General features: G+C 44.2%; 2 protein-coding genes and 1 long non-coding RNA gene across 4 annotated transcripts in view; 2 read left to right on the top strand and 1 right to left on the bottom strand.

Annotated features, from left to right (window-relative positions):
• Window positions 1–23,903, top strand: part of STMN3 (stathmin 3) — a 38,285-nt gene extending 14,382 nt beyond the window's left edge. The window contains exons 2-5 of the mRNA XM_087928863.1: window positions 10,261–10,356; window positions 19,013–19,188; window positions 20,643–20,834; window positions 23,623–23,903. Of these exons, the coding sequence (XP_087784989.1) occupies window positions 10,261–10,356; window positions 19,013–19,188; window positions 20,643–20,834; window positions 23,623–23,682 (524 nt within the window). The 3' untranslated portion in view covers window positions 23,683–23,903. The remainder of the gene's footprint in view (window positions 1–10,260; window positions 10,357–19,012; window positions 19,189–20,642; window positions 20,835–23,622) is intronic.
• A 5,095-nt stretch (window positions 23,904–28,998) lies between these two features.
• LOC148125994 (uncharacterized) lies at window positions 28,999–30,054 on the bottom strand. Its single transcript, XR_015742668.1, has 2 exons — window positions 29,709–30,054; window positions 28,999–29,319 (listed from the first exon to the last, which is right to left on the bottom strand). It is a non-coding gene; the product is annotated as an uncharacterized LOC148125994 (long non-coding RNA).
• Window positions 30,055–41,485: 11,431 nt separating this feature from the next.
• GMEB2 (glucocorticoid modulatory element binding protein 2) lies at window positions 41,486–68,374 on the top strand. Of its 2 annotated transcripts, none has more exons than XM_026697339.2 (10): window positions 41,486–41,795; window positions 47,042–47,190; window positions 52,162–52,259; window positions 54,463–54,590; window positions 57,281–57,384; window positions 58,189–58,346; window positions 60,678–60,749; window positions 63,550–63,687; window positions 65,327–65,449; window positions 66,604–68,374. In XM_026697339.2, exons 2-10 carry the CDS (start codon window positions 47,057–47,059, stop codon window positions 67,248–67,250), a joined length of 1,602 nt encoding a protein of 533 aa, XP_026553124.2. In that variant the 5' UTR covers window positions 41,486–41,795; window positions 47,042–47,056; the 3' UTR covers window positions 67,251–68,374. The 2 variants fall into 2 exon arrangements, with proteins under 2 accessions (XP_026553124.2, XP_087784974.1); XM_087928848.1 differs by lacking the exon at window positions 41,486–41,795 and adding an exon at window positions 43,946–44,068.
• The last annotated feature ends 2,861 nt before the right edge of the window (window positions 68,375–71,235 follow it).

The following is a 71,235-nucleotide window of genomic DNA, read 5'->3' as shown; positions in this document are numbered from 1 at the left end:
AGCCACCTCAGCAGAAGTAGCGGATGAGCAATTTTGGATGAGCTCAGCAAGGCTGGGCCTAGTTAGCACTTGGATGGGAGAACTTTGAAGGTTATCAAGATAGACCGAGAGACTCGAGGGGGAGTGGGGAACAGTCTCAAAATAAGCCAGAGTAAACCACTTCCACAATAGCAATAACACTAGCACTTATATGCCGTTTCATAGTATTTTATAGCCCTCTCTTAAGTGGTTTTCAGCCTATTGGCCCCAAGAATCTGGGTCCTCATTTTACGGACCTTGGAAGGATGCAAGGCTGAGTCAACCTTGAGCCTGGTGAGGATCAAATTGCTGGCAGTGGGAAGTGAACCTGCAATACTGCATTCTAATAGATGGATGGATGGATGGATGGATGAGTAGATAGATAGATGCAATAGCACTTAGATTTATATACTGCTTCACAGTGCTTGCAGCCCTCTCTAAGTGGTTTACAGCAGCGGTCCCCAGCCGGTGGGCTGTGGCCCACTGGTGGGCCGTGAGAAAATTTTGATGGGCCACAGAGAAATCTCACCCCCAGAGCACACACCCCCAAAAGCAATTAATCCACGCTGCACAGAAACACAAGGCTGCTCAGCCCACATGGCCCACGGGAACCTTCCGCACCCACTCACTCCTTACCCGGTAAACCTGCATGCTAAATTGCTATTTTTCCTTTTTCCGTCCATCATCTGTTCTGCTGTGCTGGGAGATTAGATTAGCTTAGCTAGGAAGCAGGAAATGGTTGGATTTCTTGCTTTGTAGCTAAGCACAGCCGAATCTCCCTCAGGACTGAAGGTTTTCTTGCAAGCAAATGCAGTGCAGATTCACGGCAAGCAAATTTGAGAGACTGAGCTAGCCGATGGCAGATAGATAGATCACTGAATGATTCTGTGAGCAACTCAATCTGCCTGCCTTTGCCTGCTTTTGGGAAAAAGTTGCTCTTTTTTTATAAAAAAAATCAATATTTACATTCATGGTGTGTTGTGAGTTAATTTTATGAGTTTGCTTGCAAGCAAATTTTATGTGAGACTGAGCTAGCCAATGGCAGATAGATAGATTTCTGAATGAATCTGTTATTCTGTGAGCAACTCAATCTGCCTGTCTGCTTTGCCTGATTTTGGGTAAAAGTTGCTCTTTTTTTAATAAAAAATTCAATATTTATACTGTATAAATATTTATAATAGTTACATACAAGCCATGCCCAGCAAGTCACATGACCACCAAGCCACACCCACAAATTAGGCCATGCTCATAGAACCAGTTAGTGGTCCCTGGGATCTAAAATTATGAGTTTGGTGGTCCCTGAGGTCCAAAAGGTTGGCAACCCCTGGTTTACAGAGTTAGCATATTGCCCCAATAATCTGGGCCCTCATTTTACCGTTCTTGGAAAGATGGAAGGATGAATCAACCTTGAGCTGGTAAGGATCGAACTGCTGGCAGTGGGCAGAGTTAATCTGCAATACTGCATTCTAACCACTGTGCTGCTAACCAATGCTGCTCAGAAATTACATGGACATTCCATGAAGCGACCAGTAATTCAGCTCAATTCCAGAAGCTTTATTGAAGCGAGCTCAATCAGAGAGGAGCTATGGCTCCTTGGACAGCAACAGACATAGAAACTCATAATTTGTTGCTTGAAGATCCCCTGACATGAGGATTAGAGTTGGAAGGAACTTTGGAGGTCTTCTAGTCCAACCCTCTGCACAAGCAGAAAACCCAAACAAATAGTTGTCCAATCTTTTCTTAAAAATCTCCAGTATTGGAGCACCCACAACTTCCGGAAGCAAGGCATTTCACCAGTTAATTATTCTGTCAGGAAATTTCTCCTTGGTTGTAGGTTGTTTCTATCCTTGATTAGTTTCCATCCATTGTTTCTTATCCTGCCTTCAGGGGCTTTGGAGATGCAACAAACAGCCTTAGGACTGATAATGAGATGTTTAAGTGGCCGATTGCTTCTGCCTTGTAGGAGGATCAGAGATCAGCAGTTAAAGCAACAAGCAACGGACCACAAACTAGCAGTGTAGCAATAAAAGCTTGGAACAGATATTCAGATGCCAGGATGGGTCAACGCCTACCAAAATATTTGCTCAACAACCACACCCACCCACACAGAGCTGGTTTGCTTGAGGACGGCTGAATCAGGCAGCCGTGGTGCTGAAAGGACAGCTCCTCTGGCTGCAGTTTTCTGATTTCACAGGAAGCATCACGGGCCAGAATTATCTGCTGTAATAGGAAGTGATTTTTGAGTGAAAGCAACGGTTTCTTTTTATGTATGTGTGTATTTATTTATTAAAATTATATGCTGCCCATCTCACTAGCCAAAGTGACCCTGGGCAGCTTATAATGCACAAAAGAAAGAAAAAGAAGGAAGGAAGGAAAGAAAGAAAGAAAGAAAGAAAGAAAGAAAGAAAGAAAGAAAGAAAGAAAGAAAGAAAGAAAGAAAGAAAGAAAGAAAGAAAGAGAAAAGAGAGGAGGAAAAGAAAGAAAGAAAAAAGAAAGAAAGAAAGAAAGAAAGAAAGAAAGAGGAGGAAAGAAAGAAAGGAGAAAGAAAGAAAGAGAGGAAAGAAAGAAAGGAGAAAGAAAGAAAGAAAGAAAGAAAGAAAGAAAGAGAAAGAAAGAAAGAAAGAAAGAAAGAGGAAGGAAGGAGAGGAGGATGGAGAAAGGAAGGAAGGAAAGAAAAAAGAAGGAAAGGAAAGGAAGAGGAAGAGGAAGGAAAGAACAAAAGAAAGAGGATGAGGAAGGAAAGGAAAAAAAGAAAGAAAGAAAGAAAGAAAGAAAGAAAGAAAGAAAGAAAGAAAGAAAGATGAAAGGAAAGGAGGGAGGGAGGGAGGAAGGAAGGAAGGAAGGAAAGAAGGAAGGAAAGAATGAAAGAAAGAAAAAGAAATAATGAAAGAAGAGAAAACCCACACAAATACAATAACATTGACAGGAAGTAGATAAAACTAGGAATCGAGCGGTAGGGCGCTAGGCCCTTCTCCCTTCCTCCACCAGCCACCTCCACTGTAAAGTGCTCCCATCAAAGCCCCAGGCCAACTAGCAATGCCAAATTTTTGAGATCCTTCTGGAAGGCCAAGAGGGTAAGGGGTGGATTTCATCTTCAGTGGCAAAGGGGCTTCAAAGGGCAAAGATTATAGGAAAGGGAACAGCAGACCTTGGGGGTGGAGTGAAAAAAGGGACCAGCCCAGAATTCCTACATAGTCAAAAACAAACGAAGTCCAACTCCACTCAAGAGCCGTTGACTCTTATCTAACTGTATCCAGGTTCTGGCCATTAGCGGAGAAGATTCCCATGAAAGGCCTGAAGCATTAAGTCAGCGGAAGGGAACCTTTTGTGCCTGACGGGGGGGCCACCGCAGGAAAGGCCCTTCTTCCTGAACCCCAGAGCCACACTCCCACCCCCTGTCAGCTGTTCGACCTGCCCCTCAGAATCAGATTCCAACAGGGGCGTGACAGTTGTTTTTTGTTATATCAATAAAAAACTTTTTAAAAAAAAGACAGGTCAATATCTCTTTGAGAGAACGGGCCAAGGGAAGGACACTTGCACAATACTTTTGTGGGACGGAAGAGGGCTGCGCGAAGAACACTCAATTACGGTCCCAGAGGATGGTCAGGAAAGTTCAGGGCTCTGGTGTCTCCAGGTTTCTTCCCCCGTCGCTTTCTCTGATCCACTCCCTGCGACGGGAAGGGATCCCCCCCCACTTCTTTGGGGCGCCGCTTGTCAGGAAGCAGCTAATTGCTCCTGATTGCTGGCTGGCGCCGAGATGGAGAGACAAAGGTCCCCAATGCCAGGAACTGTGCACACCCCTCTCTCTCATTAGTCTTCTCCCAACAGCTGAGTCCTTTGTCTTCCGCTGCTGATCGGGAAGAAATGGGATCTTGATTGTTTGCGGGATGTTGATAAATATGAATGGAGAAACAGATCCCAAGACTAGGGTCAGGATAACAGGGGATAACAGAATAACAGAGTCAGAAGCAGGGGTGGGAATTCAAATGTTTTAACAACGGGTTCTGTGGGCGTGGCTTAGGTAGTGGGCGTGGCTTGGTGGACATCTGACTGGGTGGATGTGGCTTGGGGGTTGTGTTATTGGCTGGGGGTGGCCAACTCAATATCGCTCACATCGAGGCACGCATCTCCCCGTCTGGCTTCTCATGACTGTGGGGATGCTGCAACAGTCGTAAGTGTGAAAAAGGGTCACAAGTCACTTTTTTCACTGCCATTGTAACTTTGAATGGTCCCTCCACACAAGCAAAGTACCAGCAAAGGAGGGGAAAAAAACTCCAGAGAGGTTCCAGAGACGGGAAGTCTAGTCCTGCCAAGAACGTAATAAGGGTTAACGGAGAGGCAGTTTCTGTAAGCAACACCAGAATGTTTCCTTCCTGCCTCCCTTACAGGATTAGCCCAGTCATTTCTTCTAACAACCGTTTCTCCGAACTGCTAAGAAGGTTAACAACCGGTTCTGGCGAATAGGTGTGATGAACTGGTAGAATCCCACCCCTAGTCAGAAGGGACCTTGGAGGTCTTCTAGTCCAGCTCCCTGCTCGGGCAGGAAACCTCGTCTCTCTATACCATTTCATCACTTGTAAGACATTATAGCTGAAACGCGGAAGGCTCTGTGAGATACAGCATGGCAAGTTCTCTAGGACTCAGTTCATCTAGTTTGGCTTTGTTCTTTTCACCTGGACTGTGCTTTTCACCTGGGATGTGATTATACATTTAGCCAGGACAGATAACAGTTAATCAGAGTTGGAAGGGACCTTGGAGGTCATCAAGTCCAACCCCCCCTCGCCTAAGCAGGAGACCCTACACCAGTGATGTCGAACCTTTTTTGTTGTGGTCTGCCGAAAGCATGCGCACACCAGCACCCACAATGCAATGCACCCCGGCCCCACCCCCTTACCTGCACTGCACATGTCTCCCAGCTGATTTTGGGCCTGTTTGAGGCCATTTTTGCCCTCTCGGAGGCTCGAGGGAAACCTATGCAGCCTTGGGAGACTGAAAAAGAGGCCTTCAGGAAATATCGGTAGTGCCCATTTTCAGCCTCCGGGGGGCCTCTGGAGCCCAGGGGAGGCTGTTTTCGCCCTCCCAGAGGGTCAAGGGAAGCCTCTGGAGGCTGAAAAGGGGCCGGTTTCAGCACTTCTGGTATTTCCAGAAGGCCCGTTTTTCGGCCTCCCGAGGCTGCAGAGGCTTCCCTATGGGAGGCCAAAAAAGGCCTCAAATGGATCGAAAATCAGCTGGAAGACACACGCATGCGTAGTGCAGGTAAGTTTCGCTGTGGCGTGCATGCCCGCACAAATGGCTCTGCGTGCCACCTGTGGCACATGTGCCATAGGTTCACCATCATGGCGCTACGCCATTTCTGACAAATGGCAGTCCAGTCTCTTTGTCCAGTTGAAAACTTGGGAGTTATGGGCGTACGTTTCATGGTGATTTGGCTACATGTATGTCGTGTGCTCAGTTTGACTCATGGTGTGCAGTCCAGTGGGTTAGGTTATTGTTAATTGTACTGTGCAGATCCCAAAATGGAGTCACAGATAGTCCCCAACGTACCACAGTTCACTTAGTGACCGCTGGAAGTTACCTCAGCACCGAAATAAGCGACTTAGGACCATTTTTCACACCACCGTTGGAGCGTCCCTGGAGTCACGGGATCAAAATTCAGATGCTTGGCAACTGACTTGTATTTATGACGATTGCAGTGTCCCGGGGTCATGGGATTCCCCTTTTGCAACTTCCTGACCAGATTCACTTAACAACGGGATTACTAACTTAACAAGTGTGATGGTTCACTTAAAACCTGTGGCAAGAAAGGTTGTAAAACGGGACAAAACTCACTTAACAAATGTCTCGCTTAACAACGGAAATGTTGGCCTCAGTTATGGTCGTAAATCAAGGACTACCCGTATTCAATAGAGTAACCCCTTAATGGGTTTCTTGTGTTACGAAAGCACCCCTATCATTCCTAACGATAGATACAGGCTTCAAATAATGATGTTTTATTGCATTTTAATTATATGCAATTGTCTATAGAGGGAATTTTTAATTAAATTAGAGGTGCCAGGTTGGGATAGGTTGATCTGAGGTGTAGGCATTTGTATTTATTTTTATACCTGGAGCTGAATCAGCTTTCTTAAAATGACATGTAATACAGATTACAATAGACAGAAAAGTATGTTTGATTTTCCAAATTCTTTCTTGGAACTAATACTCATATGCCGGTTAGTGATGGGCATGGAAATAGAAAGATTAAAAAACGGTGCACAGGAAGAAATTCTTTGAAAAATAGAACTGAGCCAAACCTTCAAAGACAAATTTGGATTTAATGTTAATTTTTTATTTCTATTGATGGGTTAAATGTCAAAGAGCTTAAGGGGTCATTCGTAACATTTCCCTCTTCAAGAAAGCAGAATTTTTGTAGCTCGCGGTTGAACTGTGGGGGCCTTGGTGCTTTCCGATCTTGGTGGCTTTCTTGCAGACGTTTCATGACCCAACTAGGTAACATCATCAGTGCTCAGGATGGCGTGACCTAGTTTGGGTCATGAAACGTCTGCAAGAAGACCACCAAGATCGGAGAGCACCGAGGATTCCTCTTCCCGCCCCCTTTTCCAATTTTATCCGAGAAGCAATTTTGTGAAACAGGTTAGTCTCACGCACACCTTGACCGGTCTAAAATTACCCCGTAAACTTTTGTGACAAACAGCAGATTTCAACCCGGTCTATACTCTTTAACTGCTACACCACACATAGGGTCTCCTGCAGGAGGGTTGGACTAGAAGACCTCCAAGGTCCCTTCCAGTTCTGCTCTGATGGATTGAACACTACGAAGGTGGCAATTGGTTTCTACAGCTGCCTATTTAAGCCATTGGGCATGCTGGCTATTTCCCCCTCTTTCCAAGCAACGGGTCAGCCTTACAAAACATGACATGGATTAACACGACATAGCTAATGAAGCCCCTTCCCTGTGAGTTTTTCAGAGGCAAACAGACAAGAACGAAGATAATCACGCTGAGACGCAGCCCAAGAGTTTTGGCTCAGGGCCACCGTGGCGGCATATATTTCTGCCTCCATTTTATCTTTGCTACTTGATCAGCGATAACATCACCCGACCCTAATTATGCTAGTCACGCATTCGGGCTATTAGTTCTGTAATTTATGCGTCTCTCTCTCCCCCGGACACACACACACAACTGGGAAACATTTTCTTGGCTACGGCGGATGGAACATTCTCTCCTGGAGCTGCCTTCCCAGCGGACGTTAAGATTTAAGTCCTTGCTTTTAAAAGGCATTGGAAATTCGGGCCATTTCCAGAAGTATGGATTTTATTTTTTTTCCCCAGGTGCGTTTGAGGAGCGAGGTGTGAGTAGTTGCAGAACCCTGCAGATGTGATTTTTTTTTTTCTGATACCAGTGCTATAGTTATTAAGAGGCTTTAACAGAATAACTGGGTTGGAAGGGACCTTGGAGGTCATCTAGTCCAACCCCCTCCTCAGGCAAGAGACCCTATACCATTGTAGGCAAATGGTTGTCTAATCTCTTCTTAAAAGCCTCCACCCATTAACTTCTGAAGAGAAGCTCTTCCATTGGTGAATTGTTCTCCCTGTCAGAAAGTTTCTCCTTATTTCCAGGTTGAATCTCTCCCTGATCAGTTTCCATCCATTGTTCCTTGTCTGGCCTTCAGGTGCTTTGGAAAATAGTTTGACCCCTTCCTCCTCTCTGGGGCAGCCCTCAAATATTGGAAGACTTGCTATCATGTCTCCCCTGGTCCTTCTTTTCATTCAACTAGACATACCCAATTCCTGCAACCATTCGTCAAATGTTTTAGCCTCCAGTCCTCCAAATTATCTTGGTTGCTCTTCTCTGCACTCTTTCTAGAATCTCAACATCTTTTTAACATCTTGATGACCAAAACTGGATGCAGTATTCCAAGGCTGGCCTTATCTGAATCCATCATTGTTACCACCTATCTTATGTCTTTCAATCGTTGTGTTATGGTTGGTCACATAGTTAGCCAGATGTTTATACTGGATTTGGCATTTTTAACCTTCTATCAAGTCCTTCCAAAGGATCTGGGATAAGCAGATGTTGTTGTTTGATAGTTAAAGGGACATAGGTTATAGTATACGGTAGTCTTCAACCATTCTTTTAATGACAGTTGAAAGTTACAGCGGCACTGAAAAAAAGCAACTTATGACCGGTTTTTGTATTTACAACCATGGCAGCATCCCTGTGTTCATGTGATCAAAATTCGGGCGCTTGGCAACTAGCATGCATTTATGACAATGTCACTCTCCTAGGGTCAGGTGATCGCCCTTTGTAACTTTCTCAGCTAGCTTCTGACCAACAAAATCAATCAATCAATCAATCAATCAATCAATCAAGTCAGAATAGAGCTGGAAGGGATTTTGGAGGTCTTCTATCCAGCCCATGCTTCAAACAGGAGATGCTACGCCATTTCAAACAGTCCTAAAAACCTCCAGTGATGAAGCAGCCACAACTTCTGGTGGCAAGCTGTTCCACTGGTTTATGGCCCTGGCTGTTAGGAGGTTTCTCCTGAATAGCCAGATTCACTTAATGACCGTAGGATTCTCTTAACTGCTGTAATTCACTTAACATCTGTGGCAAAAAAAAAGGTCATAAAATGGGGCAAAACTCACTTAACAAACTCCTTGGCTTAGCAACGGAAATGCTGGGCTCACTTGGGGCCATAAGTTAAGCATTACCTGCATTAAGCCTCAAGAAACAGCCATTGATTTAAAAAAACATTGAAAGTGCTTATGAATACGGCTTATAAAAATATGACGAATGGAATGGAATAAGAACAGAATGGAATAAGAATAGAATGGAATTAGAATAGAATAGAATAGAATAGAATAGAATAGAATTAGAATAGAATAGAATAGAATAGAATAGAATAGAATAGAATAGAATAGAATAGAATAGAATAGAATAGAATAGAATAGAATAGGAATATGGAGTGGAGTGGAGTGGAGTGGAGTGGAATGGAATGGAATAGAATAGAATAGAATAGAATAGAATAGAATAGAATAGAATAGAATAGAATAGAATAGGAATAAGAGTGGAGTGGAGTGGAGTGGAACGGAACGGAACGGAACGGAACGGAACAGAACACAACAGAACAGAACAGAACAGAACAGAACAGAACAGAACAGAATAGAATAGAATAGAATAGGAATATGGAGTGGAGTGGAGTGGAATGGAATGGAATGGAATGGAATAGAATAGAATAGAATAGAATAGAATAGAATAGAATAGAATAGAATAGAATAGAATAGGAATAAGAGTGGAGTGGAGTGGAGTGGAATGGAATGGAATGGAATAGCATAGAATAGAATAGAATAGAATAGAATAGAATAGAATAGAATAGAATAGAATAGAATAGAATAGAATAGAATAGAATAGAATAGGAATAAGAGTGGAGTGGAGTGGAGTGGAGTGGAATGGATGGAATGGAATGGAATGGAATGGAATAGAATAGAATAGAATAGAATAGAATAGAATAGAATAGAATAGAATAGGAATAAGAGTGGAGTGGAGTGGAGATGGAATGGAATGGAATGGAATAGAATAGAATAGAATAGAATAGAATAGAATAGAATAGAATAGAATAGGAATAGAATAGAACAGAGTGAGAAGGGACCTTGGAGGTCTTCTAGTCCAACCCCCTGCTTCGACAGGAAACCCTATACCATTTCAGACAAATGCCTGGGACCCAAGTGGTCTGTGTTAACTATGCATGCCCAAATCTTTGGATAGTTTCAAAAACTAGATTTCCCCCCCCACGCCCAAGCAATCGGTTAGGATGCTGGATGGTGAGCGTTTCTCAAGAACGGGTTAGAGTTCTGAATATCTGGTTTTGGGGACCTCTCAGTTTGCAGTGTTACATATTGCATTGTTGGGGTTTTATGTTTATTGTTCATCTCTGTTTCTTAATCCTCTTTTGGCTACCCAGAGTCACAGTTTGTGACTTGGGCGGTCTTATCGATTGCACAAATAAACGTTTCAAAGTCAATCTGAGGGGTGATTCTAGGTCTTCCGTCCTAAAATTCCCCCTTGGCCATCCCATATCCTGTAGCATCAAAGTATATTTATGTGCCCAATGAAGTACGGTAGAACAAGCCGACTTTGGTCACCCTAGATGGGATTTATAGGATCGGCCATCTACGGAGAGCATTAGATTATGGAAAGATTAAACCGTGCTCAACTTGCCTTTTTATTCTGCTTTTTCCAGCTTACAAAGAGAAAATGAAGGAACTCTCTCTGCTTTCGCTGATCTGTTCCTGTTTTCACACCCAGCCACATCCAAATACCATCTACCAGTATGGAGGTAAGTGGCCCACATGCCTTACAACCTGCCGAACCACAAACTGGTCCCTTGAATTGCTAACTAGGGCATACAAAACCTTTGCTAGACCAATACTCAAATGCAGCTCATCCGTCTGGAATCCGCAGTGTACATTGGACATCAATACAATCGAGCGAGTCCAGAAGTATTTCACGAGAAGAGTCCTACACTCCTCTGCTCGCAACAGAATACCCTACACCACCAGGCTTGAAATTTTGAGCTTGGACAACCTTGAACTATACCGCCTACAGTTGGTCTTAAGCGTAGTACCCAAAATGATCCACTACAATGTCCTACCTGTCAATGACTACTTTCAGCTTCAGCCACAACAATACAAGAGCACACAACAGATACAAACTCAAGGCAAACCGCTCCAAACTTGATTGCAGAAAGTATGACTTCAGCAACAGAGTGGTGAATGCCTGTTACATCCTGTAACTCCCACTCCTTTAACCTCAAACTATCCACTATTGACCTCACCCCATTCCCAAGAGGTCTGTAAGGGGCGTGCATAAGTGCACCATCGTGCCTCCCGTCCCTGACCTATTGTCCCCATTCATTCGTAACCTTTTTCTGGTACTCTTACTCATGTTTATACTTATACCTACTATCCTGTAAGCGATTGACAAATCAAATAAATAAATAAACAATTCCCCTTGCTGGTTCAAGGAGGGAAACGAACACATGGAAGACCAACTGCAGAAGACAGGTATAAATCATTGCGATTTCAGGTGGGATACATACATTCACGTCTTTCCTGAACCAGCTGCCATCTTGTCTGAGGCCCAGGCTGGACCTAACTGAGTTATGATTGATGAAGGAATGAATTTATTGAGGAAAACAACATTCACCACATGCTGCTTTGAGCGTGCAAAGGGTCCATCCATCAAACAAACCGGGAAACTGCAAATAGTGCCTTGTGCTCATACGAGAGAAGCCACCGCTGCAGGAAATGAAGAGGCAGACACGCTGGTTCCACTGTCTGTTAGAGTCTATTCTGATTAGGTTCTCTGATTCCCCCGGGACTCATCCAATCTGCAATTTAGCTGACACAAGTAGCAACAGGGAGAGGCTGTTTTTCTGCCCTGCTTTGAAGAAGGCCTTGCGTTGGTTTGCTAAGGTTCCCATTTATTTATTATTAACTAATTAGATTTTTATCCCATCTTTATTTTTTTATATAAATAACCCAAAGCAATGAGCATCTCTAATACTCCTTCTTCCTCCCATTTTCCTGTTTTCCCTATAAAAACAATTCTGACAGGTGGATTACGTTGAGAGAGAATGATTGGCCCAGAGTCACCCAGCCGGCTTTCCTGCTTATAGCGGGACTAACAGATAACACATAGGTCATTTAGTCCAACCCCCTGCCCAAGCAGGAGAACATTTCTGACAGATGGGAGTCCAATCTCTTCTTGAAAGTCTCAAGTGATGACGCTCCCATAACTCCCGAGGGCAACTTTTGTTCCATGGGTTGATTGTTCTCACTGTCAGAAAGTTTCTCCTTATTTCCAGGTTAAATCCCACCATCTCCTGGTGATTGGCCTAAAGTCACCCAGCCAGCTTTCATGCCTAAGGCAGGACTAGAACTCACCATCTCCTGCCAGTTGGCCCAAAATCACCCAGCTGGCTTTTGTGCCTATAGCAGAACTAGAACTCATCAAGTTCCTGGTCCAAACTGGTCCAAAGTCACCCAACCGGCTGTGATGCCTAAGGTGGGACTAGAACTCACTGTCTCCTGGTTTCTAGGCCACGCCTTCACCACTACGCAAAACTGGCATATGGAGAAAAAAAGCTGAGCTTTACAGTATGTAAATAAAATAAGAAAAAGTTTAAAAAAGAACAATTCATACAGACACCTGCAGATCACCAGAGCAATGGGGTGATGTAATTGTGCATGTGACTCCATCCTTATTTTCTTTTTAACTCCCAAGGAAGGCGGTGAGATCTTTAAAAACTCTGCTTAGAATTGTGCCACTTTGCTATAAGCTTAATTTGATTGGGTTTTGACTTTATTTGTATTTAGATAAGATAAGATAAGATAAGATAAGATAAGATAAGATAAGATAAGGTAAGTTTATTGTCACTGTACTCAGAAACCTGAGAACAACAAAATAAGGTGCTCTTTCACAACATACAACTGAACAACACCAAAAGACATATACAAATAACAATGTAAAACAAATTAAAACAGTTATATTATAACAGTTAAAAACTGTACAACCAGGATATATATATGTTAAGACCACCAGATTCATAACTCTGCATTTAACCTGATCCCAGCACTTGGGTAAAAGCTATGTTTAAATCTACTTGTCCTGGCTTTCAGCACTCTCTATCGTCTTCCTGATGGTAGGATCTCAAACGACGAGTGGCCTGGATGTGAAGGGTCTCTCAAGATCTTTTGTATCTTCCTTCTACATCCCATGTTATACAACTCCTCCAATGAGGGAAGAGGACATCCGCTGATCTTTCGTGCCCTTTTCATCACTCTTTGGAGTGCCCTTTTCTCTGCCTCTGTACCACTCCTAAACCACACACAGAGGCAATAAGATAAAATGCTCTCTACAGAGCTTCGATAAAAGGCAACCAACAGACTCTTTATATATTGCATATAGAAACCGTCCATCTCCTTCACGTTCTTTAGCTTTGAAGATTAAATGAACATGTACCATTTTGATACTCTAGGTCAGGGGTGTCCAACCTTGGCAACTTTAAGACTTGTGGACTTCAACTCCCAGAATTTGCTGGCTGAGGAATTCTGGGAGTTGAAGTCCACAAGTCTTAAAGTTGCCAAGGTTGGACATCCCTGCTCTAGGTGAATGGAGGCTCTTAGCTTCCTGGATTGTAGAACCCAACCTCTGGGGCTTACAAGTATTCAGCAAATCACATGGCTAAAAATTCAGTAAGCTACCAAAATCTGATCTGCTGCTTTATTCAGCCATACTTTTGAAATAGATCTGTGGGTTTTCCACCCTTATGATGGTCAGAAAACTGCTAAAAACCTTCTTCTTCCAGGCCTTGACATAAGGGTGGTTACAGGATTCCTTTTAGTTATATTTCCCTTATGGCTAGGTAGGCTGATCCTCCAGTCAGCTAAGAATTTGTAAACTTTTTTTTTTTAATGTGTAAGCTTTCAATTTATAAGCTGCCCTGAACTGACATGGAGTCAGGCAGCCTCAACATTTGAATAATTTATTTTATTTGTTTACATCCCGCCTTTATTATTTTTATAAGCTGTGCAAGGCAGTGAATACTTCTACGCCTTCCTCCTCTTATTTTTCCTACAACTATCCTGTGAAATGGGTTTGGCTGAGAGATTGACTGTCACAAATTTGCCCAGCTACCCATTCATGCAGTACTAGAATTCACAGTCTCTAGGTGACTCACCCAAAGTCACCAAACTGGCTTTCATGCCTAAAGCGAGATTAGAATTCGCCACCTCCTGCAGATTGGCTGAAAGTTATCCATCCTAAGAAAGGCAGGATTAGAACTCGCCGTCTTCCCGATTGTAACCTGGGGCCTTAAATAATTAGACCAAGCTGTCTGTCTGATAAATAAAACAAGCCACATTTGGCTGGTCTTCCTCAGGAGGATAGCTCTAGGTTTTAAAAAGCACAGTGGAAAGATTCAAAAATAATCTAAGGATTTTCACACATATATTAATACAACCACTGATTTATGATGGAAAGAAGAGAGTTAATTCCCTTAAGTAAGAGTTAAGAACAAACACAATGAAGTTCCAGATGACCGCAGGGGAGTAAATGCATCTTCAAAAAGCCATTTATGGAGATTGTCACTCATCTAGGTTATAGTTGCCCCAAAGGTGCTTTTTCCAAAGGCAACTGGACTTTATTTTTGCTTGAAGACTTTTCACTTCTCATCCAAGAAGCTTCTGCAGTTCTGAGTGAATGGTGGAGGATGGAAGGATGTATATTCCTTGCAGTCATCTAGTCGTTGGTATTCTCTCTGAGAGTTGTTGAGGCCACTTGGAGGTTGATCTGTACCCTGGGGGTCACTTGAATAGTGCAAATGGGTGTGGAGCCTTCTTGGGACAGCTGAAAGGACTATGTTGTAGACTGGAGATAGATGTTGTGGTCCACCAGCGGCCAGCAGAGCTGGCGGCAGACTTGGATGATGAGGAGGTCCTTGGGCCGGTCCTGGAGTCTGGGGAAGGCTCTGATGGATGCTCTGTGTCAGATAGGGCCAGGGCTGTCTGACATTTCCCAGTTGCCTATAGGATCAGAGATAAGTGGGGAAGAAGAGCAGCTGGAGCCTGTTTCAGATGTGTGTATGCGTGGAGCTGTCAGGAGAGAACAATTAAGCAACAGAGGACAACGCTGAATGGCCCCTCCCTGGGGAATAAATAGAAGCAAAAAGGGAGTGGTGGTTGCAGGAGACAATTAGTTCGTATTTCTTTTGGAAGATTTGCTTATCAGAGTTCGTGCCTCACAGACTCCTTGCCAGGTATTTAATTTGCAGGTGACTGGAAACTCTCGGCCTGGCAACTATGCAAGGCCTATTTTTGCAATTAACCGCTGGGAGGATTATTGCTGGGATTTTTCTGTGTGTGAATGCCATGAATTCACAGTAACTAAATAAAGAGGGTTTTTTGGGGACAAGGAGTCTGTTTCTTGGTTCTGCTAAGCCTGGGTCAGAACAATAGATGATGCCGTGTCCCTCTCCTTCTGTTGAGAGAGGGCTGTAAATGGCCTCTTTGACCCCCTCTTTCAAACCAGCGGTCCTCTCTGTCCAGGATGTGGACTCAACAACTCCCAGAAAGAGTACTAATGACCAGATGACTGCAAGGAATATACATCCTTCCATTCTCCGCCATTCAGTCAGAACTGAAGAAGCTTCTTGGATGAGAAGCGAAATGTCCTCAAGGAAAAACAAGAAAGTCCAGTTGCCTTTTGCAAAAGCCCCCTTGGGACATCTTCAAAAAATGGTGAAAAGGCCAACCAACTTTAGACCAATCAGTTTGGATGTGATAATTGCATTGAGAGCTAATGTCTCCCACAGCAGGAAAACTCCAGTGATGTCAACAGCCAACTGCCGCCTACTAGAGTAGACTCCACAGGGAGGACACGGAGAGAGAGTGATGCAAGCATTGTCACAGCATCGCAAGACACACCCAGTGTGCGTGTGTGTGTGTGTTGCAGCACTGCCTCTATAAGCTTAAGAGAACCAGAGCTTGCAGTAACTTTGCAATCATGATTTCATCATTCTTGAAGCCAGGGCACACCGCTGGCCTCACATTAAATCAGAGAAAGGCAAAGGAAAATGCTTGTTAAGCTTTGGGAATGGTGGAAGGAAGTAGCATCCGTACAAGTAGTCCTCGACTTACGGCAGCTTGTTTAGTGACCGTTCGAAGATACAACAGGAAAAAAGTGACTTATGGCTGCTTTTTATACTTTTGACCGTCGCAGCATCCCCGTGGTCACATGATCAAAATTTAGCCGCTTGGCACCCTATTCGTGTTTATGACGGTTACAGTGTCCCAGGGGTCACGCGATCCCCTTTCACGACCTTCTGACAAGCAAAGTCCACGGGGAAGCCCGATTCACTTAACAACAGTGTTACTCCCTTGACAACTGCAGTGATTCACTTACGAACTGTGGCAAGAAAATTCGTGAAAGGAAGCAAAACTAGATGAACAACTGTTTCGTTCAGCAAGAGAAATTTGGGGCTCAGTTGTGGTCGTAACACGAGGACTACCTGTAGTTGACTGAGAAAGCCCACAAGTCAGCAGAGTGATGTAAGCTGCCTCAACAGGAGTCTAATTTTGGACTTGCGGGGATTTACTCTTCCGCTGTTTTTGGTTGGACTCCATCCCAAGTCCTGGATCAGGTTTCTGGGCAGAGCATTTAACGACAAATTCAGAGGACAGATTCAGAAAACAAAGTAATGAAGATGTGATTAAGCCCTACGGGGAAAGAGCCAGGAGAAAATAGCCTCGAGGAAAAAAGTGACTAAGGATGGTTACAAGAACACCCTTCAAAGTCTAGAACAGATGCCTTACGGGAGTTCATGCTCCAGACTGTAGAACCGTGAGGGTGAACCTTGGGAGGCTGAAAATGGGCCGGTTTCAGCACTATTTCCGGAAGGCCCGTTTTTCGGCCTCCCGAGGCTGCAGAGGCTTCCCTCAAGCCTCCCGGAGAGCGAAAACGGCCTCAAACGGGTCAAAAATCAGCTTGGAGGTGCGTGTGTGCATGCACAGTGCAGGTAAGGGAGCGGGGCAGGGGTATTGCGCATGCATGCACAGAGGGGGCAGTACGCATTGCATTGTGGGTGCCATCACATGTACTTGCGTGCTTTTGGCACACCACAACAAAAAGGTTTGTCACCACTGCTTTAGAACATGGAACCAGGGAATTAAATTACAAGAATTAAATTACAAACGTGCTCTTAGTTTGCTATCAAGGATTCCTCTCTTTCTTTTTGTGCTAGTAATTTATTTCCTTCCTTCCTTCCCTTACTCTCCTTCCCTCCCTCCCTTTCTTCCCAACACACATTCACTCACAACCAAGATATTGATAGATATAGGGACAACAATTGGATCTGCTCCTTTTCTCACCATGTTAGAAACTTTGGGTCCTGATAGAAGATAATTTATAGTAGATTCTGTAATAGTTTTGTTTCTTAAGTGTTTGGGTATATGCATAATGGTTATCTTTTGAGAGCTGAATGCAATGAAATTTCATTTTAATATATGCTGATTAGTCTACATTTAAAGTGACAATAAAGTTTCACTCTACTCTACTCTACACTCTACACTCTATGCCCTAGTCTAGTCTAATCTAATTTGCAGCTCAGGGTTGAACTGGGGTGGTGGTCCTTGGTGCCCTCTGAGCTTGGGGGCTTTTTTACAGACATCTCATTACCAATCTAGACAATATCATCAGTGCGCTGATGATGTTACCTAGTTTGTTAATGAAAAGTCTTCAAGAAAACTACCAAGCTCAGAGAGCACCAAGGGACTCATTTAGGGTCCTCCACTGAAATTCTGTGTAGTCCAGGACCCATAAAACGATTTACACTAAGTGTAGCTAAATACTACAAGTTCACTGCCATTAGACATTATAATGGTCTTTTTTTAAAAAAAGGCCTGGATAGATTATCAGGTTTAAGTAGGGTGATTGTTACTAGCTTGATCAGTGGTTTGTTTTTTTTACTTTGCTTCTATGCTAGCCATTCCCACACAGGTAGCTCCACCTGAATCTTGTATCTTTCCTTTTATGTACACTGAGAGCATTTGCACCAAGACAAATTCCTTGTGTGTCCAATCACACTTGGCCAATAAAGAATTCTATTCTATTCTCTCTTAAGTTGCTTATCCCAAAAATCAGCTCTTAGAGAGAAATACTGAAAAATGGCTATTGGCCGCCAACTCAGGTTTATGATAAACCTTCGTAGATTCAGCAAAGGACAGTTCACATTTTTAACTGGGTTTGAGCAACTTGTCAGTAGTCTGTTGGATTCATCACAGGCAACGCTGGATGCATAATTCAACATCAATTTGACAGCCTATTTATATAGTGGGTAGCTTTTTTATCAATATAAATTTCATTGGTTTCCTGTGAGTGTTCAGAATGAAGTTATCTATGCAACTAACAGAACTGGGTTCATTGGTTATGGAGAAAGACACATTTAAATACTTTGGTGATGGATTCTTGACTAGATGGGAGAGAACTAAGTGAGGACGGTGAAGAAAGAATGAATCTATTGATGAGCACCACTATTACTATTAATCTTCTCATCACTCCTATCACCAATCCCTTCCCACCTGTGACTGTATGACTGTAACTTTGTTGCTTGTATCCTTACGATTTTTATGGACTGCTTCCTAGTATGATTTCATTGCTTATTGTACCCTATGACTATCATTAAGTGTTGGACCTGATGATTCTTGACTCTTGATGAATCTTTTCTTTTATGTACACTGAGAGCATATGCACCAAAAACAAATTCCTTGTGTGTCCAAACACACTTGGCCAATAAAGAATTCTATTCCATTCTATTTCTATTCTATTTCTATTCTATTTCTATTCTATTTCTATTTCATTCTTTTTATTGACTGTTTCCTAGTATGATTTTATTGTTTATTGTACCCTATGACTATTATTAAGTGTTGTACCTTATGATCCTTGACTCTTGATGAATGTATCTTTTCTTCTATGTATACTGAGAGCACTTGCACCAAGACAAATTCCTTGTGTGTCCAATCACACTTGGCCAATAAAGAATTCTCTATTCTATTCTATTCTATTCTATTCTATTCTATTCTATTCTATTCTATTCTTATTCCTATTCTATTCTATTCTTATTTCTATTCTATTCTACTCTTATTCTATTCTTATTCCTATTCTATTCTATTCTTATTCCTATTCTATTCTAATTCTTATTCTTATTCTTATTCTATTCTTATTCCTATTCTATTCTATTCTTTTTCCTATTCTATTCTATTCTATTCTATTCTATTCTATTCTATTCTATTCTATTCTATTCTATTCTATTCTATTCTATTCCTATTCCTATTCCTATTCCTATTCCTATTCTAATTCTATTCTGAATAAGGACCAGAAATGATGCCACAATACTTCTCAGGAAATCTGACCCCTAACCCTTCTCCCTTGCTCAGATATGGAGGTCAAGCAATTGGACAAGAGGGCTTCTGGCCAGAGCTTTGAGGTGATTTTGAAGTCGCCCTCTGACCTGTCTCCAGAGAGCCCCGTCCTCTCCTCTCCCCCCAAGAAGAGGGACCTGTCCCTGGAGGAGCTGCAGAAGCGATTGGAAGCTGCTGAAGAGAGGAGGAAGGTAAGGGGAGCTCTACAATGGCCCAGGCATTGCTGACGGACACTTCCCCAAATTTATCTTCAGGCAAATCCTCACAATTCCCCCGGGGGTTGCAGCAGCTAAAAAAAAAAACCCACGTGCTGATGAATATCTGGGGAAATCCTTGGGACCCTAGGCCTGGGATTTCTCTGAAATACTGTACAGTATGTATCCAGGCAGAAATCTGACCAGGAAATTCCAATCAAAACCATATATACGTTACTACCGTTTGATCATTAAGCGCTTAACATGGCTAACAATTGGCACAGGAGAGAATGTTTGTAGCTCTGGGCTGAACTGCAAGCACCCTTGGTGCCCCCAACTGGATTTGCTGGCATTTCCCCCCAAAGAGTTCTATTGCTGGTGGTTGCAGGCTTGATCCTTGCTACTCTCTTAGTTCGAAGTTTAGGTTACATCATCAGTGCTAGAAGGGAGTGGAGTTGGAGGAGGAGGAGGGGGAGGAGGACTGTGGGGTCCTTGCTACTCTCTTGAGTTCGATTGTTTTCTTGGTTCGTTATGCAGACTAGGTAACATCTTCAGTGCTAGAAGGAGGGGGAGGAGGAGGGGGAGGAGGAGGAGGAGGAGGAGGAGGAGGAGGAGGAGGGAGGAGGAGGGGAGGAGGGAGACTGTGGGGTCCTTAGTACTCTCTGAGCTTGGTGGTTTTCTTGCAGACATTCCATTACAGAAGTAGGTTACATCATCAGGGCTAGAAGGGAGTGGGGTTTGAGATGGAGGAGGAGGAGGAGGAGGAGGAGGAGGAGGAGAAGGAGGAGGAGGAGGACTGTAGTGTCCTTGGTAGTCTTAGAGCTTGGTTGTTTTCTAGCAGACATTTCATTACCCAACTAGGTTACATCATCAGGGCTAGAAGGGAGTGGGGGGGGAGGAGAGGAGGAGGAGGAGGAGGAGGAGGAGGAGGAGGAGGAGGAGGAGGAGGAGGAGGAGGAGGAGGACTGTAGTGTCCTTGGTAGTCTTAGAGCTTGGTTGTTTTCTAGCAGACATTTCATTACCCAACTAGGTAACATCATCAGGGCTAGAAGGGAGTGAGATTTGCTTTTTTTGTGCATACAGTATACAAGGAGCTTGCCTTGTCAGTGTTGGTGGGAATGTCCTCAGTGCTTCCTTGATTAGGAGGAAAAGCACAACAACACACAAGCACACACAAACATACTATACAGGGAATTACATGGGGAATTCTGGGAGTTGAAGTCCACAGGTCTTCAAGTCGCCAAGTTTGGAAACCCCCGATCTACGTCAAGTCAAGGACTACCCGTCCTCTGATCTAGGAGAGCCAGATGTTGTGATTGTCTCCCAGGCTTAAAAAAAAAAAAAGAAATCCACTGTAATCATCCTGCTGGGACAGCAGCTTCCCAGACGTTTGTTGGCTACCCAAGAGCTCCTGAATCGCTCCTGAAATTAAATTATGGGTTTCCTTGCAGAACCAGGAAGCTCAAGTCCTGAAGCAGCTTGCAGAGAAGCGGGAACACGAGCGGGAAGTGCTACACAAGGCTCTGGAAGAGAACAACAACTTCAGCCGGCTGGCTGAAGAGAAGCTCAACTACAAGATGGAGCTCAGCAAGGAGATCCGCGAAGCTCACCTAGCTGCCTTGAGGGAGAGACTCCGCGAAAAGGTAAACGCGCCGACAAATCCCAGCAGGACAGGCCTTTTGGCCTTAAGCTGCCCCTGTCGTGAGGGCTGCGGGTAAAGACAAAATATTAGATCACAGCAATATGTGCAAGAGACGCTGAGCTTGTCGATCCGAAAGGTTGGCAGTTTGGCGGTTCGAATCCCTAGCGCCGCATCACGGAGGGAGCTCCCATTCCTTGTCCCAATGGCTTCTGCCAACCTAGCGGTTCGAAAGCATGTAAAAAAATGCAAGTAGGAAAATAGGGACCCCTTTGGTGGGAAGGGAAGAGCATTCCGTGCGCCTTCGAAGGCGTTTAGTCATGCCGGCCACATGACCACGGAGACGTCTTCGGACAGCGCTGGCTCTTCGGCTTTGTAACGGAGATGGGGCAGCGCCCCCTAGAGCCGGAAACGACTAGCACGGATTTGTGAGGGGAACCTTTACCGTTATATGTGCCTCAGTGGCACAGTGGTTAGAGTGCAGTACTGCAGGCTACTGTTGACTGCCGGCTGCCTGCAACTGGGCAGTTCAAATCTCACCAGGCTCAAGGTTGACTCCGCCTTCCATCTTTCTGAGGTTGGTAAAATGAGGTCCCAGGTTGTTGAGGGTGATAGGCTGACTCTATCAACTGCTTAGAGAAGACTGTAAAGCACTGTAAAGCGGTATATAAGTCTAAGTGCTATTGCTAATATGTAACTGTCAATATGGACGCCAACTGGGGCCGTGGGTAGGACACACCTGGTGGGGGAAAGTGCCCTGGAATGAACCCAAGATCTTAACCATTAAAGGAGAATATTTGTAGCTCAGAGGGGTCCTTGGTGCTCTCTGAGCTTGGCTGTTTTCTTGCAGCCATTTCATTACCCAACTACTAGCACTGATGATGTTACCTAGTTTGGGAAATGAAATGTCTGCAAGAAAACGACCAAGCTCAGAGAGCACCAAGGACCCCTCTCTTCTCAATTATACCCAACACGCTTTGTTGAATTTGAACTTTTCAGATGCGTGGACTTCAACTTCAACTTGGGAAGTTCTGGGAGTTGAAGTCCACAAATCATAAAAGTGCCCGTTTTTGAGAGAAAAAAAATGCTCTAAGATGAAGAGGAGGCATGTTTCCTGACCTCTCTGCCTCTCCCAACTTTCCATCCACAGTCCCATGGGAGTAGAGGCAGTCCTCAACTTACAGTAGTTCATTTAATGACTGTTTGAAGTTACTGAAAAAAGGGACTTAGGACCGTTTTTCACTGTTACGACCAGGAGTGGGATTCTACCAGTTTGCACCTATTCACTGGAACCGGTTGTTAACATTCTAAGCAGTTCGGAGAACCGGTTGTTAGAAGAAATTACTGGGCTAATCCTGTAAGGAAGGCAGGAAGGAAACATTCTGGTGTTGCTTACAGAAACTGCCTCTCCGTTAAGCCTTATTACATTATTGGCAGGACTAGACTTCCTGTCTCGGGAACTTCTCTGGAGTTTTTTCCCCACTCCTTTGCTGGTACTTTGCTTGCGTGGAGTGACCATTCCAAGTTACAATGGCACTGAAAAAAATGACTTATGACCATTTTTCACACTTACGACTGTTGCAGCATCCCCACAGTCATGAGAGGCCAGGAGAGGAGAAGTGTGCCTCGATGTGAGTGTTATTGAGTTGGCCACACCCAGCCAATAATATGACCACCAAGCCATGTCCACCCAGTCACATGACCACCAAGCCACGCCTACCACCAAAGCCATGCCCACAGAACCGGTTGTTAAAAAATTTGAATACCACCCCTGCTTATGACCATGGCAGCATCTCCATGGTCAGGTGATCAAAATTCAGACTTTTGGCAACTGACTCATATTTTTGACAGTTGCAGTGTCCCAGTGTCACATGATCCCCTTTTGCGACCTTTCGACAGGCAAAGTCAATGGGGAAGCCAGGTTCACTTAACAGCCGTGTTACTGCGATGACCCGGGGCATGACACAAAAATAACAAAGTCACAAAAGTAGAATAAATTCCCTTTAATGCCTCCAACTTGGCTCCAATGTCCAATTATCCTCGACTGGATAACAAACTCTTCAAAAAACAGTCTACAAAGGACAGAAATGCAGTCCGAACCCAAAGTAAAGATAATTAGAAATAAAAAAAACCAACACAAACCACACTGAAGTAATTAACGTGGCAGGCCAGGATGATAAATTGCAGACTTTCGAAGAATAACGCAGCACCCACGGTTGGGAGGATGCCAAAACCCAGATAAGACATGACAAACAAAGATAAAGCACGCTTTGCTTCCAGAAAGGTGCTGTGCACAAACACCCTTTATTATCCTGTTCTCCCAGCTGCAGCTAATGAAGGGAATCAGGGCCCTTTTCTCCCCCATAAGCCACTTTGCTCCCTTCTCCGTTCCTCCCTGCATGCCCTAGAATGAAGAAGGGGTGGACCTGGGTCTTCCTCTGAATGCCCAGCCGGACTGTGCCCTTCCCCAGTTTCCTCCACAGCCACCGGAGCCACACTCCCACTCCCTGTCAGCTGCTCAATCTCCCCCTCAGAATCCAACTCCAACAAGGGCATGACAGTTACAGACTTAACTGCGGTGATTCACTTAACAACTGTAGCAAGGAAAATAGGGCAAAACTCGCTTAACAGCTGACTCGCTTAGCAACAGAAATGTTGGGCTCAGCTGTGGTCGTAAGTCGAGGACTACCTGTAATGTGTGTGAAGATGGGCGATCCTGCCACCGAGGTGTTTATCCCTGCAAACTCCTGTGCTGCGTTTCACACACCTATTATCACTTCCATCTTTTTCAGGAACTGCACGCAGCCGAAGTGCGCCGAAACAAGGAACAACGGGAAGAGATTTCTGGATAAGTGGCTTTTCTACACAGCTAACACCTGCTTCCTAATAACTAACCCACCGATCCCAACTTCTTTTTTAATTTTAATTTTTTAATTTTGTCTAGACAGGGCAACGTCTGTTTTCTCAGTTTTCTTTTCCTTTCCCCCGCCTTTCCCTCTCCCCCAACGCGCTCCGGTGTACAAGCTCCATGTCTTTCTCCTCTCTGTATCTTTTAACATGGAGGTTCATAGAGACCTCCCAGCCGACTCGCCATTTGTCGAACCTTGAAATAATAGCATCCATCAAATCCGCTTTTTTTTTTTTCCTTTGAGCTGTTCGGAACAACCAAACGCAAACCATTTAATGCACAAGAACGAAGAGGAAAAACTTCGCTAGGTGTTTGGCTGCGTTGCGAAAGGCTGCCTCTCTATGAACCCCCATCGATCTGATTATTCTCCAACCCTAACTCCCCTAATTCATCCCTCTCCTACCCCTCCAGCCAAGGAGACTGATAAAAAGAGGACTCTTCCTCTGCCAAGGCCTATCTCACACACACACACTCTATGCTGAAGGAAAACATCTTGAGTTAAGTGCACGCTGCAAATGGGAAAAGCAACTTTCTGTTTGCAAACAAGGGGGAACGGAAGGGTACGCACACATCCGAACCCCCGTTTGTGGTGGGTTTTTCCTCCTCCGTCCCGGAGGTTTGCCTGGGAGGGGAAAATTTAAAAAAATACCTTACGAGGTCCCTGCTTTCTTGGTGAGGAAAGTTACAACTGGATAGTTGATGGGTTCGATTAAGAGACACCTTTTTTGCTTCCTTGATTGATTTACAGGAAAGGGAGAATCATTTCAAGAGGACGTTAAAAAAAAAAAAACACAACCCAAAGAGCAGGCAGGAAACGTTGCCCTATCCAACCTCAAACCCTTTTAGACTGAATGGTGTGATCCAGATTTTTGTGGGAATAGGGGGTGGCATAGAGGCTGACTGTAAACTGCTTAGATAGGGCTGTAAAGCACCGTGAAGTGGTATATAAGTCTAGGCCTAATGGCTATTTTCCAAAGTCTCTCTCTCTCCCCGCAAGGTTTAAGGACCGCGGGACAGCAGAGTCATTGGATGTGATGTGTGGTCATTGGCATTGCACAGCAGGAAAGGGGCTTGGTTAGAAAGTGGCCAGCGGGGTTTCGGGCTAAACATTGTTCCCTGGAGATGTTAAGCTAATTTTTCTCTGAAGAGGGGAAAGGGTCTCGTTTGAAACTCCACTTTGCCTCGCCCGGCCCTACTAGCTATATTTTCAAAGAGGATGGATTGAGTTTCCCTCAAGCATTTCCAGTGTGAAAAGTCCTTTTGCCTGAGGAATTTGTGACCATCAGAAAGAAAGATCCGCAGAAAGAGGGGTAGAAATAGAGTCAAGATCGCGTCAAGTGTTGGTACCACTTTGTAACGCCTGGGGGAGACCCCGTCATTTTGTGTTGTAGGAGGCTCACTGTAGCAAAAGATATAAGAATGGGATAACGTCGGTCTCAGTTAAGTGGGGGCGGGGGGGCTGCCTCAAAGTAAGGATTGAGAAGCATAAAGAAAACGGGTGAAGTTTGCAGCATTAACAGAACGCTAAAGGCAGCAAGTATCGAAAGTAGAGTGTTTTATGAGTAATTTTGAACCATTGAAAAAGTCGGTAAGAGCTGATCATTCCTTTATTATTATTATTTTTCCAAACTGGATCAGGTAAATCCCCAATTTAGAATGGCAAAATATATCAATCAGGTGTGACTGTTACTCTTATTCCACCACCACCCCCGCCATTTTCAGCTCATCTTTCAGTTTGCAGCATACTTATAAGAACAATAAGAATAATAAACACCAAGAGAATAAAAGGCTTATTTAAATTGCAAGGAAAGCGCCCGGGAAAAAACAACAGATGGTCGTCCCACCTTTGCCAGATCCAAAATGTCTGGTATGGATATAGGTCTTAGGAAGGCAGGCTGTTTAGGTGTGCAGAAGTTTCTAGTCCCCATGGTGGATGTTTAATGTAGTCAAAGCAACAGATCAAATATAAGAATGACTGTTTTTTCCAATGGATCTTTGCAGGGCCCCGACATTTTAACCCAAATATAAAGAGGATTTTTTTTGCACTGGTTTTTCCAAGGGGTTGTCATTGTGTTGGGTGAAATGGGAGAGTTCTAGTATTAATTTGATATTCTGGCAAGTTGGACTCTGAGTCATGTTGGCAAATTGGTCAACCTGGGCTGTTGAATGGCTGTGAGATTAGAACTCTTTGGTTAGCGAATTATGCTGTGGGGATGGTAATAATATCAGTGTTTTTCAACCTTGGGCACTTTAAGACAGGTGGACTTAAACTCCCAGAATTCCCCAGCCAGCATGGCTGGCTGGGGAATTCTGGGAGTTGACATCCATTTGTCTTAAAACAACCAAGGTTCGGAAACACTGATAATATGTTGGTTCACATCACTGTCATTAACACCACCACCATCACCCGGGGGAAAGAAATCCGTTCTGAGATGTAATTTAATACAGGTTATCCTCTTGGATCAGACCAGGTTTCATCTTAGTTCAGCATTATCTTTCTCCTAGGTGTTCACAAGGAAATGGAGCCTGAAATTCTCCCCTTGTTGGCTCCTTTGCAATTGGTATTTGGAGGCAGGTGACTTCTAGCCTGGAGATTAGACAGTCCTCAAGACCAGAGGCTGTGGCTGCTTCATCACTGGAGGTTTTTAAGAAGAGACTGGACAGCTGTTTGTTGAGAATGGTATGGGGTCACCTGCTTGAGCAGGGGGGTTGGATTAGAAGGTCCCTTCAAACTCTGTTATTCTGTGCCTCTTGATAGACTACTTCTCCATTATATTGTTTTCCATTCTCTTTAAAAGACATCCAAGTTAGTGGCCACCTCTATATCTTTTCATAATTCAACAGATTTTTTTAGGCACTGCGGTTGGCAAAAGGCAGCTTGTTTTTCCTTTTCCTGACCTTTTGTTTAAATAATTAGAAGTAATTCCCGTGGAGCTCAAATATTACTTCATTTGATTAGGGTTAATATGTAATACTGTGTAGAGTTCTTCTGTAATCCATAGGTTGCAGTCTCAGTTTTCCCAAGTCTACAAATCAGGTTTCATTTTCTAAGCCAAATGATTTTGGGAAGGCAGGAACCAAGCTCTACGTGTCTGCAAAAGTACCACCTTTCAGTGCCCTTGCTCAGAAGAGAGACAAGAAAAAGAAAGAAAGAAAGAAAGAAAGAAAGAAAGAAAGAAAGAAAGAAAGAAAGAAAGAAAGAAAGAAAGAAAGAAAGAAAGGGAGGGAGGGAGGGAGGGAGGGAGGGAGGGAAGGAAGGAAGGAAGGAAGGAAGGAACTTCTATAGAAAAATATAATTCCCTGTCATTAGACATAAAAAAAGAAAAACAAAATAATATGTAATTCCCATGCATAGTTTCTTGGCATTAGTCAAAGGAAGGAAGGAAGGAAGGAAGGAAGGAAGGAAGGAAGGAAGGAAGGAAGGAAGGAAGGAAGGAAGGAAGGAAGGATGGAAAGAAGGAAGGAAGGAAGGAAGGAAGGACTTCTAAACAAAAACTAATTTTCACACCTTTCTTAGCATTAATAGAAGGAAGGAAGGAAGGAAGGAAGGAAGGAAGGAAGGAAGGAAGGAAGGAAGGAAGGGAGGAGAGAGAGATAGGAAAAAGAGAAAGAAAGAAAGAAAAAGAAAGAAAGAAAGAGAAAGAAAGAAAGAGACTTCTAAACAAAAACTATAATTCTTATGCCTACTTTGTTAACATGTCGAAAGAAAGAAAAAAATATGCTTCCCTATTGTTATTCGTCATAAAGGAAAACTAAACAAAACGTAATTCCCATGCATATTTTCTTAGCATTAGCTAAAATATAGAAAGAAGGAAAGAAGCGAGGGAGGAGGGAGGGGGCCAGGAGAGAGAGAGAGATAGAAAAGAAAGAAAAAGACTAACAGAAAAAATATAATTCCCTACAGTCATCGATTATAAAGAAAAACTAATGTAATTCCCCTGCATTTTCTTAGCATTAGCAGGCAGGAAGTAAGGAAGGAAGGAAGGAAGGAAGGAAGGAAGGAAGGAAGGAAGGAAGGAAGGAAGGGACTTCTAAACAAAAACTATAAATCTTACACCTTTTCCATGTTATTCCCATACGTATTTTCTTAGCATTAGCCAGAAGGAAGGAAGGAAGGAAGGAAGGAAGGAAGGAAGGAAGGAAGGAAGGAGAGAGGAAAGAAAGAATTTATGGTACCAGCTTCCTGAAGAGAAGAAAAAAGGCCAAGATAGATTTTGATATTGCTGTGCTAAACTCAATTACTGGTTAGACTTATGCTGGTGACATTTTGTACCACCACTCCAAATTTCTGTGATTTATGCTTTTCTTCCTTGTAAATAACCAATGCAAATCCAACATTAGTGTTTTTGGTCTTGAGAGCCTGTATAACGCAAATAGTATCAACGCAGCATCCAAACCCCAGCTTTGGAGGACTTTTGTGGTAGGGTTCAAACTGTTCCAGCTACAACTCTTTTGCCTACCACTGTTAGAAATACTAAGGTAGACGGAGGTCTCCAAACGTGGCAACTTTTAAGATTTGTGGACTTTAACTCCCAGAATTCCTCAGCCAGCCAGGTAGATGAATCGGGGCTGAATTGCAGTGAGGCATCTTCCTGTATTCTTTCGCAGTTTTTCCAGGGAAAAGGCAAGAGGAGAAACCCATATTTTCCAAGCCATAGACAGATTCCTGGCATCCATAAATCTTCTAGGCTTCCAATTGCACAAAATAATGTTGTTTAGCTTGGATGCCAACAACTCAAAAGGATTCAAAAAAATCCAAAGTTAGTACGTAAGGAGGTTGTAATATTGCAAGTCTGTGGCCAACATCATTGATGTAACTAAAATTGTCTTGAACCCTTAAGAAACAAAATGAAAGTTATGGTCAAATGCTCAAGTAGAAAAACCCGTTACTTTCTTTCCAGTTTCAAATCTTTGGGTGACATGGCTGTCCTTTTCATCTTCTGTCTGGGGATGATGTCGAGAAAATATTCCTGCTTCCACGAGGGTTGGCTTCATTTCTGAGGCAGTTCTCAACAATACAAACAGTAACAAAGGGGACTCTTTTGTAGCTTTTACTAATGGAGTCCAATGCCCTCCCCCCAAAGAATTGTATCCGATGATTTACTTCCCGCAAGTTCCAACAGGATTTCCCTGTGGCATCAAATGGTACCCAATTCCTTAATATATTGTTGTGAAGGGTGGCTGATATTTCTTTAGCTATTTATTGATCTCTAAAAATTATCGGTGGCCCGATAGCAGCAACTCTCAGGGCGAGATACACTAAATGTAGCTAAAAATATTTTTAGGATTTTTTTTTTTTTTTTGAAAAGCCAAGGAACAGAGGTGTTGATATTGTACTGCCTGCCCGAAAGGCCATGCTTATCACTTCTGTGACCGTCTCTTCAAAGTAGCAGGTTCAACGAAGATTTTGCACTGTAATATCCTCTCCCCAATAAACTGATCCCAATTGATAAAATAAAGAAATGCCAAAGTATCACTGATCCACTATGACCATGTTTGACCTATATTGGCCATAGATACCGAAACAGCCAAAGTATCTATCTATCTATCTATCTATCTATCTATCTATCTATCTATCTATCTATCTATCTATCTATCTATCTATCTATCTATCCATCCATCCAATCTACCCACCTGCCTACCCACCTGCCTATCTATCTATCTATCTATCTATCCATCCATCCATCCATCCATCCATCCATCCATCCATCCATCCAATCTACCCATCTGCCTACCCACCTGCCTATCTATCTATCTATCTATCTATCTATCTATCCATCCATCCATCCATCCATCCATCCATCAATCCATCCATCCAATCTATCTATGCTACCCACCTATCTATCTATCTATCTATCTATCTATCTATCTATCTATCTATCTATCTATCTATCTATCTATCTATCTTATCTATCTCTCTGCCTTCCTGCCTGCCTGCCTGCCTGCCTGCCTACCTACCTACCTACCTACCTATCTATCAATCTATCTATCTATGTCAGACCTGCCCCAGCTAGGTCCCTAGGAAAGAAAGACTCTCGACTCCATTTGATTGAAGTGATAGGTTCTTTTTTATTACGGATTAGTGATTGCAAGAAAAGCAAAGCTAGAACTGAAGTTCCTGCACAAAGCATTACATAATTCACCCTTCTCCACGCCCTCCCCCCTTGACTGGTCTGTCTTCATCTAGTGGCGGTGCCACATAGGTGTTTTGGTAACAGCTTGGATGTTTGGTGCCACTTGGTGCAGTTCGCATTCTTTTTCCAGGCTCTGCAGCCTTGAAGACTGGAATAGGCCGGTTCTCGTAACTCTGGCTTATATCAAGCCTGTCACCCTCCCCCCCTCCCCCCCCCACTCATCTCTACATGCCAATTGCCTACTTCCTCCTCCCCCACTTGCCCTAACAATTTATGACAGGATGCCAGTAAATTGTTATGTCAGGTCAGGAAAGCTTCATGAGTTGACACGCTAAGCTGAAGATGGCAGATTGATCCATCCATCGATCAATCGATCGATCGATCCATCTATCCATCCATCCATCTATCTTTGAGTTATTTATTGAATTAGATGCTGACCTGACTTTGGAATGCTAAATTATATGCCAATGCCAACTTCTTGAATAGCATATGTGTGTATTCCCTTTGGGTAACTAATACTTGATACTAGTCTGGGGCATTTCCACATTTTGTTTGGTTCTAAGTTCTCCTGGATCTGTAAAGCTCTCTTGTCTTTACAGCCTCTGGTTTGATCTCTGTTGTGGCTTTCCAGGCACCAGATATAGACGGTATGTGGGAAAGATCTTGGGAGACAGGACAAAGAGATGCTGTCTGGGGAACAGTCAGATAAGAGACAGCTGACAGGACAAAGAGATGCTGTCTAGGGAACAGTCAGATAAGAGACAGCTGAGCCCTCCGCTGCATAGCAGGCAGAGAAAGAGAATCAAGAAGGGATCCTTCCCAGCTTCTCCTGCTGTAAAAGAGATGGTGGAAGAATTGTACTTTCAGACTTGCAATAATTCTGTTAATGTAGCTTTGCAATAAACCATCTGGTTGTGATTCCCGTCTGGCCCCCTTGGTAAGACTGACACCAGGGTATGGCGTTTCAAGAACCGCATTGCCATTTTGTAAATTCTAGTGATGTAAATTCTAGTGACTTTGGCAATGCTTGCGAATTCTTGGCCTTCTCTAGATTCCGTGCCTTTGTGACGGGGCAAAAATTCTTACCTTTAGAATAGGGGTCTCCAAATGTGGCAACTTTAAGACTTGGGGAGTTCAATTCCCCCAAGAATTCTGGGAGTTGAAGCCCCCAAGTCTTAAAATGGCCACATTTGGAATTCAGAAATGGAGTGAACATCTTTCAAAAAAGGTTGCTTGGGAGCATGCTGATGACGGGTGAGGGAAATTTAGGTACGTCTCATGAAGAGAACATTTACACAGCCACATCAGAGTTTTTGTTCTTCTCATGGATAGAATAGGTGGATAATATATATATATATATATATAGTTTGCTGTCCAAAACTGAAATGGCCTCAGGGACTGATTGGCAAGGAGTGAAGTATGGAATCATGAAAAGAACATTGAAGAAACCTTTGAAGAAAAAAGAGGGCAATTCCCACAGATGTGGCCTATAGGAAAGGTAAAACACACAGGCAAATTAGTTAGCTAGACAAAGGTGAATATTCCATCCACTGAACCGATCAAGGAAGACAAACAAACAGTTGGAAGTCAAGTTGCACTGGTTTACTTTCCCCAATATATAAAATATCCAGCCTGGCATTCATAAAAGAAGTCCTGAGCAAGTATTTTATCTTCATGGACAAAGAAAAGGGCCATGATGCTGCAAAGAATTTTTAGTTAGCTTAGAAAAAAGAGAAGAGCCATTGACAGGGTCAGTCAGGGTCAAGACATACTGCACAATATGCCTGGGAACAGGATAGAAGAACTGGGTTCAAAAGGTTCCAGTTGACCAATCAATTCTAGAAACAATCATTGGTGAAAGTACTGGCCTATAAAGCAGAATTGTTTTAGCTGCATTTGATATATTTAAAATGCTTAAATAGAGTTAAATAAATTCTAAGGGAAAATAGAGTTGCCTGTAAAAGTCATCATCCAGGTGGAAACAGTGAAATGTCTGCAGGATAATGATGATAGTCTTAGTTGGTGTGATGCTGTGAGCTTGTGTGGTGTGTAATTCGGATTTGCTGTAAATTTAGGTTTTAGTATTCTAACAATTGATGTTTTTGTTTAAATGTTGACAACAATCAGAAATACTGCTACTCAGGAGTCCAAGCAAAATGGTGAGCATTCCTGCTTGTAGTTGTTCATTTGAGGTCAGGAAAGTAGTAAATTAGACAGAAAATTGAAAGCTAGCTCTCAAGTAAGACGAGAGACTGAACTGAATATTGCTGTGGAAAGAAAAAAATAGCTGTTTGCTTCACATTTTAAGGAACGTTCATTTAATCAAAACCCACAATTGGGGACATTTTGGTAATGTTTGAATTGTGATGGCAGAACCCCATCGTAAGAAAATTGAAACCACACTGCTAATATTGGTTAATGTTCATTATAGTTGATTTTTAATGTTGACTTTCTACGTCTTAGTGTGTTGCACAAATTTATTTGTTTACTTAGAGAATTTATACAGCCTCCCACTTATTTTTAGTGCCTCTAGATGGCTTATAAAAATAACGCAAACTGTTTGATTGGTTTAGAGTAGGGCTACCAGTTGTGAATGTCAAAAATCCAGCCAACCGCTAAGTAGTAGCAAAGTGTCTCTTATTATCACCTAGGTGATATCTTTTCTGTGCCACAATTGCTGGCTGCCAGCCAGAGAAATAGGGATCTGGAGGCCTGCCATAGTCCAGTGATGGGCAAAACTTTTTGAGTCTTTTAGCTAGTATCTTAAGACAGTAAGTGTGGTCCATGGGTTTAGCACAGGTCAAGGCCAAGAATCCAATAAGCAAGTGACAAACCCAGGATAAAAGAAAGGAGACACACAGTAAGGTGGAATCCACAGCAAGAGTTGGCGTAAAAAGTTGGTTTTCAGTCTCTGCGCATAGGGAGCAAGGCCAATAAATCCACCCTGCAGAAGTAGGTGCTCCAGCACTGGAGGTTTTTGGACAATCATTTGTCTGGCATGGTACAGGGTTTCCTGCTTGAGCAGGGGGTTGGACTAGAAGACCTCCAAGGTCCCTTCCAACTCTGTTATTCTCCACCCCATACAGAGCTGTGGCAATGGATTCTCCAGCAGTTTGTTTCTTGGCATGTTTCTCAGTTCTAAGGAGTTTTATCACCAGGTGGTTGGACCTGAGGGTCTTGAGAAGGGGTCAGTGAGGGCAGGCAAGGGGTCCTGTGGGCTTGCTGGATCTGTCTCATGGGTCTGGGGTGTCACCAGTAGTGGAATCACCCACACCAGGTCTAGTGTCTCTAGATGTCCCAGCTTCACTTCATCCCGTCTTCATTGATATGGGTATGTCAGCCAGTTCAGATGGTTAACCAGACAGCAACAAACTTAGCAGCTGTAGTTTGCACAATGTGGGAAGCCTGGTTGTGGGTTTGTGCAATGTCCCTTTAGCATGTTGTGCAAACTCATCTCCTTTCATTAGCATGGCATTCGGTGCCCTTTGCAATTCCAGAAAACGAATGAGTTCAGTGAGTTGGTTAAGCAGGTTTGTGAAAGTAGCCAAAGAATGGGAAAAATCTGGAGGAACATTTGAAAAGGGGATTCAACAGCAGGTGAGGCAGAAAATGGAACCATCTCTTGGAAGGAAGGAAGGAAGGAAGGAAGGAAGGAAGGAAGGAAGGAAGGAAGGAAGGAAGGAAGGAAGGAAGGAAGGAAGGAAGGAGAAAGGCTAAGTGAGGTATTTTTGAAAGCCTTCACTCCAGCTAACCTCCTAGAAAAACAGAGGAGCTAATCTGGTTCCTAGGATATCAGGGCAAGTTGCCGTTTTTAATGGCAGTATTAAAATGGAGCTTTCTCGTCTTCCTAATTCCACACGATATGTGGAGGCATTGATGTGCAAAATTAGGGGAAAAGATGTAGAGCCCAGATTAATGTATGACTCTTCCAAGATAGGCCTTGTGGAGTTCAATGGGACTGAGTGTAAGATTACAGGCTAAGGGGATAGACTTATATGCCTCTGCTTTTGCTACTCAATAGCTGTTCACTAAAGGGAGAATTGGCCCAACTGAAAGATACATTTAAATGTGTTTGTATTGGATGTGTTTGTGCTGTTGGAGCTAATGTTGTGCGCACACAGAAGTCACAATATCATATTTCAATCAAATCAGAAACAAGGATGGGTGGATTAGCCTTCAGCGTCCTTCTCCTACCTAATCACTTTGAAACACACTAGTTTGGACCAATATTTCTCAACCTTGGCAATTTTAAATGCGAGCGGACTTCAACTCCCAGAATTCCCCAACCGGTGGGAATTCTGGGAGTTGAAGTCTGCATGTCTTAAAAGCCGACAAAGTTGAGAAATGGCTCCCAATGTCTCTGCCAATTGGGCTTCCTTGTCCAAAACATCTGATGGCTATCAGGTTGCAGAAAGATCTCTTTGGCAGTCAATGAATTCTGCCATGTAGTGTTTAGGTACAGAGAATGACATTCATTCATTTGTCTTAATTTCCAAGTGCTTCTAAACTAGAAAGCGTATGCCAGGAAAAATTAGCTGAAAACACACTGAAGTTTTCAAGTAAATACTAGAGGCATTTTATTGGATAGGCTTTTTCATCAGTCAGCAGAACCCCTTGTGTAAATAAAATTATTTTAGGAGAATAGCTGGGTATAATAAAAAGGTCCAGAAATAAGTCCAGCATCAATGTTTGTGTGTGTGTGCGTGTGTCAAAGAAAACAAGCTTTTCCATGATAAGGTATAATGGGTGCAAATAAGCACAAATCAAGCATAGGAAAAGACTCAAATGGAAAATCTATTTGAAATGATGTTTTTTTAAAAATCTGAACACACAAACCAAGTTAAATTTACATTCCATCCAAAGTCCATTACTATATTTGCTGCATTATACACGGATTTTACACTAATAGCCATTTTATATTAATAACCAATTCATCTTGGTTATTTATTCCTTATGGAGCCCCAGATTATTATTTGTGAAAAACAGAAAAGTCTCAGTAATGTTGAGAAAGCCAAGATTAAAAAACAAACACAATCCCTTTACTTTGGAAGATTATGTACAAAATCATTATAACCAATATATAAAAATTAGATATTTGCTAAAATTACTTTATGCGTGAGAGAGAAAGTGAATAAGAAGGCCTGGGAACTGAAAAATTTGGGAGCTATTCTGTCTCTGTATCTTAATTACTGACATCTGTTCTTTGTATGGAAGTAAAAAACTGGAAGTTAGTTATAAATCTTCTTGGCATTATTAAGCCCCACCCAAAGGTAACAATACTCTTTGTCTTGTGTTGATGGGCTACATCTCATACCTATTTTAAGAAAGCAACGAATCTGCCTGAAACCAGGTTGTCAAATCTTAAGTCCTCTGATGCAAATGTTATTTTGATGCCTACGATAACTTGGTTTTCCTTTGGGATGGTGTTATATTGCTGCGTTGTGAAACAAACCCTAATGTTAAGAATAAATGTTATGTCCTCTTTTGGTGCCCAGTGTGGCTATTCTCTGAGCAGTGCTTCTCGCTGATGCTCCTCAGTTAATATCTTCCATTAACTGTAGATATTTTCTTGGTTGCCTGATGCTACTGGCGCCAGGCCTCCAAAGCCGACGCTGCAAGGTGTGGTTATGTGCCTGCGTGTATTACAGAGTTGCCAACTGTGACATCATCCAAGTGCATGTAGCAAAAACCACACGCACGCACGCACACACACACGCACCCCACAAACCCTGGATGGCTGAGGCAAGGAAGGCATGTTTATGGTGCTACGGATGGTATTCCACAGCAGATTTTGTATTAAGAACCAGTTCTAGCCTATATGGACTGATTAAATGGCCCCGATTGGGCATCTTCTACAAACTGTAACTGACAACAACAACAACAAAAAAAGAGAGCAATGATGGTTGAATGCCAGAGAGAAGAACGAGATCTGGAAAAAAAAAAAAGGAAGATTCAAGGATGCTGGAATGTATATTCCGTTAGACAGATGGAACAAGCTCTCGTCACAATTATTCTGCTGTAAAGGCCACAATCCCCGGAAGTATCTAGTTAGAACTGAAGGGACAAAGAAAAACTTGTCAAAATGTCAGCAGCCAAAGTGTGCTACTCCTTCTGATGTAAAATGGAACTCTTTTCTCTCTCACAGGTGTATTCTAAATGTTCTACTATGAGCATCACTAGTTATATTGCGTAAACCTATATTGTAACAAGGGTTGTCTCCATGTAGCACAAGCTCACCTTACAGGAAGTTCTCAAAAACACCTGTGCGGCAAGCAAACTTTTTTCTGGTATTTGATCCTTCCCAGGACTGTCCTCCTGTTTTCTCCCGAAGTCTAATTTAAATGTGATTGGCCTTTCATAAAAGTCACTTCTTAGGGTGCAGTGTGTGCTGTTTTTTTTTTTTTTTTTGGTCTTTCCAAAGACGCGGAAAAAGTAAGGAAGTATAACAGTGTCACGAATGGATTTTTTTTCATACTTGAGCCTAATCTGATTCCTTTAATTTCACATGCATTTCATCGTCAACTTGAGGTTGTTGTTGTGCAAAAGAAGTGATTAATGAGGAAAAACAAGAAATAAACTTGGTATGAAACCACAACTCACCATTTTTTATTTATCTATTGAGTTTTTCCAACCGCAGTTGTTTTCAAGTGGTTTTCTGGGATAACAAAAAAACAAACAAACTATTGATAAAACCTGGAGAAGGAGGGAAGGGATTTTTTATTTCTTCATGCTCTGTTGATATACATTCCCCCAAAGTATTTCTTAATAACGCGATACACAGAAGACACCCAATTAGACCATATATCGTATCATGTAGTCAGTTCAAACGAATAAGAGCAGTGGTTCTCAATCTTGGCAACATTGGGTCTTCTCATCCAAGAAGCTTCTTCAGCCGGAAATGAAAAAGCTTCTTGGATGAGAAGCGAAACATTTTCAAAAGCAAAACACCAAGAAAGTCCAGTTGCCTTTTGGAAAAGCACCTTTGGGGCAATAGGATGGGATGTTTGGGTCAGAGAAGACGGGTTAGGCACGTGGATCCCATCCAAGGGAAGGAGGGAGAGGCTGAGTAAGAAGACGCCCATACTAATTAATGGAAGAAATTCCGGTCTCAATTGTGGTTTTAAATTGAGGTCTAGTTGCAATGCAGCGTCTGCAAGAAAACCACCAAGCTCACAGAGGACTAAGTTCAACCCCAAGTGACAATTACTCTCTTCTATCACATCTCTAGAATTTCTGATTGTGGGCCACGCTTACTGAGACTGTACAGGACAGCATCAGGTTATTATCTTTTTTAGCGTGCCCATTGCCAAGGAAATCAGAATAAAAGTATAAGATGTCATGCAATGCTGCGAAGTCTGCATTATAAGCTCCGATCACAAACTGTCATTTTAGGAAGCAAGAGCAAGGAGAAAGGCAACTATGCTCATATATGAAAGAGATATGACTTCTCCTGGATGCTTCCACTTACCGAAAAGAGAAAAACTCTGCAGAAAGCATGGGTGAGCTCCATCTACATAATGGGGGGGAAAAAACACATTTGCATAGAAATTTAGGAACTGGAACCCTTAGGTGCTTTTGCAAATGTCTTGGTAAGAAGAAAAGGGGAGAGAAATAAAAATGATGCCATATGGGGAGCTCATTAATAGATGGCCTGAGCAGGCAGAAGATAAAAAAAAAATGAATCTTTTGTGCTTTACACGATCAGCCTTTCAAAAAGACCTGCAACACAGGCTGCTCAAGGTTGGCTCAGCCTTCCATCCCAACATCAGTAAAAAGAGGACCCAGATTGTTGCGGGCAAGAGGTTGATTCTGTAAACCGCTTAGAGAAAGGTTGTAAAGCACTGTGAAGCGGCATATAAGTCTAAATACTATTGCTATTGGTATAGGGAATTTCGGTGATACTGACCTCACCAGGTGAGCATTTACCCTCTGCCAAAAGTCAAGAATAGAAGAACAGAGTTGGAAGTTTCCTAGTCCAACCCCCTGCTCAGGCAGGAGACTCTGCCTACACCATTTCAGACAAAAAGTTGTCCAATCTGTTATTAAAAACCTCCAGTAATGAAAGAACAGGGGTAACTGCTATTCTGGACCTAATTCTTACCAGAAGATAATGGTTGAAGAAGTGGCAGAGAACACTATCTTGGAAGAAAATGATCATAAGCTTCTTCTCATAAACCAGGAGACAGTGAGATGGCGGTTTGCTCCTAGCTGTTGTCACAGATACAGGCATATACAGAGGGTCAGTCGTGCTCTCTTCCTCTATCAAGAATTAGCAGCCACCACCTCCGATTCTCTCCTCTTCCAGTATTTGCCTCCAGCCAGAACCAGAATTCTTTCCCAATTCTTTTTAAAATCTTAATTTAAGATACTGATCAAAATAGGAAGGTCCTAGCTTCTGCCAACCCACTTCATTTCCTCCACTATCATCAGCTGCACGGAAGTCAACGTACCACTGCAAAACAGCCCAGAAAAAGAGTGGATTTTCAGAGCAACGAAGATTCCAAAGGAAAATGTTATTCCAAATATTCAGGCTTCTCATATTTTATAAAGGCCCTGCTTAACAAAACCAAGCCTATTTCATCTTCCAGCCTAATGTTCCAAGACCATTTTTTATAATGTTGTACCAGACCCCTAAAAATAAAATAAAGAAAAATAAAGAAAAATAAATAAAAGGGGAAGGTAAAAGCAGACAGAGTCATTGGACAGGAAGATATAGAAAGTGGGGGACGAGGGGAGAGGAGTAGCAAGAAATGTAGTGAAACAAAAGTAGTACTAAAAGGAAATACCAGAAACAACCTTGATCTGTACATGTTTCTCACCAGCAAATTATTTTGACAAAGGGGGAAAGTGGTAACATTTCAGAGGGAAAGCCACAGGCTGGCACCCGAGAACAAAAATACTTATTTCTGCTCCCTTTGGTTGCCACAGAGCCTGGAGGGATCTGAAGAACTGGACATTAGCAAATGGATAATGGCTTTGAGGGTATGTATGTGAAACTTTAAACCAGCAGAACGTCTCTCAAGATTCACAGATGTGAGCTCATGAAATCATGCCCCCCCCGCCCCCCCAAATACCCCAGTGACATGATCCCTCCATAACAGATGCACCAGCAATATCAAGACACACACAGAGTTTCTGGGAAACAGAATTGAACCTCCTTTGATTCTGCTTTATTTGTTCTTTGACAAACAGAAGGATCTCATAACAGCCCCCTACAAATGGAGACAGTACAAAAAAAAAGAGACTGCAATAAACATGTCAATATTTATTTGTGAGGTTTACATCTTGCCTTTCTTTCAGGTCAACATACATAGTGAGGTCTCTGCACGTTTCTACACAATCACCAGTCTGTGCAGTAGGCTGAGAGAGGAAAATTGATCCGAAACTGCATGGGGGAGGAGGGGTGTCTCCAAACATGGCAACATGCTGGTTGGGAAATTCTGGGAGTTGAAGTCCACAAGTCTTAAAAATACTAAGTTTGGAGAGCCCCAATTAGGGGATTGCTGTTGTTTTCCTCTACTGTAAAATGTAATGATTTTATACACAAACACAACAACAACAGAGAGACAAACAGACCTGAGCTGCCAAGAACTGAAAGAGAGACCAAAAAACAATCTCATAAACCCTTTTAATATTTATTTATTACTTTAATCCCCAGTTCCCTCATCTTATCCCTATAAAGGAACCAGGTCCATATGAATATAATCTGCATTAAATGCAGGTTGGTTTTATAACAGCCAAGAGCTGGATCTCTGGTTGATGACATGGGTGCATCCATGTCACCTGCTTGACAATCATGGGGTTGTGATTATCCCTGCCTCCTTCCAGAATGTTTTTCCTCCTCTACCCATGGGAATTCCCAGTTTTGGGATTTCCTGGTGGTTTCCTTTCACAGTCCTAATCAGGGCTGACCTTGCATAGGTTACTATTATACCTCAAACAGAATTAAAAAGATAGAAATCTCAAGTGAAACAACTTCATAATTGGACAGAACCTCTTGAGTTGTCTAATGTGTGGAGGAGGGGACAGTCTGAAGACATTTAAACAAACATCTCTGCACACTGGTCTGGCTAGAACTAAAGATTACATGTGAAAACATTTTCCCTCTGAGCGTGTCTATGGAGATTCTCAGTCATCTAGGTCATGGTTGTCTCAATGGTGCTTTTTTTTCAAGGCAACTGGACTTTCTGGTTTTAGTTTGAAGATGTTTTGCTTGCATTCTAAGAAGCTTCTTACTGGATGGGCGGGGGGGGATGGTCAGAGCTGAAGAAGCCTCTTGGGTGAGAAGCAAAATGTCTTCAAAGAAAAAAAACAAACAGAAAGTCCAGTTGCCTCTTGAAAAAAAGCACCTTTGGGACTCCCTGAGGATGAGGATATTCAAACAATTACTCATCTTTTACAGTACCACCATGAGGATATTCTTGCACACAGAATGACTTGCTGGCTGGAAATATCTCTGCCATTAATGTGGCCCGGTTCTAGAACTATATAAATCTATGTTTTATTAAAGCTTTTAATTTTTTTAAAAAATGAAATTAATAATTTCCCCTTTTCTATTTCCTATATTTCTGACATGAGACAAGATTGCATTTGTTGTTTTTTTTTAAAAATTGCAACAATGTTAGCTGGTATAGCCAGCATGGCCAGGGGGATGATGGGATCTGGAGTCCAAATCTGAAAAAAATGGGGAGGAAGACCCCATCATGGGGGACGCTTTCCACTCGGCCAGGCTATTTTCTCTCAGTCCCATCTCCCTACTGTCATTCATCTATCTATAAAGCAACCAGGCTTAGATGTGAATATAACCTGCATTAAACCAAGGATGGGTTTTCTAGTAACAAGAGAGTTGGATTCTGACTTGACAAAACGGATAAAGGTAGCCTTCAACTTATAACAGTTCACTTAATGACCATTCCAAGTTACAATGGCACCCAAAAAAGTGACACTGACCATTTTGCAAAGTTACAACCTTTGCATCAATCCCCAACAATCACATGGAACAAAATTCAGATGCCCGGCCACTGGTTCATATTTATGACGGTTGCCTGCGTCCCAGGGTCAAGTGATCCCCTTTTTTGCAACCTTCTGACAAGCAGAGTCAATGGGGAAGCCAGGTTCACTTAACGACCAGGCTAGTAAACTTATCAACCGCAGTGATTTGCATAACGACTGTGGCAAGACAGGTCGAAAAAAATGAGGCAAGTCTCGCTTAACGACAGCAATGTTGGGCTCAATGGTTAAGTCGAGGACGACCTATGGTATATATCCACGTCACTTTCATGGCAACCTGACGCCTCCTACCAGAATGTTCTCCTCCCTACACACCTTCAACTCCTCGGGGAAGTTCACAGCCCTGTCATCTCCTCCTGGTGCTCACTCCATTCCCAGTTCCCAACCAGCCCCCAACTAACTCCCTTGTAGAGAAGCCCTTTGGGTGCGCCCCCCCCCACCCGACTTTTTTAAACGACGGTATATGCCGGCCTAGAATGCCGGATGATGGGGATGATGGGATTTGGAGTCCGCAGACGTTTGGGGGACGAAGGCCCCTGTGGCTACTTTCCCTCAGGGGACGCGCGCGGCGGGGGAAGAGTGGGGGGGCTGAAGTCCCTCAGCGCCCCGCGCATGCGCCGTGGAGTGTCGGTGGTGGTTCTGAGGGGAGGCGACCGGCAGCTCTCCCCCAATAAAGCCCCGGCGGCGGGTGGGAGCCCCGGCGCCGCAGTAAGGAAAGGCAGCAGGGGCGCAGTGCGCCTGCGCAGCAGCGGGCAGAGGCCGCGCGCGCCGCAGCTTCCCTCACACATAGACACGGCGCTGAGGCGGCTGCTCCGGCGTTTTTTCCCCTCCTCCTCCTCCCTCCCTCCTTCCTTCCTTCCTTCCTTCCTTCCCCGCCGGCGCTGGAACCTGAGCTCGGGCCGCCGCGGCTGAGGTAAGCGAGTAGAGGGCTCTGGAAACCGTCCCCAAGTGACGCCAAGACGGCCGGCCGGCCGGCCTGTCAGCGGATCCCTGCGGAGCGTCAGGACGTTACGGCAACGACGGGCGGACGGCGACGACGGAGCGCCGCGCTCGGCCGTCTCCCCGCTCGCCCCCGCGCGCTCGCTGGCGCCTCAGCCCCTCCCCCTCCCTGGCCTCACAGAGGAGAGCGCGCCTCCCTCCCCTTCCCCCCACTCCCCCCTCCGCTCCCTTTTGGCCTTAGCCGAGCGGAGAGTGCGCGTGCGCGCGGCAGGCCCGCTCTCCTCAATTCCAACCCCCTCCCTTCCAACCGTCCGTCACGCGCGCCGCCTCAGAGGTTGCATGTTGCCCCCCTTTCCCCGCCCAGTCGCCGCTCGCCTCTTCTCGCGCTGGCAGTGGCGAATGGGCGTTGGAGTCTTGGGATCCGGACCCCCGGGAGGCTCCTTTGGAGGATGATGGGAGACGCCTTCCCCTTACAGCCCCCGGTGGCGGCGTGGCTGGGGATGATAGGAGTGGGCGGGGAGGCGTCCGGCGGGCTCCCGTGTGAGGGAAGGGACGGCAACGAGCTTTGGAAGAGCCGCTGCTTCCCTTCCAAAAACATAAACACACACAAAAAATTCTCTTTTTTTTTAATGGGATTTTCTGGCTTGGACCTTGATCAAAGCGGGGAAGGACTACAAAGCCCATGCAGGATGGGAGGTCCAACCTCCCACACCCTCAAAGCGCGAAAGTGGGGGAGGGGTGGCTGATTTATAAGCCGAGAGAAGAGGAAGCGCTTAAATGTAAAATGCACAGATGCTTTATTTTTATTAAATTTATATTTAACTGGTCAACTATTTGGGAAGGCTTTGAAGGTTCCCACCCCCCAAAAAAATCACTGGATTATTATCGATTATCAATTTGACAAACGAATGTGAGAGTTGGTACAGCCAAACTCCTTAAATTTAAAATTCACAGGCAATTTATTTTTATTAATGTATCAAATGTGTATACAGGTAGTCCTCGAGTTAACAGTTCATTTAGTGACTGTTCAAAGTGACAAAGGCCCTGAAAAAGGGTCTGATGACCATTTTTCACACTCATGACCATTGCGGATGCTCGACCGCTGGTTCATATTTACGGCGGTTGCAGTGTCCCGGGGGTTATGGCATCATCTTTTGCAAAATTTCTGACCAGCAAAAGTCCATGGCGAATCCAGATTCACTTAACAACCATGTTACTAATTGAAACACTGCCGTTGTTTTGCTTGACAAATGTAGCAAGAAAAGTCGTAAAACGGGGCAAAACTCACTTGACAAATTTCTCACTTGGCAACCTGGGCTCAATTATGGTTGTAAGTCAAGGACTACCTGTACAGCCCATATCACAGTTTGGGGGGCTTTGAAGGGTTCTCTCCCCCCCCCCCAAAAAAAACTAGCTGATTGATTGATTGATTTGTCAATCGCTTACAAGATAATAGGTATAAGTAAAAACATAGTTATGAATACATGGATACATATAAGAAAAATATAAAAGAAACAATAGGACAGGGATGGTAGGCACGATTGGTGCGCTTATGCATGCCCCCTATAGACCTCTTAGGAAAGGGGTGAGGTCAATAGTAGACAGTCTAAGGTTAAAGTTTTTGGGGTTTCGGGAAGAAACCACAGAGTCAGGTAGAGTATTCCAGACATTGACCCCTCTGTTGCTGAAGTCGTATTTCCTGCAATCAAGTTTGGTGCGGTTAACCTTGAGTTTGTATCTATTGTGTGCTCTTGTGTTGCTATAGTTGAAGCTGAAGTATTCATTGACAGGTAGGACATTGCAATGTATGATTTTATATGCTATAATTAGATCAGACTGAAGGTGGTGTAGTTCTAGGTTTTCTAGGTCTAGAATTTCAAGTCTGGTAGCATAAGGTATTCTACAACGAGGAGCGGAGAACTCTTCTTGTGAAATATTTCTGGACTTTCTCAACTGTGTTAATATCAGATACGTAATGTGGGTTCCAGACTGATGAGCTGTATTCGAGTATTGGTCTAGCAAATGTTTTGTATGCTCTAGTTAGTAGTGTGATATTACCAGAGAAAAAGGCTACATGGGATTAAGTTAACAACTCTTAATGCTTTTTTGGCTATGTAGTTACAGTGGGCTCTAGCACTTAGGTCATTAGAGATGAGAACTCCAAGGACCTTGACAGAGTTTGGATTGATGCCATGGAAGCATCAATATGACAAAACTGGGACCAGATACAGCGAAGCTTCAAAAACGGTAGTAAACAAGACTTTCTCTCTCTCTCTCTCTCTCTCTCTCTCTCTCTCTCGTTTTATGGTTGCCACTGTTGTGAGCTGTCAGACTCCCCAAATTCCTGAATTTGTTTCCTGGGATTTGAATCCCAGATGCATGTTTCGACGTTGTGTTCAGCTTCTGTATTGTGCATGGTGGATTCAGAAGCAATTTCCAGAATGTTTGGCATTTTGCAATCTGAGATTTCCAAAAGCAGCAGAAAGATAGCAGAATTGAATGGTGTTTGTGCACAGAAATGCATATTCTGTTGAGTTCTGCAGGGTTGATGCCTCTGCTTGGGAGCAAGTTCATCCCACGGTTTTGAAAATAAGATCAACTGGGGATTTAACAACTAGGCCTTAACAACTAGCACCATTGGGATCAGAATTTTCATTGCCGCGCAAGGTGTTGTAAAATGAGTTAGGCCCCAGTTGGTTGTTAAGCAAATCATTTGTTTGTGAATCACAGTCATTAAGTGGATTGAGCTTCCCCCTTGGAGCTTGCTTGTCAGAAGTTGCCTGGAAATAACAGTCATTTAAGCCAGGGGTCTCCAACCTTTCCAGTTGGAGACTGGTGATGGCGAGGGGAGATGGTTTTATGTGTGCAGGTGTGCCACCGTCACAAATACATTGCGTGCACATGCGCTCACCCATCACTTCCACGCCTGGTTCCAAACGGGCTGTGGCCTGGCACTGGGCCACGGATCAGGATTTGGGGACCCCGGATGTAGGCCTGGGACACTGTATCCATCGTAAATATATGTTGGTTGCCAAATTTTGATCGCATGACCATGGAGATAACGCAACAATTGTACCTGCAAGACTGGTCATTTTTTCCAGCGCCGTTGTAAGTTTGATTGGTCACTAAACAAATGACTGTAAGTTGTAAGTAGGGTTTTCTGGAAGCATCTTCTGAAGACAATTCTGCCAGAAATTGTCAAAATGCCTTGTTTTGTGTTCAGCACTTGCGGTTTTATTTCTGCCCTGTGCAGTGGCTCCTTTGCTCACACAAAATGCAAAGCCACGCAATTAAAAAGAAAACTTAAAGACATAGTGAATAAACTACCAGTTTATCTATTAGCCAGTATTTGAAATGGGATGTTGATACTTATTTAATCACATTTGTGTAACTGCCCATCTCACTAAGTGACTTTGGGCAGCATATATAATAAGACTTGAAATACATTTAAAAAAAATAGTAAAAAAATAACCAATTTAAAAACTGTAAAAACAACATAAAAAGTTGACACATAAGTCAACATTTAGGCTTTTCATGTAGGGAGACCCATGCTGGTTGGTTTACATACCAGCTCTGCTTGGTTTTTCGCTGATTTATATTTTGTTAATCAAAGAGTGAATCTAGGTGGTATACTACTAAAAACATAAAAACCATATGAAAATATTATATCTTAGTTATCGATATATATAAAAGTAAAATACCACTCACACATCATCAAAAAATCTCCAGAACCATAAAGCCTACAAACTTGAAATTTGACACCTATGTTCCTCTTGGCTTCTAGGTGCTCACTAAGAAAGGATATTTTGAAATGACCATCAGAGCATTAATATTTTGTATATTGTTATTATTATTAACACGCTCTGATGCTCAGGAGTTCTACTCCCTCTTCCCACCTGAAAAGAAATCTCTTCTAAATGCAAAACACAAGCAGAGGAGTTTCAGTTTCATAGCACCAAGCAGCTTTAGTACAGAACAGTTGAGCTAAGCCACGCCCAGGCTCCTTGCTGTCTCCTTGCTCAAGCAGCAAATACTGTTTCCAAACAGCCCTCATCTCTCACACACTGACGGGATGCTAGCCAGATGAATACCGATGGATGCTGGTAGGCAGAGGCAGAATTTTCCGCCCCTTATTTTCCTCCCCAAAAACTAAGCACTGCGAGCAACCAGATGGAATGGGCAGGCAGCCAGCTGCACAGGCCCTTCAATAGGGTTTGTTTTGGGGGCAGGACTTATATTAGGCGCACATATAAAAACATGCTAGGGCTTATTTTGGGTGAAATGGTATTAAAAAAGATGCTTGCTTGTCTTGGTGCTTCAAGAATATTTCTCGTGCCTTGGGGGTGGGATTAACACATTGCAGTAAAGCCATGCCAATATTCGTATGGCTTAGTAAAATGCGTAAATCCACTTACTGTCCTTTTCCTGTGAAATTACCTGTGAAGGATTCTCAAATAAGACTCTAAGGAAATGAAGTGGCGCTTAGCTGAGATGCCTGCAGTCCTTGGAAGAAAAACCATTTCCTTCTGCACATGCATTTGCTGGGATGTTTAGCTAATATTCCTGATTTGATTTCCTGTATTAGTGCTAGGCATGGTTTGTTTCGCTGTGATTTCTTTCATTAACCCGAAATAGCTGCGCTAACATAGCATCAAAGGCATAAAACCCTGATTTGCATGCACAAAATCATCTGCTAAAACTGGAGGAACGCAGCTATGGACACCCAACAGAAGTCCACATACAGGTAGTCCTCAACTTACAACAATTCATTTAGTGACCATTCAGACTTACAATGGCACTGAAAAAAGTGACTTATGGCCATTTTCACTTAACAACCGTTGCAGCATCCCCATGGTCAAAACTCATGCTTGGCAACTGACTCATCATGTGACGGTTGCCATATTCTGCAGTCAAGAGATCCACTTTTGCAACTTTCAGACAAGCAAAGTCAATGGGGAAGCCAGATTCGCTTAACAACCATTTTACTAACTTGACAGTGAATCCCTTAACAACTGTGGCACAAGAGGTTGTAAAATGGGGCAAAATTCACTTAACAAATGTTTCCCTGAGCAACAGAAATGTTGGGCTCAATTGTGATCTTAAGTTGAGGACTACCTGTACTACTCTGCAAGATGTTTTTCATCCTGATTAAAGATGATGAAATGCGTTCAGAGTAGATGAGCAGAGTGGTAACGCCTCCGATCTTCTTTCCTTCCACAGGATAAAGGTTCCTTAATGATGGCAACGCAAGATATGAGTATGCACATGGAGGAAGTTGTCGTGGTAACGACTCCGGATAATGTGGTTGATGGCAGCGGTGTGGAGGAAGTGAAGACGGTCCTCGTTACCACCAATTTGTCCCAGCATGGGTGAGTCAAAAGTTGAAATGCTCAGCTGGTGGGATGGATAGATTCACAATTGGAGTTATTACAGTGGCACACCTAAAACAGTTGTTACCTGGGACAGATAATCTTTTAACAGCTCCCCCGCTTCATTGTTGAGATCTAGGTTGGGGTAGTGGTTAAGACATGAGACTAGAATCAAGGAGACTTCAGGTTCTAGTCCCACCTTAGGCATGAAGGTGGCTGGGAGACTTTTGGCCAGTCAACCAAGAGATGGGTGAGTTCTAGTCCTGACTTAGGCATAAAAGCTGGTTGAGTGACTTTGAGTCAATCGCCAGGAGACGGTGAGTTCTAGTCCTGCCTTGAACACCCTTGGAATGGTGTGGGAGTAGGAATAGATTTCCAGGGGGGGAAATTGCAGACTACAGGAACCAGGAGCACCACTCAGGTGACCTTGAGGACACAGATAAACCTCCAGGTGGCCTCAACGACCCTCTAAAAGGATGCAAATGACCAGCTGTCTGCAAGGAATATAAAACCTTCCCTTCCTCACCATCCAGTCAGAGCTGAAGAAGCTTCTTGGATGAGAAGCGAAAGGTCTTCAAAGAGAAAACAAAAAAAGTCCAGTTGCCTCCTGAAAAAGCACCTTGGGACAACCATGGCCTGGATGACAGAACCTCTACAGACTATCAGTTGCAGTGACTCATTTATCAACCAAAGCAAAAAAGGTCATTAAATGGGACAAAACTCACTTAACAACATAAATTTTGGGCTCAACTGTGGTCATTAGTCAAGGATTCCCCGTATATTTGTTGCTTCAGTTCCTTCAGTGTAATTTCTCAGATTTGGATTAGCAACAATTTTCCTCAGTGATGGATAAAAACAGTTATAGGAACTGAAGCTGTTTCGTTAGTATTTTCTTCTCCGAGTGTGACTTCCTGCCAGAAAATTTTGTCACAGAAGCAGCCCACACCAAAAGGAGTTTAATAGAAGGATTAGGTGAGTTTCTCTGAGTAATGAGCCTCTCTCTGGTTTCCCAAGCTGAAGACGTTAACAGCTTTTTTACAGAAAAACAGAAGTGTTGCGAACCTCTCTCATGAAACAAAGATGAGAAAGAAATAGATCCACCCGGCTTTTCTGCTTCCACTTGACGGTTCTTTATGCATTCCATATTTCTGGCACTAAAAGAGAACCGAATGCAGAGCTAATCTGTAGGGCTTATCAATAGATAAGATTGGCTTTAACACTTTTATCCTGATTTTCCAACTGGCTTCTGTAAATTAAAGCTGATATAAAGCACCAGGGATCTTAAGATTTCAAATCTTTGCTGAAAATCACAACGGGCAAGCTTTATAAATCCAGATCTGTCTAGTCATTAAGGCCCCAGGCTAGAAAGTGGGAGATGGCATTCTAGTCCTGCCTCAGGCATGAAAACAGGCTGGGTAACTTTGCCAAGCATCTGGGGACAGTGAGTTCTAGTCCTGCCTTAGGCATGAAAGTTGGCTGGGTGACTTTGGGCCAAAGATGGTGAGTTCTGGCCCTGACTTAGGCATGAAAGCTGGCTAGGTGCCCAATCACCCAGAGATGGTGAAGTTTTAGTCCTGCCTTAGACATAAAAACTGATTGGGTGACCTTGGGCCAGTCACTCTCAGATTAACTCACCTCACAGAGTCGATGTGGCAAAAATAGGAGCAGGAAGGCATGTTGGATAATGTACATTCACTGCCTTGAGTTATTTATAAAAATAAAGGGAGGATACAAATATGTAAAAATATGCAATAGGAAATATAGCGGGGGGTGGTGGGGAGCAGTCAGGCAGACTAAGTGGATTCCAGGCAGCCTTTATTGTACACACTTAATAAAGCATCCCAAACATTACAATTACCCCCCAAGTCTTATTTTTGGGGATGGTACCTACGTAATGGCCTGGCAGAAAACTGAAAAGAAAGATTTTGCTTTAATCTTAACTAGCAGCATCTTAAAATCGAGTGCCAGGCCTTCCTCTTTGCAAGTTAAGTTAAGACCTGTTTGACCAGTAGGCGAGCGAGAATGGATATTCCTGAAATTTGGTTGGCAGCCAGAGTGCGCCGCTGTGCCCTTGTCATAAATCTGAAACATCATACTGGCAACGAAACAGATGCTGATTTCGACAGGCAAAGCAAGCGAGCGTCACATATGAGACAATTGTGCTATAATCTGCAGTTGGCAGGTGCTGAGAGGAAGATGGTGCCTCTGTGCTGAATGTCAGGCTTTGTCTTTAGGCAGTCAGATGATGAAAGACACAGCTTCCCGTTCTATCTGTCCACACTCTTTTTTTTTTTTTAGATGCCAGGTGCTTTGAGTATACCTGATAATGGAGAGGGCTCTTTGCTTTTTAACAGGAAGGAACACAAAAGGATATGCCAGAGACAAGCTCAAGATCCAAAAAGATCTTGACAGACTTGAACACTGAGCCCTGCCTAAGAAAATGAAATTCAACATAGATAAAAATACGGTTTTACGCTTAGGCAAGAAAAACCAAGTGTATTGGTATAGATGAGGTAAAACTTGGCTTAATGACCATAATTGCAAGAGGGACCTTGAACTCCTAGTGGACAATCACTTAAATAGGAGCCAGCCGTGTGCAGCAGCAGCCAAAAAAGCCAATGTAATCCTGGGCTGCATTAATAGAATAAAGATAGATAGAATAAAGATCAAGTGGAGTTTTAGTACCACTTTATAAAGCCTTAGTAAGACCACGCTTGGAATACTGCATAGTTCAGGTCACCACATTACAAAAAAGATGCTGAGAGTTTGGAAAGAGTGCAGAGAAGAGCAGCTAAGTTGATTAAAGGTCTAGAGCAGGCGTGGGCAAACTTTTTGGCTCGAGGCCTCATTGCCTTTTAAAATTTGACAGATGGGCCGCCACCTGGTGTCGAAATGCCTGTCATTACAAGTCAAAATCAAATGAATGCAATCATTCACATCAAACCTTAATTCTGTACCAATCTTCGGCGGGCCGGATTAAAAAGACCAACGGGCCGGATGTGGCCCCCGGGCCGTAGTTTGGCCACCCCTGATCTAGAGACTAAAACATACGAAGAAGGGCTGCGGGAATTGGGTATGGCTGATCTAGAGAAAAAAACAGCTAGGGTGGGGCGTGATAGCAGCATTCCAGCATTTGAGGGGCTGCCACTAAGAAGAGTAGGAGGTCAACTTATTTTCCAAAGCACCAGAATGCGAGACAAGAAACGATGGCTGGAAACCGATCAAGGAGAGAAACAACCTAGAACCAAGGAGAAATTTCCGAGAGAAATTGGGAACAATTAATCATTGGGTGGCTTTGTCAGTGCTCCATCACTGGAGGCTTTCAGAAAGAGACTGGACACTTATAGGGTCTCCTGGTTGAGCAGGGGGTAAGACTAGAAGACCTCCAAGGTCCCTTCCAACTCTATTCTATGTTCTAATTGTTAAAGGTTGTTACAGATGTCCTTTGTGGAAATTTTGGCTGAACTGAAGCTGGAAGCCATGGTGGCGTTGGTTGTGAGTCAACAATTGCACATCACTATGTTTGCACCCATGTGCATGGAGAGGGTCATTTTTTTTTCTCTAGAGGGCTTGAAATCTTTAGATCCCCCCCAGTGTTTTATATCACACTGCACTTCTCCCCAAGTACTTCGTGCTCCTACCTCATCTTTGAATTATTGTTTGTCGTTTATTCACTGTTTTATCGTTTTAATGTACACAGGTAATCCTTGACTTACAATTGAGCCTAAAATTTCTGTCGCTAAGCAAGACAGTTGTTAAATGAGTTTTGCCCCATTTTACACCCTTTCTTGGCCACAGTTATTAAGTGAATCGCTGGAGTTGTGAGGTTAGTCACACAGTTGTTACGCGAATCTGGCCTCCTCATTGACCTTGCTTTTCAAGTTACGAAACATGATTGGTGCAACCGTCAGACATATGAGCCAGTTGCCAACCATCCAAATGTCAAACACGCGACCATGGGGATGGTCGTAAGTGTGAAAACTGATCGTAAGTCTGTTTCTTTAGTGCCATTGTAACTTTAAAAGGACACTCAATGATTTTTGCAAGTCGAGAACTTCTTCTGCCAGTTTTTGTAACCTGCCTAGAGTCGTCTCTAGATGAGATGGGTGAGACACAAGTGGAATGAATGAAAGATTGAATGAATGAATGAATGAATGAATGAATGTTTCAGGATTTATATTGCTTTTCCGTTTATTGCTAAAACTATGCAGCAAGAAAATATATTTCTTGGAAATTACGCAACTGAATTATGAGAGCGTCGTTTCTAGGAATGCTAACCAATGTTTTTCTTGGAAGTTCTGCCCATGATTCTTTTAACCTTACGTGGCCTGTATCTTTTCCCCCTTAGACCTTGTGAATAAAAGTTTTAAAATAGTCGATAACCAGCAGCCCCCACTTCGTTCTCCTCTTCCTTTTTATGGTACTGGTTCGGGAGGCACAGAGAGATTTAAATGTTTGGACGACTCTACTTATCACATAATATTGCCTTTGTTAAGTGAGTCACACGGTAGTTAAGTGAATCATTGACTTTGCTCATTGAGAGGTCGCAAAAGGGAGATCATGGGACCCTGCGACCGTCATAAGTATGAACCAGTTGGCAAGCGCCTGAATTTTGATCAAGTGACCCTGCTGCAACGGTCGTAAGTGTGAAAAACGTTCATAAGTCCCTTTTTTTCAGGGCCGATGTAACTTTGAACAGTCATTAAATGGACTGCTGTTAAGTGAGGACTGCCCACACACTCTCTTTGAGTTCTGTGGTTTTTCCTATCAGGGCGTACTAAAAATCCCCTGGTCCTTTGCAGTTCTTAAAAGCAGGCAAACTCAACCTCAGAGGAACAAGAACACATGACACCACGTCACCATTTATGGCCAACATGGAGAAGCCAGGTCAATTTTCGGGAGGAAAATGGATGAAAGGAGCCATTTCACCCGCATTGTTCCCTCACGGTTTGTCCCTTCCTCTCTGACCAGGAGTGACCTCAATGAAGACACCCTGGAGACCGAAAATGCGGCTGCTGCGGCTGCCGCAGCTTTCACCGCCTCTACCCACCTGAAGGAAGCCCTTTTAGGTAAGGCTGGGGAATCCGGGCATTGGTCCTCTCCAGACGAGCTGGGAAGGGGAAGGTTTTAGTCCGAACGTGAGAGCGGCCATGGCCCCTGGGGATTTCGGCCTATTTGAGAAAGACCCCCAGGAGGAGAGACCCTTAGCACTGGGCAGGAAGTGCTGGGCACCTAAAAGCTGTAAGGCAATTCAGTTCAGAAGGGCGTTAGTATGCCTCCCCTCTCTTCCTGTATCCCTCCTTCCATCTATCTCATTCCCTTCCTTCTCTCCTTCCTCCCTCTCTCCTCCATCCATCTACCTACCTCTCTTTCCATCTCCATTGCCTTCATCCTTCCAGCTTTCCTTCCTCCCATCTCTCCTTCCTCCTTCCCATCACTCCTTCCATCCCTCTCTCTTCTATCCAGTCCCTTCCTCCCATCACTCCTTCCATCTATCTCATTCCCTTCCTTCTCTCCTTCCCTCCCTCCCTCCATCCATCCATCTACCTACCTCTCTTTCCATCTCCATTGCCTTCATCCTTCCAGCTTTCCTTCCTCCCATCTCTCCTTCCTCCTTCCCATCACTCCTTCCATCCCTCTCTCTTTCTATCCAGTCCCTCCCTCCCATCACTCCTTCCATCTATCTCATTCCCTTCCTTCTCTCCTTCCCTCCCTCCCTCCCTCCCTCCATCCATCTACCTACCTCTCTTTCCATCTCCATTGCCTTCATCCTTCCAGCTTTTCTTCCTCCCATCTCTCCTTCCTCCTTCCCATCACTCCTTCCATCCATCTCTTTCCTCCAGTCCTCCCTCCCTCCCTCCCATCCTTCCATCTATCTCATTCCTTCTCTCCTTCCCTCCCTCCATCCATCCATCCATCTACCTACCTCTCTTTCCATCTCCATTGCCTTCATCCTTCCAGCTTTCCTTCCTCCCATCTCTCCCTCCTTCTTCCGAACACTCCTTCCATCCATCTCTTTCCCTCCAGTCCTCCCTCCCTTCCTCCCCTCTCTTCACTCCTTCCACCCCTTCTCTATTTCTCCCTCCCTTCGACTTCCAGGGCAAAAGGGTTGGATTTTAGAGGAGCAAAACACAGCTCAGTTCAGATAATTTGTGTGAGAGCTCCTTCCTAATAGCTCCCAAAGTATGTGGGGTGTGGTAGGTAGGTAGGTAGGTAGGTAGGTAGGTAGCAATCAGCTTCAGTTGGTAAGGTTCTCTCTGTGGGTGTGAAACAATAAAGAACTCAGCGTGGAAGAATCGCCACGATTTGATTTTTGGAGCCTGACAGTTGCCCTGGTTAGAGTTACATCTGACTTGTTTGTATTTTTATTGTCATCCTGCAGCCCAGAGAGCTCAAGGTATGGCAGTACAGCTAGTCCTTGACTTTGAGCCCAAAAGCTGGTTGCTAAACAAGGCAGCTATTGAGTGAGTTTTGCCCCATTTTACCACAATTGTTAAGTGGTTATTAAGCAAATCTGGCTTCCCCATTAACTTTGCTTGTCAGAAGGTAACAAAAGGGGATCGTGTGACCCCGGGACACTGTAACGGTCATAAATATGAGCTAGTTCTGAATTTTGATCCCGTGATCATGGGGAATGCTTCAAAGGTCATACATGCGAAAAACAGTCATGTCACTTTTTTCAGCGCTACTCTAACTACAAATGACCACTAAAAATGGATTGTCAGTCAAGGACTACCTGTATTTCCCAGCTTTTATCCCCACAACAGCCCAAATACACCCACTAAGTTCTTGGCTCACATTCGAATTCCCTCAGCCTATCTTGGGGCAACCCACTAACAACTCTAAATGCAACAACAGGATGTTGAAAAACTGTTCCGTTTGTTTCCGAATTTCACCTGTGCCCTGCTTTCTACCTGTAAAAGACAAAAACTTAAAACTTCACAAACTAAAATCCTTCCCGCTCTATTCTCAACGTCATTCTGATGGAGCGGCAGCACTGAGAGTGCCTTTTATTTGGCTTCCATTTAGGGTGATATCTGAACCTAGCTATTCCAGCTTCTTCAACAAACCATGGTTTGAAAGGCCCCCGGTGTGTCATTATTTCCGTGACAGGCCCCATTGCTATGAACACTTCACTTCATAGATTGGGGAAGGATTTGATAATATGGGTCATGCCTTTTCAACCTTTCAACCATCATCACCGCCGTTGGTAGTTTGTGACACTGAAATCTTTTCCTAATTAAAAAACTCTTTTGGTTCCTCACCTTGAAGTGAAGATGGCAGAAGGAGAGGAGTGCCTGGAAGCTGAGGTGGCTTATCCCATCACCTGTGGTGACAGCAAGGCAAACCTCATATGGCGGAAGTTTGTTTGCCCGGGCATCAACGTGAAGTGCGTGCAGGTGAGATTGTTATCAAGATTCATCACACAGTCAAGCCAGATGTTCAGGCTGGATTTAGCATTTTTATCTCCTTGGCTCTTTCCCAAGGACTGGGATAGGCAGATGTGGATATTTGATGGTGTTAAAGATATCATCATTGCAGGGTGTAAGGTGTTCCAAGTAAAGCTACCTTTTGTAAGTGACTGATGGGGATTTTTGTCAATGCCGATTGCATTCAAGTGGTGGCTCCAGATGTTTTGGGACTGTAGCCAAGACATTAACATTATTGGTACTCTTCTTCCTTTCTTTCGCTCCCAGTCATTTTACTTCCATTTGCAAGCCTTCGTATTTTGTCATTTTCTTCGATTCTTTGTCTTCTATCTCCAGGTATTGCCACTTCCATTATATAGAATTGTTTGTCTTTCTTATCAACAGTTGTTAAGTCTAAGGCGTTTCGTGGCAGGTGCTTATCAGTTTGCATTCCAAAGTCCCATTATAATTGTTAAATATACATGCTGCCTATCTCATATGACTTTGGGCAGGTTACAATATCGTAAAACCAGAAGTACAAAACATTAAATATTTAAATCGATAGAAATTAGATAAGTTAGAAGTGGGAGTACAATGAACTGGGGAGAGGGATCTTCGTCGTAGTCCAGTAACAATCTCCAGCGTATCTATCTTTTCAAGATCGTCCTTAAAAGCATCGAGAAGAAAACAGGGCTGTACGTCTTCATGCACTCCACCTTCAGACATTGTGGGTGCTCCAAACTCGGGAGACATTGGACAATCACATGTCTGAAATGTTATAGAGTCTCCTACTTGAACAGAGGGTTGGACTAGAAGACCTCCAAGGTCCCTTCAACTCTGTTGTTCTGTTATTTGTGGACTGACGTTCAAATTCTGAACCTGATCTGGCATCCCAGTCTGTCAGACACTGAGCGCCAGAGCTGGAGGGCAAGGGTGGGAGTTTAGGGCAGAGCCAATCAGAAACAGTGCTCTTTCCCTTATTCAGTCTCTACTCTACCTGTTTCTGTTTGATGCAGCCATGAGCCTTTCTGATAACTCCGTTCTCCCAGCATAATCTTTGTAATCTGTCCCATAAGACAGCGGTCGCCAACTGTCGGGCCGCGAGAAAATTTTGGTGGGCCGCAGAGAAATCTCACCCCCAGAGCACCCTCCCCAAAGCAATTAATCCAGGCTGTGCAGAAACACAAGGCTGTGCCGCCCACATGGCTCGCGGGAACCCTCCCCCGCCCACTCACTCCTTACCCGGTAAACCTGCCTGCTAAATTGCTATTTTTCCTTTTTTCCGACCCTCATCTGTTCTGCTGTGCCGGGAGATTTAGATTAGCTAGGAAGCAGGAAATGGTTGGATTTCTTGCTTTCTAGTTAGTCCTTAGATGTTCCGCTCAGCACAGCCAAACCTCCCTTAGGACTGAAGGTTTGCTTGCAAGCAGACTCACGGCAAGCAAATTTGAGAGACTGAGCTAGCTGATGTCAGATAGATAGATCACTGAATAATTCTGTAAGCAACTCATTCTGCCTGCTTTGACTGATTTTGGGTAAAAGTTGCTCTTTTTTAAATAAAAAAATCAATATTTACATGTGTGGTGTGTTGTGTGTTAATTTTATGAGTTTGCTTGCAAGCAAATTTTATGTGACAGACTGAGCTAGCCAATGGCAGTTAGATAGATCTCTGAAAGAATCTGTGATTCTGCGAGCAACTCAATCTACCTGCTTTGCCTGATTTTGGGTAAAAGTTGCTCTTTTTTTATAAAAAAATTCAATATTTATATAATTTACACACAAGCCATGCCCAGCCAGTCACATGACCACCAAGCCACACCCACAAATTAGGCCACACCCATAGAACCGGTTAGTGGTCCCTGGGATCTAAAATTATGAGTTTGGTGATCCAAAAGGTTGGCGACCCCTGGTCTAGATCTTCTTTAGATCTTCGGCTCTGCTTTTAAGCACAACTGAACCTCCCTTAGGACTGAAGGTTCTATTATTCAGTGCAGACTCACGGCAAGCAAATTTTATGTGACAGACTCAGGTAGCCGATGGCAGATAGATAGATCACTGAATTGTTCTGTGAGCAACTCAATCTGCCTGCCTGCTTTGCCTGATTTTGGGTAAAAGTTGCTCTTTTTTTATACAAAATTCAATATTTATAATATTTACATACAAGCCATGCCCAGCCAGTCACATGACCACCAAGCCACACCCATAGAACCGGTTAGTGGTCCCTGGGATCTAAAATTGTGAGTTTGGTGGTCCCTGAGGTCCAAAAGGTTGGCGACCCCTGCCCTAGGAGATGCTTCCCACATTGGGACCGTAGAATTCCAGATGCATCTCTGGAAGCCTCGTGGGGAGGAAATGAGTCTCTCTTCCAATACGTGACATTCTTTTGACGTGGTCCAGGCAGGAAGCACACTCAGATGAACTAATTCTACTTAATTGTAAGGTTACATGAACAGAATCTCGCAAGTCTGAAAGTACATCTCTTCCCCCTCACCTTTACGTCCCAAGAAACTAGAGAGGGTCTCTTCTGAGATGGTTGCCTCCTGTAGGCTCAGCGGCCTCTTACCTGACAGTCGACTAGTCTGCAGCTCTTCCCCCTGTCTCCCAAGGCCCTCTCTGCCTGCCATTACGTGAATTGCCTACCTTCTTCATGTTAACATCTTATTTCCCTCTCCTCCTTGCAGTATGACAATCATCTGATCAGTCCTAAGGAATTTGTGCATTTGGCTGGCAAGTCCACCCTGAAGGACTGGAAGAGGGCAATCCGGATGAATGGGATCATGCTAAGGTACATCACTACTTATTGCAAGCTCCAGGTCAAGGTTGGACCGCTTCTGAACCATTTGAAACCTTAGCACTAGTCAACTTGCCAAAGAACTTGCGGGAGGGACAGGTAAGAAGGAATGCAGGTGAACCAAGAATAGCCTGCATGAGCCAAGAACCCACCAAGGTCACTACTGCAGGTGTCCGACAAAGAAACGAACCATTCTCAAAATAGAAGACCGGTTCATAATTGGACAGTGGGACCACTATGGGTGGGACAGAGGGGAGGCCAATGTTTAACTGTGTAGCATTGGGCAGGAGAACTTCAGAGCTGGTTTTATTTCTTAAGTCCCCAAATGGTGTATCCAATAAAGTTTCGCTTTTGGGATGACAAAGTTCCCAAGAGTGTCTACTTTTCTCCGATTCGCTAGTCGGACAATTGACACTCCACGCCCTTCTAGTCCTGATGATGTTACTTAGTTGGGTAAAGAAATCATGATCTTCTTTGAATTAATCCCTTGCAGGGTGGAGTCTGGGCAACTGAAGGGAGCTAGCAGAGTGTTTACTGGCCGGATGCCCTTCCTGCCGCCAATGTGGAGTTTTGTTCAGCAGATATATTCTCCTTGTGCCCAGAGAGAGAAATATCTGCCTCTACCTAGGATCGAACTCACAGCCTCCTGATTGTGAGGCGAGAGCTCCACCTCTAGGCCACCGCGCCACTCTCTAGTTGGGTCAAGACATGTCCAAGAGAAAAGTACCGCGCTCAGAGAACACCAAGGGCCCCACAGTTCATCCCCGAGCTACAAATAACTCTCTTCTATCATTTTAGGAAAATCATGGATTCAGGCAAGCTGGATTTCTACGAGCACACAAAAGTTTGCTCAAATACCTGCCGCAGCACTAAAATCGATTTGACCGGAGCCAGAGTCTCTCTCAGCAGTCAGACTTCGGCAGAGTACACCCCTCTCACTCCAGCCTCTGCAGACGGTATGTAGGGAAGCAAAACCCAAGGACAGACCACAGTTGAGACCCTGCAAGCGCAGTTTTAATTCCCACCAGCTGTTTACCCAGTGATGGCATTCATCCGGTTCACATCGGTTCACAGGAACCGGTTGTTAAATTACCCACACCCACCCCGCTATTGAAGTGGTTCCTGGCTGTTGCGATGAAGAAACGGGCAACAGAAATGCCAGCATGAGGGAAGGAGAAGGCCACTTTCCCTCTTTCTTCTCCCTGCTCCTCCTCCTCCTTCTCCTCCTCCCATCATGCCGGCTACTCGATTGCCCGTTTCTCCGGTGCAGTGCAGGGCCCAGGATCCACTTTGACAGCAGAGGAGGGGAGAAGGCATTTTAACAACCAGTTCGCCCAGGGTCACAACAGCCAAATGGGCAAAATGGTTGTGAAATTATTTGAATCCCACCACCGCGTTCAGCATTTCTTTACAAAACCACTAAGTTCTGTTTCTGCCTAAAGTGGTTCAAACGTCTGTAGATATTTCAACAATTAACATCAGAAACGGCTGCCAGATCTATCTGCCTGCTGCAGTTTGGAGGACTTCCTGGTCATTCAGCAGGAAGCTCGGCAACTTGAAGATGTGAGGACTTCAATTCTCAGAATTCCCAGAATGGGGAATTCTGGGAGTTGAAGTCCACACATCTTCAAGTCCTCAAGGTTGAGAAACATTGTCCCTTCTAAAGCACTGCCGGCTTCTTGTGCCATAACTGTCATCGGATGTTGGCGATCCTATTTTTATCAACTGCCACACGAAAAAGTGCTGTTGAGTTTTGTTCAAACCAGCCCCTTAGATTTTGAAGCTCCGATGTTCTTCTTCTGCCTAGACCGTTTGCCTTCAATCTTTCCTTGGAGGATTAAGCAAAGGATGCCGTATTTTTCCAAGTGCCGCATTACATGTCCAAAAATATTCTAACTTTTTTTTTTAATGGTTTTGATGATTTCCCCTGGCTTTCCCAGGTGACTTATCACCTCTTGATTTCTGATTTTGTCAACCCAACTTTCACGTAACAGCCACCTGTAAATCCACATTTCAAATGCTTCTAGTCTCTTCAAGTGGTTTTCTGTCAGAGATCAACTCTCCACTCCATAGACTACCATCTGGTGCATTCAAATACTCTTTGACTTAACCAGTTTCCTCCCTCAGCCATCTTTGTGGGCATTTTAAACATGCTGTGGCATTAGGTGAAGGAGAAATAAAAGCGTGTTGAGAGCTCCAGCTAGTTTTTTTAGAGCCCGTTAACGGCTTTTTGATTCATTATACATGTGAGACAAGAAACTTCAATAGGCTTTGTTCTCTTTCTATAAGCTTTCATTTTGGATATTTTTTATCTTGCTCCTTGACAGTTCCGTGCTGTCTTCCAAATCCAGCCATTGATGATAGGCTAAATGTGTCATACAACAATATGTCAAAATACATCCTATTTTCCTTTAAGGTTTCTTTGTCTGAATTATTTACAGTCTCTGACAGATGAAAGTTTCAAAGGCAGCAAGGTTTCTGTGCATCTAGTCTGTAATTTCAGCCTTGCGTGGGCATTGTAATCACCTTGTATTAAATCTTGACTTAACATTCCAGGTTAGTGTGAAGTAATACACCTGAGCAATCGCTGAAAATGCTTTGGAGCGCGTATGTGAAGAGCCTCTTGCTAATATTTAATTAAGGCAGCTCAACATCTGTCACTCTTTTTAATTAGCCTGTAAAGAGAAGTCACACTGCTATAAGTTCATTCGTAAAGGCTAATTTGATTTTTAAGGCCGTGGTGTCTTATTTGTCAAGGCCAAATGGAAGCCTTTAAAAAAAACACCTACTTTAAATAACAACAGAAAGGTACTACTTTCACATGAGGTCCAATGCAGTTCTTCCAAATGATTTTCAAAACCGCGATAGCAATAGCACTTAGACTTATATACCGCTTTACAGTGCTTTATAAGTTTATAACCCTCTCTAAGCAGTTTACAGCGCATTGCTCCCAACAATTTTGAGTCCTCATTTTACCCACCTCGGAAGGATGAAAGGCTGAGTCAGCCTTGAACCTGGTGGAGTGTCAACTACCAAATTGCAGGAAGCTGACAGTCAGCAGAAGCAGCCCCGCCAAGGCTAATCTGCATGGCTTCATTAAACAAACGGCCTCAACTCTCTCTTGAGCATTTTAGTCCTGGTTTGAGAAATGTTTAGTGGAGAACAGGGCCTTCTTATTTTTCTCCGGCCTTCCTGTCTAACGTATAGGAAAACTGAGAATGTATTTTTATCGGAGTAAGAGAGTTTTAAGGGTCCCAATGATCATTGTTGCTCGATTTTACTTGCAGTCAACGGATCTCCTGCCACCATCACCATAGAAACCTGCGAGGATACCACCGAGTGGACCACAGCTATTGGAGGTGAAGCTCATCGGGTCCGGTCTTAGATCCTCCCATGGGATGTTCAGTGCAAAACCTGAAAGGCTCTGAAGGAAAAAGGCAGATGGGTCTCCTTTCTGTATGCAGGGCCACAGAAAAGCTCTGGCAGCAAGCTTTGAGGTCAAATTTTTGTAGCACATCTAAGTGGAATGGGAAAAGACTCCTCTCCGAGTACTGAAGGGATGCTAATAGCTGGGGATTTTTTATTTTATTTTTTGGAATGGGGCTTAGGTGACATCATCGTGCCATTCTTTCACTCCTGAGAATTCTGCCCACCACCCTGCCTTAAAAGTCAGGTGTCAGGGGATGTGCCCATGCCTTTATTTATTAATTAAATATATATATATATATATATGTGCCACTGATCTCGCTGTGGGTAGTTTACCATCTAGTTAAAAAACAGGAATATAAAAACAAAATGAAATGGGCAAAAGATTAGATACAGATAGGCCTGGACTTACGACCACGGTTGAGCTCAAAACTTCCATTGTGAAGCGAGATAGTTGTAAAGTGAATTTCGCCCCATTTTACAACCTTGCCACAGTTGGTGAGCGAGTCACTGCAGTTGCTAAGTAACCAGGTTGCTCAGTGACTCCAGTTTCCCCCATTGATTTTGCTTGTTAGAAGCTCGCCAAGCGTGATCACACGATCCTGGGACACATAAATGGATGCCAGTTGCCAATCAGGATCACGTAACCACGGGGATGCTGCAATGATCGTCAGTGTGAAAAAGGTCCCAAGTCGCTTTTTTTCACTGCTGCTATAACTTCAAACGGTCACTAAATGAATGTTGTAAGTTGGGGACTATCTGCACTTTAGGAGAAGGCGTGGCAGGAAATTGAGGGTGGAGATAAAAGAGAGATCAACCAAGCATCCTTACTGTATATAGGCATAAGCAAACTTAAGTCCAACTAACCCTCCTCGAATTCCATTTACCCGTATCTAACTCCAGGCAGGTGCTAACCCAGAGCTGAGAAAATTTAAGATTAGGTCTACACCTAAAGATCCAACTAAACTGATTTTATTGCTGAAAAACCTAGAACAGGAATCTTTTCAACTCACGGTTAGCACCTGCTTGGGCTCAGGTAAGAGAGTCCACGGATTTCTGTACATTTGGGGCATTCTGGTTTTGGGAGAAAAAACATCCCATAGCAAACAACAGGTTCGCTTTATGACCATTATAAAAAAAAAAGATGGTAAAATAGGATATAGTCTCACAGTGAACCATTTGATGACTGGCACAACTTACAACTGGATTGTACCATTTCTGGAACAAGATTATGGGGCGTAATGAGGAGGCAACAACTTGAATTCCCTCCACTACCTGTCTTGTTGTCAAGGCATCTGTGGAGATTTTCAGTCATCCAGGTCATAGTTGCCCCAGTGGTGCTTTTTCAAGAGGCAACTGGACTTTTCTAGTTTTTCCTTGGGGACGTTTCGCTTCTCATCCAAGAAGCTTCTTCGGTACTGACTGAATGGCGGAGAATGGAAGGATTTATATTCCTTGCAGTCCTCTGGTCATTAGCACTCTTGTTCTTGAGGTCACTTGGAGCTTTATCTGTGCCCTCAGGGTCACCTGAATAGTGCAAATGGGTGTGGAGCCTTCTTGGAATTGCTGAGAGGACCTTGTCGTAAACAGGAGATAGGTGGGGTCATATCCCCCCCCCGTTGAGGGGGGGGCTGTCCAATTTTAATACAGATGGCCTCTTTGACCCCTCTTTCAGACCAATGGTCCTCTCGGTCCAGAATGTGGAATTTGCCATCTTCAAAAGAAAGAGCTTAACCCCCTGGCCTTCAGAATGCTAGCAACCTGATGATTACAAGGAATATGCAGGTAATCCTCAATTACGACAGTTCACTTAATGACTGTTCAAAGTTACGCAAAAATGCCCCCAAATGTTTATAACAAAGTTCTGAAATTACAAATGTTGCAGCACTACGACCGATGGTTCGCCCTTACAAACGACCACAGAGGCACTGTAACATTCACCTTATTCCCCACCCCACTCCCCACAACTGCTTCCCACTCCCATCCTACAGCACCTCATTTACCTTACAGAGACCTGTCTCCCCTCTGCCACAGATTCTTTGGGAGAGGAGAGCAGGATGATTTCGCTCCCAGCATCCTGTCGGCTTGCAAATGATTTTTACGTCGAGAATGAAAGGTTCCGGGGGCTGTGATCTTGCGTCACTTCAAGTACCTGTCCGTTTTTTGCAGATAATGGGTAAATGAAGTTGTGTGAGATCATACCCCCCCACCCCCAGCATTTCACTCCCACCCCCAAAAGCATTTGGAAACCAACCAGATGCTGGGAGCAAAAATCCTGCTCTCCTCTCCCTCAAAGACCAAAGAAACTGTGGCGGAGAGGAGTCAGATCTTCACACGGTAAGTGAGTCCTGCGTGCCAGGATGCGAGGTGGGGAGCATGAGGTCTCTCGGTCGGGGACGCCTTGGGTAGTCTGTTCCATCACTGGCCGTCCCCACCCCGAGATACCCTCGTGCACGTAACAATTGGCACATTCAGTTAGCAAATGCGTAGGCAAAAGCAGGGAGTGATCACGTTCAAGTTAACGCGATTCACACCTACGAATCTTCAAGTTACGTCCGATACATTTGTAACTTGAGCTATAAATCTTGCGTTCCCCACCATTCGGTCAGAACCAAAGAAGAACCTTTTTGGATGAGAAGCGAAGCAAAGGGAAAGCAAGGAAGGTCCGGTTTCCTCTTGGGAAGTAAAAAGCACCTTTGGGTTGTCCAAGACGTCTCTCCTTTTCGACTTCAGATGACGCCTTCACCTTCTGGCGAGGCCTGAGAGACGCCGGGTTGCTGGAGGAAGTGGTGCAGGAATTCAGCGCGGAATTCATGGAAGCCATGAAGGGCCTGCAGCAAAGAATCCAGGAACTCCCTTTACAGCTGAATGGTGAGAGCCGGATATCGCAATGCTTGTAACCGTGCAAAGAAATGATTTCACGGTTTCTTAATATTTTTATTTTCTGGTAGTCCTCAGCTGACGACCATTCGTTTAGTGACTGTTTGAACCTACAGTGATGCTGTAAAAGGGACTTACGACTGGTTCTCACAATTACCCGTTTTGACACTTAACGATTATTACAGTATCCCCTGTTGTCACGTGATCAAACTTTGTGTAATCGGCAACTTGGCATTTGTTTGTGATGATTGCAGTGTCCCAGAGTCACACGATCCCCATTTGTAACCTTCCCAGCCGGCTTTGGACAAGCAAAGACAACGGAGGAAGCCAGATTCGGCTTGTTAAGTGGGTTTTGGCCCATTTTATGAGCTTTCTTGCCATCGTTGTTAAGGGAATCACTGCCGTTGTTAAGCTAGTAAATGGGTTGTTAAGTGCTTCTGGCTTCCCCGTTGACTTGGCTTGTCAGAAGGCCCCCCGCCCTCCCAAAAAAGGGGATCACATGACCCCAGGATACTGCAACCATCATAAATATGAGTCCATTGCCAAGTTTCTGAATATTGATCGTGTGACCAGGAGGACGCTGCAGTGGTTGTAAGTATGAAAAACGGTCATAAGTCGCTTTTTTCAGCGCCATTGTAACTTCGCATGGTCGCTAAAATGAACTGTTGTAAATCAAAGACTGCCTGTGTTTTGACCCAGGCTTTGTCCAAATTAAGGAAACACAAACTGAGTGTAAAATCAAACCTATTTTAATGCAATGCTGGGAATTTCTTGCATTCCCAGCTAAAACTCATTAAACACAATTCCCTGAGATAAGCTCACGCCTTTCAGGGTTGTAGAAGGCTGCCAAGAAACGGGAAGTCCAATTATTTAGAATATAAACCGACAGAAATTACAGCAAAGACAAACCAGAGTTTGCAGGGCTTCAATGAGGAATCAGAATCTCATGAACTTCTTTGCTTCCTGCAAAGAGCACGTCACCGAGGGCTGACTTTTATCCCTGATGGGAAGGGCAGTCACCTCCCAGCTTTCCTCCCGAGTCGCCCCTGCTGCCTCAGCAGCTCCTGCGCACACGCGCATTGGGAACAGGCTCCCCTTGTTGTTCTGGCTCGCTGCTGCCAGAGGCTCCGGAGGGAGCACCCCACTCCCAGATGGTCCTGGCCTCATCCCTGCATCGGGCGCTGGACCCTCATCGGAGTCCTCTCCAGCCTCCCTTTCGTCCTCACTGGATGATAACTCTGCCGGCTGCCCCGGCTGCCGGCGAACCACAACAGCCTGTACCAAAAAAATAATTAAACCCAATCATGGCAGGGTCATAATTTTCCACATCCACCACCTCAGGTTTATAGGAGGCTTTATAAAGTACGGAAAATAAAAGCATTATTTCACTCTCCTGCTTCAAGAAAGCTTTTAAATCGAAGCACTAAGGCAGCTGTACATTGGCTTCATTTTTGAAGGAGGAGTTGTAGGAATTGGCCCCCTACGGAGGAAAATTCCTCCCCTTTTCCTTTCCTTCCCTCGCCGCCAATAAGACAGATGGGTGGATTTTCCTGGAGGGGCAGACTGTATATAAAATGGCCTTCTGTCGGCCGTTAGGATGCTTTGCGTTTTCATCCTGTGTTTCCATTAGATGCCATCCTGCTGAACAACACAGTCCAGAACTTTGGCATGCTGGACTTGGTGAAGAAAGTTCTGGCCAGCCACAAGTGCCAAATGGACCGTTCCAGGAAGCAATACACGCGAGACTTAGCAGGTGCCGTCTCTTTGGTCCTCCTTCTGTTCTGTCACTGAGTAAGGTACAGCGAGTCTTGGATTTAAGACCTCAGCTGAGCCCCAAACTCTGTATCGTTAAGCAAGGCAGTTGTTAAGCGAGCCTTGCCGCAGCAATTCACTTAACGACCGTGGCAAGGAAGATCCTAGAATGGGCAAAATTCACTTCACTGTCTCGCTAAGCAACAAAAATGTTGGGCTCCCTCGAGGTCGTAAGTCTAAGCTACCTGTAATAACACCTCCTCTCTTAGATGCACTTCCAAAGCCCTCTTCCAAAGCCGCGGAAGGCCAGAGAAGGAATAATGGATGGAAACGGATCGAGGAGAGATTCAATTTAGAAATAAGGAGGAATTTTCTGACAGCGAGAACCAGGGTGGATTTGATTTAAATTCAAGTTGATTTAAATCAAGATTTAACTCATTGATTTAATTTAAATCACTAGTAAAAAGGCTTGATTTAAATCAACTCAATTTAAATTGTAATTTGTAAAGAGTAACTGTCATCTTTGTCCCGCAGCGGCTTCTCCTCTGGCCTGCTGTTGATTCACCAACAGTCCCAATATTGCAGAATATACAGCCTCGTGCTAAATAACTACGCTCCATTTCATGCTGAATAAACTAAATTATATATGTACGGTATCTTAAATAGAAAACTACCTTTAGATAGATGTTTACTCCAGAAGCATTTTATTAAAATAAATTGGATAAAAATAAAAAAAAATCTGATTTACATTTTTAAAAATCCAATTTAAATTTTAAAAAATCTGATCTTTTTTTTTTTAAAATTAAATCACCGATTTTTATCTACCCCGGTGAGAACAGTAAACCAGCGGAACAAAAGTTGCCCTCAGAAATTGTGGGAGCTTCATCCCCGGAAGCTTTCAAGAAGAGACTGGACTCCCACCTGTCAGAAATGGTGTAGGGTCTCCTGTTTGCGGGGGTGGGGGGGTGGGGGGGTTGGACTAGACGACCTCCCAGGTCCCTTCCAATTCTGTTAACCTGTTAAAGATGCTGTGCAGTGTAAGGTGGGGAGGGCTATGTCCGGTCTAGCTTAGAGCCTTTGGACTGTGCCAGCGTCCTGCCTCCGCCCCGTAGCCTTAACGCTCTTCTCTCCGGTTTCCCCTTTTCCCATCTCCAGCCCTGGAGCAACAGTGTGACGAGCACCGCAAGAGAGCCAAGGAGCTGAAGCACAAATCCCAGCACCTCAACAACGTGCTGATGACCTTGACGCCCGTCTCCATCCCTTCTCCTCTGAAACGCCCCAGGCTGACCCGGGCTACTTCGGGACCCCCAGCCATCACCTCCCAAGTCCTGACTCAGTCAGCTCAGATTGCTCTGGCTCCGGGCATGCCGATCACCCAGCTGGCCGGTCTGCCCATTGGCAAAGTGCTCTCTGCCCTCCCGGCGTCTGCTTTTGGAAAGGCCACCACCCAGGTGACGTCAGCCGGCTCTCCCGCCTCCCAGCTGCTGGGCGGATACACCATTTTGGCCTCGGCGGGTTCCGCCTTCCCCAACACGGTGGAAATCCACCCCGAAGCTTCCAACCTCACCGTCTTGAGCACCGCGGCCATCCAGGACAGCAGCACGGTGGTCAAAGTGGTGAGCCCTTTCCAGCTGCTTACCCTGCCCGGGTTGGGCACGGCCATCCAGAACGTGACGCAGATGTCTCCCGGGGGCAGCACAATCCTGGCTTTGCCGTCCAGCATGGTGGACGGCGCTTCGGCCACGGAAGAGCACACGACCATTGAGGTCACCACCGTGGCGGACGAGCCTCAGCAGAAGTGAAACACGGACCTTGGTCCATTTTGGGTGGGGGAGGGAAGAGTGCTCTGGGCTTACGTGCCCATCCCTCGGATGAGAAGATGGAGATGATGAAGAAGAGGAAGAAGGAAGAGATCTGGGAAAAGAGAGAGGAAAACAGATCGGCTGATGGCGGAATAGGGAAGTTGAAATCTTAGAAAGACGGAGAGAAATGCAAGAACATCACTGCAGGGCCAGGAAACAGACTCCCTGTTCCTGGGACCCATTAAAAGCTATCATCTTTGCACACACACACACACACACACACACACACACACACCAGCTTGTAAGTACTCCCCCCATCTCTAGCCAGCTCTGGGGAAACTGAGGCAGCCCAGACAGGTTTCGAAGAATGAAACAATTCGCCCCAACCAGACAGGCCAACGGATTAGGCTGTGAGACGACATTATTTTAAATATTTCCCGGCTGGCGGAAGTGGGGAGTGCCCAACACAGGCATTGCCTGCCTGTTGGCGTAGGGAGATGATGGGCTGTTTTTGTCTGCCAGAACAGAGGGAAAGGAGAGGGAGGGAGGGGGTCTGGCATTTGGACAGGGGCGAAATGGAGAAGGAGCCTCGTGCCAAAGGTGTGTGGGATAGGGAATAGCGGCTTAAAAACAGGAAAGGAGGCGGGAGGGAGGCAGGAGGAACTTCGGTGGCGGGAAGATTCAATCCCCAATTGAAGAGCATCAATTCGCCCAGCCTCCTCCCTGTTTGCAACTCAGCCTCTTGAGGAGGAAGATCTGGCCAAAACTGCTGAAGATGGACCACCTACGTTGGATTATGTTTTGCTCTAAGCGGTTCTGTCCTCCACAGCTGCCAGGAGCCTTTTCCTCCCCGCCTCTGTGCATCAGCACTTTAGGCTACAAAAAAAGGGTGGGGGTGTGGTTGTGGGTTTTTTTTTGCCAAAAACAAGGGTGACCAACGGGAGCTCCTAATGGTTCCAGCTGACTTGAGGGACTTGATCCTCGAGGATGTGAGAAGAAGCAGCCCTTGGGAGACGAATCCTCTGTCGGAAGCGACGAGGGCTCGGATTCTCCTGGAGTGAGTTTGGGCCTATGAGAAACGGCGGAATCAAGTCTCTTGGGTACCATTAAAACGTGTTTTCCAAGCTTGCCCTGTTCTTGTGGGTTCTTGTCCGGTTCCTATGCCGTGGGCACAGAGCTTTGGCAATCTTAAGCTTACAGATTCAAGCTCTGGTAGGTTTGTCTTACCCTTTTCCCTTCAAGCCAGCTTGAAACTTGGGGTTTGTAACCAACCCACGGTCCTAAAGGTGCTTTTTCACGAGGCAACTGGGCTTCCTTGTTCGTTTGTTTTTCCTTTTGAAGACATTTCGTTTCTCATCTGAGAAGCTTCTTCAGCTCTGACAGAACCGGGAGCACCACTCAGGTGACCCCTGAGGACACAGATAAACCTCCAAGTGGCCTCAACAACCCTCGAAAAAGGATGCAAATGACCAATGGACTGCAAGGAACATAAATCCTTCCCTTCCCTACCATTCTATCCGAGCTGAAGAAGCTTCTTGGATGAGAAGCGAAATGTCTTCAAAAGGAAAAAAACCAGAAAGCCCAATTGCTTCCTGAAAAAGCACCTTTGGGACAACTGTGACCTGGATGAATCTCTACAGACATTTGTAACTCACCGTTTACAACTGAGAGCAGTTTTCCTTCAACCGTGGCCAATTGAAAGGTGGGCGGCCTTCATGCTTTGTGCTGGCTGGGGAATCCTGGGAATTGAAGCCCACCCGTCGTAAAAGTGGCCACGGTTGAGAAACACTGGCTTAGGTCCTCCTGTACATGAAGCCAATACCTTCCAATTTGTATCCTCCTAGTACAAAACCTATACATAGCCCGACCTTCTACTGGCTTGTATTCTGCAACATCGTGCAAGATTCCAGAAAGCGTGAAAACCAAAGAAACGACAGGCGTGAGATAAGGACAGAATAAAAATGCTTAAAAGTGCCACCGAAGCCCAGACCAATTTTTTTCATGAGCCAATCTAGATTTTCCATGGACCAGATTGTGCATTCGGGCTGCTTACACGAAGCCTTTGCCCTCAAAGGAGGCATCGCTTGCAAAAAGTCACACCTTTCAGCTTGGGCATTTCCAGGTGGAGTTGGTCATACAGATAAGACACACAAAAGATGAACTATAAAGTCGTCTCTTTTTGTCATATTGGAATGTCTGTTGGACTCTCTTCCAATCTGTTGACGTGCGTGGTGGTCTCCAGGTCTGCTGGCCTAGTGTCGCTCGTACCTTTAGAGGCTCTTCCGTCACTTTGCCAGGTTTCTGTCTTATTTCATTGGCTCTGCAACTTCAGCAATGCACTTAAAAGCCGCATGATTCAGAACCACTGCAGTCATTCATTTAACAGCTTCAGTAATTCACTTACCTGGCAAAAGTCATAAAACAGGGCCCAGTTCACTTAATCAATGCCTTATTTAGCAACGCAAGTATTGTGTCCAATAATGATTGTGAATGGAGGACTTCCTGCGCTTTTTCCTTTTTGTTTCTTTAAGTCATTACCTATCCCCAGGTGTCCTTTAGCATTCCAATTGAGGCTGGAGATCTTGTCGATGCTTGCTTGCTTTTTTCACTTCCCAGTTTTCTTCCTCCGTGTCTTTTCTGCTTCTCTTACCATGTACAATCTCACACGTTCAGAGGCAAGAAAGATTTATTGTCCAAAAATATATATATATTACTTGGTCGGAATAGTGTTCTCTGTCCCACAGCCACTAGGTGGGGGGTTGAGATGCACTAAAAAACATGATTTTTTTTTTTAAAAAAAGAACTGCAAACAGTTTCTGAATGAATTCCAAAATCCCAGCGTTAACAGGTGACTCACGCTGTCAAATTATTGAGCAGAAATTATTTTTTCAGGGTTGAAAACAAAACAGATCAAGATCAAAGTGAGGTTTGTGAGCACAAAGTTCTGTAATACTTTCAACTCTTTCCTCCTGTTCAAATGAAGACAATTTACTGAAGCATTTTAGGAGGATACATCCATGTCATCATCGCAGACACATGCTTCATAGGTGTAATACAGGTAAGTCCTTGACTTCCCACCATAATTGAAGCCATTTTTTTTGTTGTTGCTCAGTGAGACCTGAAGTGAGTTTTGCCCCAGTTTACGACTTTTTTTGCCACAGTTAAAGTGAACCACTGCAGTTTAAGTTAGCAACCTGGTTGTTAAGTGAATTCGGCTTCCTTGTTGACTTTGCTTGTGGGAAAGTCACAACAACCGATTACATGACCCCAGGACACTCCAACCATCTTGTCATGCCCCTGTCAGAGCCTGGATCTGCAGAGGAGGAGGAGGAGGAGATGGACGGGGCGGCTTCGGAGGAATGTGGGGAGGAACAGGACGAGGCAGCCCAGGGCCCCTTAGGATTGGGACGGCTTGTTAGCAGGGAGGAATGGAGGCAGGATGAGCCAGAGAGGGCAAGCAGTGGACATGAGGAGTGACAGAGTCCAGGCAGATAACAGATCATCAGAGTTGGAAGGGACCTTGTAGGTCATCTAGTCCAACCTCCCCCACCCCCAAGCAGGAAACCCTACACCATTTCTGACAGATGGGAGTCCAGTCTCTTCTTGAAAGCCTCCAGGGATGAAGCTCCCACAACTTCCAAAGATAACTTCTGTTCTATGGGTTGATGGTTCTTCCTGTCAGAAAAAATCTCCTTATTTCCGATGAGGGATGAGCAAGGACTGTCCCCCTCCTGATCCCCGAGCGCGGAGAGTGGAGAAAAAGGTGGGAACAGCACAGGCTGACCCGATTATTCGGGAGGAGAGCATCCCACCCCTCTTCACAAGGCGCACCCGGGGGCTGAGATTTAAGGAGGTGCTGTGGGGGAAAAAAAAACCCTGAATTAGTGGAGTTTTGTCTGGCGTTTGCAGGACTGCCTGCCTGCCTTGCTTCGTGGACTCCTTGGTTTGTTCTCTGCTTCATGGACTCAGTCCCTTATTCCTTGCT

The sequence above is a fragment of the Pseudonaja textilis genome, chromosome 3 (assembly GCF_049901715.1).
Source record: "Pseudonaja textilis isolate UNSWEBS1 chromosome 3, rPseTex1.2, whole genome shotgun sequence".
Taxonomy (NCBI): domain Eukaryota; kingdom Metazoa; phylum Chordata; class Lepidosauria; order Squamata; family Elapidae; genus Pseudonaja; species Pseudonaja textilis.
Note: the sequence above shows the minus strand (reverse complement) of the source record. Positions and strands in the feature narration are given on the sequence as shown.

Excerpts from the sequence above, each read along its gene's own strand:
- GMEB2 (XM_087928848.1), top strand. The coding sequence starts at position 43,973 with ATGAGAACTCCAAGGACCTTGACAGAGTTTGGATTGATGCCATGGAAG. Across the intron at positions 47,191-52,161 it reads ACCAATTTGTCCCAGCATGG|GAGTGACCTCAATGAAGACA; the intron begins GTGAGTCAAAAG and ends CTCTCTGACCAG. Across the intron at positions 57,385-58,188 it reads ATGAATGGGATCATGCTAAG|GAAAATCATGGATTCAGGCA; the intron begins GTACATCACTAC and ends CTATCATTTTAG.